The sequence below is a fragment of the Salvelinus fontinalis genome, chromosome 36 (assembly GCF_029448725.1).
Source record: "Salvelinus fontinalis isolate EN_2023a chromosome 36, ASM2944872v1, whole genome shotgun sequence".
Lineage (NCBI taxonomy): Eukaryota > Metazoa > Chordata > Actinopteri > Salmoniformes > Salmonidae > Salvelinus > Salvelinus fontinalis.
Window position 1 is genome coordinate 33,186,733 of NC_074700.1, and position 72,089 is coordinate 33,258,821.

The window sequence follows — 72,089 nt, forward strand, 5'->3', positions numbered from 1 at the left end:
ACTACACTGGACTCTACCCACATACTACACTGGACTCTACCCACACTACACTGGACTCTACCCACACTACACTGGACTCTACTCACAGTACACTGGACTCTACACACACTACACTGGATTCTACCGACACACTACACTGGACTCTACTCACACTACACTGGACTCTACCCACACACTACACTGGACTCTACCTACACTACACTGGACTCTACCCACACTACACTGGACTCTACTCACACTACACTGGACTCTACCCACACTACACTGGACTCTACCCACACACTACACTGGACTCTACCTACACTACACTGGCCTCTACCCACACTACACTGGACTCTACCCACACTACACTGGACTCTACCCACACTACACTGGACTCTACCCACACTACACTGGACTCTACTCACACTACACTGGACTCTACCCACACTACACTGGACTCTACTCACACTACACTGGACTCTACTCACACTACGCTGGACTCTACCGACACTACACTGGACTCTACCCACACTACACTGGACTCTACCTACACACTACAGTGGACTCTACCCACGCTACACTAGACTCTACCTACACTACACTGGACTCTACCCATACACTACACTGGACTCTACCACACTACTCTGGACTCTACCCACACTACACTGGACTCTACCCACACTACACTGGACTCTACTCACACTACAATGGACTCTACCCACACTACACTGGACTCTACTCACACTACACTGGACTCTACCCACACACTACACTGGACTCTACCCACACTACACTGGACTCTACCCACACTACACTGGACTCTACCCACACTACACTGGACTCTACTCACCCTACACTGGACTCTACCCACACTACACTGGACTCTACCCACACTACACTGGACTCTACCCACACTACACTGGACTCTACCCACACTACACTGGACTCTACTCACACTACACTGGACTCTACCCACACTACACTGGACTCTACTCACACTACACTGGACTCTACCCACACACTATACTGGACTCTACCCACACTACACTGGACTCTACTCACACTACACTGGACTATACCCACATACTACACTGGACTCTACCCACACTACACTGGACTCTACCCACACTACACTGGACTCTACTCACAGTACACTGGACTCTACACACACTACACTGGATTCTACCGACACACTACACTGGACTCTACTCACACTACACTGGACTCTACCCACACACTACACTGGACTCTACCTACACTACACTGGACTCTACCCACACTACACTGGACTCTACTCACACTACACTGGACTCTACCCACACTACACTGGACTCTACCCACACACTACACTGGACTCTACCTACACTACACTGGACTCTACCCACACTACACTGGACTCTACTCACACTACACTGGACTCTACCCACACTACACTGGACTCTACTCACACTACACTGGACTCTACTCACACTACGCTGGACTCTACCGACACTACACTGGACTCTACCCACACTACACTGGACTCTACCCACACTACACTGGACTCTACTCACACTACACTGGACTCTACCCACACTACACTGGACTCTACTCACACTATACTGGACTCTACTCACACTACGCTGGACTCTACCGACACTACACTGGACTCTACCCACACTACACTGGACTCTACCTACACACTACAGTGGACTCTACCCACGCTACACTAGACTCTACCTACACTACACTGGACTCTACCCATACACTACACTGGACTCTACCACACTACTCTGGACTCTACCCACACTACACTGGACTCTACTCACACTACAATGGACTCTACCCACACTACACTGGACTCTACTCACACTACACTGGACTCTACCCACACACTACACTGGACTCTACCCACACTACACTGGACTCTACCCACACTACACTGGACTCTACCCACACTACACTGGACTCTACTCACCCTACACTGGACTCTACCCACACTACACTGGACTCTACCCACACTACACTGGACTCTACCCACACTACACTGGACTCTACCCACACTACACTGGACTCTACTCACACTACACTGGACTCTACCCACACTACACTGGACTCTACTCACACTACACTGGACTCTACCCACACACTATACTGGACTCTACCCACACTACACTGGACTCTACTCACACTACACTGGACTCTACCCACATACTACACTGGACTCTACCCACACTACACTGGACTCTACCCACACTACACTGGACTCTACTCACAGTACACTGGACTCTACACACACTACACTGGATTCTACCGACACACTACACTGGACTCTACTCACACTACACTGGACTCTACCCACACACTACACTGGACTCTACCTACACTACACTGGACTCTACCCACACTACACTGGACTCTACTCACACTACACTGGACTCTACCCACACTACACTGGACTCTACCCACACACTACACTGGACTCTACCTACACTACACTGGACTCTACCCACACTACACTGGACTCTACTCACACTACACTGGACTCTACCCACACTACACTGGACTCTACTCACACTACACTGGACTCTACTCACACTACGCTGGACTCTACCGACACTACACTGGACTCTACCCACACTACACTGGACTCTACCTACACACTACAGTGGACTCTACCCACGCTACACTAGACTCTACCTACACTACACTGGACTCTACCTACACTACACTGGACTCTACCCACACTACACTAGACTCTACTCACACTACACTGGACTCTACCCAGACACTAGACAGGACTCTACCCACACTACACTGGACTCTACCCATACACTACACTGGACTCTACCATACTACTCTGGACTCTACCCACACTACACTGGACTCTACCCACACTACACTGGACTCTACTCACACTACACTGGACTCTACCCACACTACCCTGGACTCTACTCACACTACACTGGACTCTACCCACACACTATACTGGACTCTACCCACACTACACTGGACTCTACTCACACTACACTGGACTCTACCCACATACTACACTGGACTCTACCCACACTACACTGGACTCTACCCACACTACACTGGACTCTACTCACAGTACACTGGACTCTACACACACTACACTGGATTCTACCGACACACTACACTGGACTCTACTCACACTACACTGGACTCTACCCACACACTACACTGGACTCTACCTACACTACACTGGACTCTACCCACACTACACTGGACTCTACTCACACTACACTGGACTCTACCCACACTACACTGGACTCTACCCACACACTACACTGGACTCTACCTACACTACACTGGCCTCTACCCACACTACACTGGACTCTACCCACACTACACTGGACTCTACCCACACTACACTGGACTCTACCCACACTACACTGGACTCTACTCACACTACACTGGACTCTACCCACACTAAACTGGACTCTACTCACACTACACTGGACTCTACTCACACTACGCTGGACTCTACCGACACTACACTGGACTCTACCCACACTACACTGGACTCTACCTACACACTACAGTGGACTCTACCCACGCTACACTAGACTCTACCTACACTACACTGGACTCTACCCATACACTACACTGGACTCTACCACACTACTCTGGACTCTACCCACACTACACTGGACTCTACCCACACTACACTGGACTCTACTCACACTACAATGGACTCTACCCACACTACACTGGACTCTACTCACACTACACTGGACTCTACCCACACACTACACTGGACTCTACCCACACTACACTGGACTCTACCCACACTACACTGGACTCTACCCACACTACACTGGACTCTACTCACCCTACACTGGACTCTACCCACACACTACACTGGACTCTACTCACACTACACTGGACTCTACCCACACTACCCTGGACTCTACTCACACTACACTGGACTCTACCCACACTACCCTGGACTCTACTCACACTACACTGGACTCTACCCACACACTATACTGGACTCTACCCACACTACACTGGACTCTACTCACACTACACTGGACTCTACCCACATACTACACTGGACTCTACCCACACTACACTGGACTCTACCCACACTACACTGGACTCTACTCACAGTACACTGGACTCTACACACACTACACTGGATTCTACCGACACACTACACTGGACTCTACTCACACTACACTGGACTCTACCCACACACTACACTGGACTCTACCTACACTACACTGGACTCTACCCACACTACACTGGACTCTACTCACACTACACTGGACTCTACCCACACTACACTGGACTCTACCCACACACTACACTGGACTCTACCTACACTACACTGGCCTCTACCCACACTACACTGGACTCTACCCACACTACACTGGACTCTACCCACACTACACTGGACTCTACCCACACTACACTGGACTCTACTCACACTACACTGGACTCTACCCACACTACACTGGACTCTACTCACACTACACTGGACTCTACTCACACTACGCTGGACTCTACCGACACTACACTGGACTCTACCCACACTACACTGGACTCTACCTACACACTACAGTGGACTCTACCCACGCTACACTAGACTCTACCTACACTACACTGGACTCTACCCATACACTACACTGGACTCTACCACACTACTCTGGACTCTACCCACACTACACTGGACTCTACCCACACTACACTGGACTCTACTCACACTACAATGGACTCTACCCACACTACACTGGACTCTACTCACACTACACTGGACTCTACCCACACACTACACTGGACTCTACCCACACTACACTGGACTCTACCCACACTACACTGGACTCTACCCACACTACACTGGACTCTACTCACCCTACACCGGACTCTACCCACACTACACTGGACTCTACCCACACTACACTGGACTCTACCCACACTACACTGGACTCTACTCACACTACACCGGACTCTACCCACACTACACTGGACTCTACCCACACTACACTGGACTCTACCCACACTACACTGGACTCTACCCACACTACAATGGACTCTACCCACACTACACTGGACTCTACCCACACTACACTGGACTCTACTCACACTACACCGGACTCTACCCACACTACACTGGACTCTACCCACACTACACTGGACTCTACCCACACTACACTGGACTCTACCCACACACATAACATATTTTCATACACACAGACACACACATACAGGGAAAGAGAGGGAGAGAGAGAGATGGTGTCAGACTATCACTATCCTAATACTGCAGACCTGATTACTATTATAGAACAGGTGATGAATAAAGAGAAATGTTACTATTATAGAACAGGTGATGAATATAGAGAAATGTTACTATTATAGAACAGGTGATGAATATAGAGAAATGTTACTATTATAGAACAGGTGATGAATATAGAGAAATGTACTTACCTCCACCTTGTCCGAGGCTACAGTATACCAGTGTACTCAACAGCACTGAAACACACAGAGAGAACTATCACTATGGTACATGATGTAAACACTGAAACACACAGAGAGAACGATCACTATGGTACATGATGTAAACACTGAAACACACAGAGAGAACTATCACTATGGTATATGATGTAAACACTGAAACACACAGAGAGAACTATCACTATGGCACATGATGTAAACACTGAAACACACAGAGAGAACTATCACTATGGTACATGATGTAAACACTGAAACACACAGAGAGAACTATCACTATGGCACATGATGTAAACACTGAAACACACAGAGAGAACTATCACTATGGTACATGATGGAAACACTGAAACACACAGAGAGAACTATCACTATGGTACATGATGTAAACACTGAAACACACAGAGAGAACTATCACTATGGTACATGATGTAAACACTGAAACACAGAGAGAGAACTATCACTATGGTACATGATGTAAACACTGAAACACACAGAGAGAACTATCACTATGGTACATGATGGAAACACTGAAACACACAGAGAGAACTATCACTATGGTACATGATGTAAACACTGAAACACACAGAGAGAACTATCACTATGGTACATGATGTAAACACTGAAACACACAGAGAGAACGATCACTATGGTACATGATGTAAACACTGAAACACACAGAGAGAACTATCACTATGGTACATGATGTAAACACTGAAACACACAGAGAGAACTATCACTATGGTACATGATGTAAACACTGAAACACACAGAGAGAACTATCACTATGGTACATGATGTAAACACTGAAACACACAGAGAGAACTATCACTATGGCACATGATGTAAACACTGAAACACACAGAGAGAACTATCACTATGGTACATGATGTAAACACTGAAACACACAGAGAGAACTATCACTATGGTACATGATGTAAACACTGAAACACACAGAGAGAACTATCACTATGGTACATGATGTAAACACTGAAACACACAGAGAGAACTATCACTATGGTACATGATGTAAACACTGAAACACACAGAGATAACTATCACTATGGTACATGATGTAAACACTGAAACACACAGAGAGAACTATCACTATGGTACATGATGTAAACACTGAAACACAGAGAGAGAACTATCACTATGGTACATGATGTTAACACTGAAACACACAGAGAGAACTATCACTATGGTACATGATGTAAACACTGAAACACACAGAGATAACTATCACTATGGTACATGATATAAACACTGAAACACACAGAGAGAACTATCACTATGGTACATGATGTAAACACTGAAACACACAGAGAGAACTATCACTATGGTACATGATGTAAACACTGAAACACACAGAGAGAACTATCACTATGGTACATGATGTAAACACTGAAACACACAGAGAGAACTATCACTATGGTACATGATGTAAACACTGAAACACACAGAGATAACTATCACTATGGTACATGATGTAAACACTGAAACACACAGAGAGAACTATCACTATGGTACATGATGTAAACACTGAAACACACAGAGAGAACGATCACTATGGTACATGATGTAAACACTGAAACACACAGAGAGAACTATCACTATGGTACATGATGTAAACACTGAAACACACAGAGAACTATCACTATGTTACATGATGTAAACACTGAAACACACAGAGAGAACTATCACTATGGTACATGATGTAAACACTGAAACACACAGAGAGAACTATCACTATGGTACATGATGGGAAACACTGAAACACACAGAGAGAACTATCACTATGGTACATGATGTAAACACTGAAACACACAGAGAGAACGATCACTATGGTACATGATGTAAACACTGAAACACACAGAGAGAACTATCACTATGGTACATGATGTAAACACTGAAACACACAGAGAGAACTATCACTATGGTACATGATGTAAACACTGAAACACACAGAGAGAACTATCACTATGGTACATGATGTAAACACTGAAACACACAGAGAGAACTATCACTATGGTACATGATGTAAACACTGAAACACACAGAGAGAACTATCACTATGGTACATGATGTAAACACTGAAACACACAGAGAGAACTATCACTATGGTACATGATGTAAACACTGAAACACACAGAGAGAACTATCACTATGGTACATGATGTAAACACTGAAACACACTGAGAGAACTATCACTATGGTACATGATGTAAACACTGAAACACACAGAGAGAACTATCACTATGGTACATGATGTAAACACTGAAACACACAGAGAGAACTATCACTATGGTACATGATGTAAACACTGAAACACACAGAGAGAACTATCACTATGGTACATGATGTAAACACTGAAACACACAGAGAGAACTATCACTATGGTACATGATGTAAACACTGAAACACACAGAGAGAACTATCACTATGGTACATGATGTAAACACTGAAACACACAGAGAGAACTATCACTATGGTACATGATGTAAACACTGAAACACACAGAGAGAACTATCACTATGGTACATGATGTAAACACTGAAACACACAGAGAGAACTATCACTATGGTACATGATGTAAACACTGAAACACACAGTGAGAACTATCACTATGGTACATGATGTAAACACTGAAACACACAGTGAGAACTATCACTATGGTACATGATGTAAACACTGAAACACACAGAGAGAACTATCACTATGGTACATGATGTAAACACTGAAACACACAGAGAGAACTATCACTATGGTACATGATGTAAACACTGAAACACACAGAGAGAACTATCACTATGGTACATGATGTAAACACTGAAACACACAGAGAGAACTATCACTATGGTACATGATGTAAACCCTGAAACACACAGAGAGAACTATCACTATGGTACATGATGTAAACACTGAAACACACAGAGAGAACTATCACTATGGTACATGATGTAAACACTGAAACACACAGAGAGAACTATCACTATGGTACATGATGTAAACACTGAAACACACAGAGAGAACTATCACTATGGTACATGATGTAAACACTGAAACACAGAGAGAACTATCACTATGGTACATGATGTAAACACTGAAACACACAGAGAGAACTATCACTATGGTACATGATGTAAACACTGAAACACACAGAGAGAACTATCACTATGGTACATGATGTAAACACTGAAACACACAGAGAGAACTATCACTATGGTACATGATGTAAACACTGAAACACACAGAGAGAACTATCACTATGGTACATGATGTAAACACTGAAACACACAGAGAGAACTATCACTATGTTACATGATGTAAACGCTGAAACACACAGAGAGAACTATCACTATGGTACATGATGTAAACACTGAAACACACAGAGAGAACTATCACTATGGTACATGATGTAAACACTGAAACACACAGAGAGAACTATCACTATGATACATGATGTAAACACTGAAACACACAGAGAGAACTATCACTATGGTACATGATGTAAACACTGAAACACACAGAGAGAACTATCACTATGGTACATGATGTAAACACTGAAACACACAGAGAGAACTATCACTATGGTACATGATGTAAACACTGAAACACACAGAGAGAACTATCACTATGGTACATGATGTAAACACTGAAACACACAGAGATAACTATCACTATGGTACATGATGTAAACACTGAAACACACAGAGAGAACTATCACTATGGTACATGATGTAAACACTGAAACACAGAGAGAACTATCACTATGGTACATGATGTAAACACTGAAACACACAGAGAGAACTATCACTAAAACAATCACCGCCCTAACAGCAACATATCAATAGACCAGCAAGACACCACAACACCACCAGCCACATCCACACCCCCACCCCAACCAATCAATAACCCCCAAACCAACCATGTCCACACTCCATTTAGAAAAAGAGGGCCTCAACATGAAAGTCACACATACTCCCAGGCTGTGAGGCTGTGTTTCATATCTATATAGTTTAATATCTACACAGGAGCAACAGATCAATAGACAGCCCAGACCAGCAAGACTCTCTGTGGGACCCCTCCCCCTGGACCTACACATAGAGGACCCACATCCAGAACACAACACTACCAGCCACATCCACACACCTAAGAAAGAAATTGAGAAACCTATCCAACCAAAAACATAGAGACCCAGAAAACCTGAGCCTACATCTTCACTATGGTGAATCACTAAAACAATACAGAAATACACTACGGAAAAACAGCACATCAGAAATCAGCTCAATGTAACTGAAGACTCAATAGAATCTAACCTAGCTAGCGGAACACCCAAAATATTCCGCTGCCTTCGCAGAGCGCGAAATTCAAAATATATTTTTTAGAAATATTTAACTTTCACACATTAACTAGTCCAATACATCAAATGAAAGATACACATCTTGTGAATCCAGCCAACATGTCCGATTTTTTAAAATGTTTTACAGCGAAAACACCACGTATATTTATGTTAGCTCACCACCAAATACAAAAAAGGACAGACATTTTTCACAGCACAGGTAGCATGCACAAAACCAACCTAACTAACCAAGAACCAACCAAACTAACCAAGAAACAACTTCATCAGATGACAGTCTTATAACATGTTATACAATAAATCTATGTTTTGTTCGAAGAATGTGCATATTTGAGGTATAAATCAGTTTTACATTGCAGCTACCATCACAGCTACCGTCACAAATAGCACCGAAGCAGAGTAATACCAGAGTAATTACAGACACCAACGTGAAATACCTAAATACTCATCATAAAACATTTATGAAAAATACATGGTGTACAGCAAATGAAAGACAAACATCTTGTGAATCCAGCCAATATTTCCGATTTCTTAAGTGTTTTACAGCGAAAACACAATATAGCATTATATTAGCTTACCACAATAGCTAGAAACACAAGCCATTTACCAGCAGCAAAAGTTAGCGATCGTAACAAACCAGCAAAATATATATAATTTTTGACTAACCTTGATAAGCTTCATCAGATGACAGTCCTATAAAATCAGGTTATACATACACTTATGTTTTGTTCGAAAATGTGCATATTTAGAGCTGAAATCAGTGGTTATACATTGTGCTAACGTAGCATATTTTTCCCAGAATGTGCGGATATTTTTCTAAAACTCACCTATTCTGACCAAATAACTATTCATAAACATGACTAAAAAATACATGTTGTATAGGAAATGATAGATACACTAGTTCTTAACCTGTCTAGGATCAGCGTGGCGCTAGCGGCACCCCCCCCCCCCCCCACTGAAAAACCAGTGCCGCGAAATTCAAAAAAAATATTTTTTTTAAATATTTAACTTTCACACATTAAAGTCCAATACAGCTAATGAAAGACACAGATCTTATGAATCCAGTCAACATTTCCGATTTTTAAAATGTTTTACAGGGAAGACACAATATGTAAAGATGTACATCTATTACCTAAAAACACATTAGCATAATCCACCATCTTTTATTTGTCCACCAACACCAGTAGCCATCACCAATTCGGCTAAACTAAGATATTTATAGCCCCTAACCAACAAAAAAACTCATTAGATGACAGTCTGATAACATATTTATGGTATGGGATAGGTTTTGTTAGAAAAAAGTGCATATTTCAGGTAGATGGCATAGTTTACAATTGCACCCACCATCACAAATGGACTAGAATAATTACAATGAGCAACGTGTTTACCTAACTACTAATCATCAAACATTTCGTAAAAATACACAGCATACACGAATCGAAAGACACAGATCCTGTGAATACAGACAATATTTCAGATTTTCTAAGTGTCTTACAGCGAAAACACAATAAATCGTTATATTAGCTTAGCACATAGCAATTAGCAGCCCAGCATTGATTCTAGCCAAAGTGAGCGATAAAAGTCAACATCGCCAAAAGATATTAATTTTTTCACTAACCTTCTCAGAATTCTTCCGATGACACTCCTGTAACATCACATTACAACATGCATATACAGTTTGATCGAAAATGTTTATATTTAGCCACCAAAATCATGGTTAGACAATGTGAAATGTAACTCAGCTGGTCAGAATTTGTCCTTGCGCCACTTAGACAGTGATCTACTCTTATACATAAATACTCATAAACGTGACTAAAAAATATAGGGTGGACAGGGATTGATAGACAATTTAATTCTTAATACAATTGCGTTATTACATTTTTTAATTTATCCTTACTTTTCAATACAGTTTGCGCCAAGCGAAGCTACGTCAAAAAAATGGCGTCCTAAGCCACTAAAATGTTTCGACAGAAACACGATTTATCATAATAAAAATGTCCTACCTTGAGCTGTTCTTCCATCAGTATCTTGGGCAAAGGATCCTTTCTTGGGAGAAATCGTCTTTTGGTGGAAAGCTGTCCTCTTGCCATGTGGAAATGTCAACTACGTTCGGGATGAACTGAAAAGCGTGCCCAACTTTTCACATCGTTGCAAAAATAAATGTCCCAAAATCGCACTAAACGGATATAAATTGCTATAAAACGCTTTAAATTAACTACTTTGTGATGTTTGTAACTCCTATAACGAGTGAAAAGATGACCGGAGAAATATAACAGGCTAAACTAACGCTTGGAACAGGAGAGGGTCGGTGTCTTCCACGCGCGTTACGCAGCTCCCAAAGAATGACTAGCTTCAGAGTTTTTTCATTTGTAGGGCCTGTGAACGCGCAATCGAGCCCGTTGGAATCGTCATCACGTAAAGGCATCCAGGGGAAGACGTAAGAAGTGTCCGTATAGTCATAGCAACGACAGTGCCCTTTTAACTGACTTCAGAAAAGTGGCCAACATTTCTCAAATCTGACTCCATGTCAGGGAAATTGCTGTAGAATGGGCTCTGTTCCACTTAGAGACAAAATTTCAACTCCTATAGAAACTATAGACTGTTTTCCATCCAATAATAATAATAATATGCATATTGTACGATCAAGGATTTTGTGGGAAGCCGTTTAAAAAATTAGCCACATTAGCATAAATAGTCTAAACAGCGCCCCCATCCCCAACAGGTTAATGCAATCGCAGTGTTAGAATTCTAAAAATAACTTCAGTACGACCAAAATCTGGGCGCAAACTAATAGTACACATGTTCGACAGATATATGAAATAGCATCATATAATGGGTCCTACTTTTGATGATCTTCCATCAGAATGTTGTACAAGGGGTCCTTTGTCGGGAATAATCGTTGTTTGGGTTTAGAATGGCCTTTTTCCCAATTGAATTAGCAAGCAAAACTTGCCAAGTGGCGCGAAGCTCTCCTTCGTGAACAAACGCATAGAACGCAACACGCCTAACGTCCCGAAAAAATTTCAATAATCTAATAAAACTATATTGAAAAAACATACTTTACGATGATATTATCACATTTATCAAATAAAACCAAAGCCGGAGATATAAGACGTCTATAACGAATGCTTTTCAGAAGCCAATACTGGTGACCTTTATGCGCTTCCTGAACAAACGAATTCTGGGGTCATGTCATTCCAAGCTGTCTCTTTTGACCATAGAAAGAGATTGAGACCCCATTTCACCTCTCACAGCCTATTGACATCTAGTGGAAGGTGTATGAAGTGCATGTATAGTCATAAATCTCAAGCAAAATGATAGGGAGGGCCTGGAACAGAGCCTCGATTTCAGATTTTTCACTTTCTGACAGGAAGTTTGCTGCAAAATTAGTTCTGTTTTACTCACAGATATAATTCAAACGGTTTTAGAAACTTGAGATTAGTTTCTATCCAATAGTAATAATAATATGCATATTGTACGAGCAAGAATAGAGTACGAGGCCGTTTAAATTGGGCACGATTTTCCCCCAAAGTGTAAATAGCGCCCTCTATCCTCAACAGGTTTTAAGAAATGTAAGGGATTTCTGCCCTCAGTTCATACATGGTAGATACACTTGCAAGGTGTCTACCATTGATTCTTAATCTCAAAGCTAAAGCAAAACATCAATCATTGTACTTTTGCATTTACAGGTCTTCTTATAATGTACAGATATTATAAGAAGTTTCCTGTGGTCTCTTGTATGAACTGAGGGCAGAAATCCCTTACATTTCTTCATGCAAAATAGATTTGGGGTTTAAATGTCTTAAGGATTAGCCCCTTTGTTTCAATTTTTGCCTAAAATGACAAACCCAAATCTAACTGCCTATAGCTCAGGCCCTGAAGCAAGGATATGCATCATATTGGTACCATTTGAAAGGAAACACTTTAACATGTATGGAAATGTGAAAATAATATAGTAGAATATAATACAACAGATCTAGTAAAATATAATACAAAGAAAAAACCAACCATTCTTTTGAATTTTCTTTGTACCATCATCTTTGAAATGCAAGAGAAAGGCCATAATGTATTATTCCAGCCCAGGTGCAATTTAGATTTTGGCTACTGGATGGCATCAGTGTATGTGCAAAGTTTTAGACTGATCAAATTAACCATTGCATTTATGTTCAACATTTTGTATAAAGATGTGCCTAATTGGTATATCAATAGCTTTTCATGTTCAAAATGGTGCTCTCCCCTCAAACAATAGCATGGTATTATTTCACTGTAATAGCTACTGGTTTGACTGGTTTGTCATTTTAGGCAAAAATTTAAACAAAGGGGCTCATGTCACGTTCCTGACCTTATTTTCCTTTGTTTAACTTTGTTTAGTTGGTCAGGACGTGAGCTGGGTGGGCAGTCTATGTTATTTGTTTCTTGTGTAGGTTCATTTGTTAATTAGCCTTTTATGGTTCTCAATCAGGGGCAGGTGTTTGACGTTTCCTCTGATTGAGAACCATATTAAGGTAGGCTGTTCACACCGTTTGTTTGTGGGTGATTGTCTTCTGTGTCAGTGTATGTACCACACGGGACTGTTTCGTTTGTCTAGTCTGTTCCTGTTCGTGCGTTCTTCGTGTTCTGTAAGTTCTCATGTCCAGGTCGGTCTACGTTGTTTTTTGTTATTTTGTAATTTATCAAGTGTGCTTCGTGTTCGTCTTGTTTAAATAAATTCATTATGTATTCAACCCAAGCTGCGTTTTGGTCCGATCCCTGCTCCTCCTCAGACGAGGAGGAGAACAATTGTTACAGCTAATCCTTACGAATTTTAAACCTCAAATCTATTTTGCATGAAGAAATGTAAGGGATTTCTGCCCTCAGTTCATACAATAGACCACAGGAAACTTCTTTGATCTTTTTATCCCCTACTGAGGTTCACCCGCACAGGGTGATGTCCCTTAACTTTAATAACTTTAATATTTATGAATTCATAATTAATAGTTGCTATTACAAAGATGTCTCTGCCTGGCAGAGTTCAACTAATTGTTATTTGCAGTTAGTTTCCCAATCCTTCTTCCTCCTATTGCAATTTTAACATTAACATTTATGTCATTTAGCAGACGCTCTTATACAGAGCGACTTACAAATTGGAACGTTCATACATATTCATCCTGGTCCCCCCGTGGGGAATCAACCCACAACCCTGGCGTTGCAAGCGCCATGCTCTACCAACTGAGCCACATGATGTGGTAGCAGAAGTAAGATTGGAACACAGTATCAACAGGAACTGAAAGTGAAGTTTCAACAAACAGACTTTTGTACAGTTGACCTCTTCATGCACTTGCAAGGTGTCTACCATTGATTCTTAATCTCAAAGCTAAAGCAAAACATCAATCATTGTACTTTTGTAATTACATATGTACATGTAACATACATACAATTACATGTACATTACATACATCCTATAATGTGCAGATATTATAAAATTCCTTTCAGAAACAACCTGTCATTCATCACAAACTTTGTGAATATCTGGGTTTTCCCTCTTCACAATGCAGAAAGACTGAATTTAAGCAGTGGACACCACTCGTTTTTATTACAACACACCTGTCATAAATGTTTCCTTTACTAAAGTAGAGGTTCATTATTATTATTATTATTGTTAAAGGTACTGCATAGGTGTAAAAAAATGTTTAGCAAGAGTTAGCACTAGTATAGGCTATATGCAGAAAGTAGTTTTGTATGCATTTTATTGAAGGGAAACAATAACAGTCTAGTTATTTTTGGCAACATAGTGATATATTCTTATATACGGTACACCGAGGAATTCAGCTACAATATATACTAGTCTTCTCCCATTTTTTTAACCATTGCTGTCACGAATCCCGCCGAAGATGGTGCCTCTTCCTGTTCGGGCGGCGCTCGGCGGTCGTCGTCGCCGGCATACTAGCTGCCACCGATCCCCTTTTCTGTTTCATTTAGTTGTGTCTGATTTGTTGCACCTGTTTCGTGTTTAGGTTTGATTGTGGGCTATTTAAACCCAGTTGGCCCACCGACTTTTGTGCGGGCTTGTTTTTCTGTTTGTGGTGTTCGTTCCTGGTCAGTTTCGTCCTGTTTGTTGGACTGGGACTTTACGCGCCCTTGTGTGTGTGTGGCGTGACTGTCTCTCTGGTTATTTGGAATATTACAAATCCACGTCTTTTGGAACTACCCTGCTCTCTGCGCCTGACTCCTTCACTCACCACTTTTGAAGTCCTGACAATTGCCCCCACCCACAAGGTGTATAAACAACAACAATAAATAATAATGAAATAATATGATACAAAACAAAAACGTGAAGAACATGAATCAATCAACTCTAATTAGCAAATGTAGGACAGTGCTATATCGTAATTACCTCGCCACCATGGCCTATTTATTGCCTTACCTCCCTTATCTTACCTCATTTGCACTCACTGTATATATACTTTTTGTTTTCTTTTGTTCTACTGTATTATTGACTATGTTTTGTTTATTCCATGTGTAACTCTGTGTTGTTGTATGTGTCGAACTGCTTTGCTTTTTTGAACCATTGCCCCCACTCACAAGGTGTCAAAACAACATTAAATAATAATAAAATAAGATAATAGATACAAAACAAAAATGTGAAGATTATAAATCAATTATAAATTATAAATCAATCAACTCTAATTAGCAAATGTAGGACAGTATTCAAGTGTGTGTGCATGGACTTTGCAGATGTATTTCTCACATGTACATCACATAGTATTTGTTTTACAGTCCTTCATTGGGGGTCAGAATTGGCATCTCCTCCTCTTGCCTGCCCCAGCTGCAGCCTCAGGTGGATCAGGACAAGATACAGCCCCTTAATCTCAGCTCACTGGTCATCATAGCAACACCCACTCGTAGCACGCGCTCCAGCAGGTATATTTCACTGGTAATCCCCAAAGCCAACACCTCTTTTGGCCTCCTTTCCTTCCAGTTCTCTGCTACCAATGACTGGAACGAATTGCAAATATCATTTAAGTTGGAGACTTATATCTCCCTCACTACCTTCAAGCATCGACTGTCAGAGCAGCTCACCGATCCCTCATCCCCATATAAAAATAAAAAATAAAAATAAAAAATAATAATAATTCTGCTCTTTTGCACACCAGTATCTCCACTTGCACATCCTCATCTGCACATCTATCACTCCAGTGTTAATTGCTAAATTGTAATTACTTCGCCACTATGGCCTATTTATTGCCTTACCTCCTTACCTCATTTGCACACACTGTATACAGATTTTCTATTGTGTTATTGACTGTATGTTTGTTTTACTCCATGTGTAACTATGTGTTGTTGTCTGTGTCGAACTGCTTTGCTTTATCTTGGCCAGGTCGCAGTTGTAAATGAGGACTTGTTTTCAACTGGCCTACCTGGTTAAATAAAGGTGAAATAAATAAAATAAAAAAACAGCTTTCAGAAGCGCTGCAGAGGCTGCTGGGCGGGGGAGGCGCTCCCTTCTTTGAATGGGTGGGGTTACAAGGGCCTTTCCCTTTCTACATGTGAGAAATACATTAGTAAAGTCCATGCACACACACTTGAAAACTGTCCTACATTTGCTAATTAGAGTTGATTGATTCATGTTCTTCATGTTTTTGTATCTATTATCTTATTTAATTATTCATTATTGTTGTTGTTTATACACCTTGTGAGTGGGGCAATGGTTCAAAAAATGGGAGAAGACTAGTATATATTGTAGCTGAATTCCTCAGTGTACAGTATATATACAAATATTTTACTATGTTACAAACATTTTCAAGAATGTTATTGTTTCTCTTCAATAAAATGCATCCAAAACTACTTTCTGCATATAGCCTATACTAGTGCTAACGCTTGCTAAAGAAATTGTTTACACCTATGCAGTACCTTTAGCAGTAATAATAATAATAATGAACCTCTACTTTAGTAAAGGAAACATTTATGACAGGTGTGTTGTAATAAAAACGAGTGGTGTCCACTGCTTAAATTCAGTCTTTCTGCATTGTGAAGAGGGAAAACCCAGATATTCACAAAGTTTGTGATGAATGACAGGTTGTTTCTGAAAAGAATTTTATGATATCTGCACATTATAGGATGTATGTAATGTACATGTAATTGTATGTATGTTACATGTACATATGTAATTACAAAAGTACAATGATTGATGTTTTGCTTTAGCTTTGAGATTAAGAATCAATGGTAGACACCTTGCAAGTGCATGAAGAGATCAACTGTACAAAAGTCTGTTTGTTGAAACTATACTTTCAGTTCCTGTTCATACTATGTTCCAGTCTTACTTCTGCTATCACATGATAGCAATAGGAGGAAGAAGGATTGGGAAACTAACTGCAAATAACAATAAGCAGAACTCTGCCATGCAGAGACATCTTTGTTATAGCAACTGTTAATTATGAATTCATAAATATTAAAGTTATTAAAGTTAAGGGACATCACTCTGGGTGGGTGAACCTCAGTAGGGGATAAAAAGGGAAAACACCATCTTGAAAGCTGAGTGTGCTACTTGGAAATTACTGTAAGTGTTTACTCCGGGTTGCAAACCAGCTTGCAATCCTTATTAAACAAACTAACCTCTGATCATAGAAGTTTCCTGTGGTCTCTTGTATGAACTGAGGGCAGAAATCCCTTACATTTCTTCATGCAAAATAGATTTGGGGTTTAAATGTCTTAAGGATTAGCCCCTTTGTTTCAATTTTTGCCTAAAATGACAAACCCAAATCTAACTGCCTATAGCTCAGGCCCTGAAGCAAGGATATGCATCATATTGGTACCATTTGAAAGGAAACACTTTAACATGTATGGAAATGTGAAAATAATATAGTAGAATATAATACAACAGATCTAGTAAAATATAATACAAAGAAAAAACCAACCATTCTTTTGAATTTTCTTTGTACCATCATCTTTGAAATGCAAGAGAAAGGCCATAATGTATTATTCCAGCCCAGGTGCAATTTAGATTTTGGCTACTGGATGGCATCAGTGTATGTGCAAAGTTTTAGACTGATCAAATTAACCATTGCATTTATGTTCAACATTTTGTATAAAGATGTGCCTAATTGGTATATCAATAGCTTTTCATGTTCAAAATGGTGCTCTCCCCTCAAACAATAGCATGGTATTATTTCACTGTAATAGCTACTGGTTTGACTGGTTTGTCATTTTAGGCAAAAATTGAAACAAAGGGGCTAATGTCACGTTCCTGACCTTATTTTCCTTTGTTTAACTTTGTTTAGTTGGTCAGGACGTGAGCTGGGTGGGCAGTCTATGTTATTTGTTTCTTGTGTAGGTTCATTTGTTAATTAGCCTTTTATGGTTCTCAATCAGGGGCAGGTGTTTGACGTTTCCTCTGATTGAGAACCATATTAAGGTAGGCTGTTCACACCGTTTGTTTGTGGGTGATTGTCTTCTGTGTCAGTGTATGTACCACACGGGACTGTTTCGTTTGTCTAGTCTGTTCCTGTTCGTGCGTTCTTCGTGTTCTGTAAGTTCTCATGTCCAGGTCGGTCTACGTTGTTTTTTGTTATTTTGTAATTTATCAAGTGTGCTTCGTGTTCGTCTTGTTTAAATAAATTCATTATGTATTCAACCCAAGCTGCGTTTTGGTCCGATCCCTGCTCCTCCTCAGACGAGGAGGAGAACAATTGTTACAGCTAATCCTTACGAATTTTAAACCTCAAATCTATTTTGCATGAAGAAATGTAAGGGATTTCTGCCCTCAGTTCATACAATAGACCACAGGAAACTTCTTTGATCTTTTTATCCCCTACTGAGGTTCACCCGCACAGGGTGATGTCCCTTAACTTTAATAACTTTAATATTTATGAATTCATAATTAACAGTTGCTATTACAAAGATGTCTCTGCCTGGCAGAGTTCAACTTATTGTTATTTGCAGTTAGTTTCCCAATCCTTCTTCCTCCTATTGCAATTTTAACATTAACATTTATGTCATTTAGCAGACGCTCTTATACAGAGCGACTTACAAATTGGAACGTTCATACATATTCATCCTGATCCCCCCGTGGGGAATCAACCCACAACCCTGGCGTTGCAAGCGCCATGCTCTACCAACTGAGCCACATGATGTGGTAGCAGAAGTAAGATTGGAACACAGTATCAACAGGAACTGAAAGTGAAGTTTCAACAAACAGACTTTTGTACAGTTGATCTCTTTATGCATTTGCAAGGTGTCTACCATTGATTCTTAATCTCAAAGCTAAAGCAAAACATCAATCATTGTACTTTTGCATTTACAGGTGTTCTTATAATGTACAGATATTATAAAATTCCTTTCAGAAACAACCTGTCATTCATCACAAACTTTGAGAAATGTGAAAATAATATAGTAGAATATAATACAACAGATCTAGTAATCAAGACAAAGGAGCTGATGAGAAAAGGAGGGCCGAACAGGCCCCCATTAACATCGATGGGCGTGTGTGTGTGTGTGTGCGTGTGCGTGTGCGTGTGTGTGTGTGTGTATTTGTGGTTAAACATATCAAAATATATTATTTTATTTAGTAAACATTTTTTTCACTCTATTTCTTGAACTGCATTGTTGGTTAAGGGCTTGTCAGTAAGCATTTCATGGTAAGGTCTACAACTGTTGTATTCAGCGCATTTTACAAATAACATTTGATTTGATTTGATTTTGCCTTGATGACAGCTTTGCACACTCTTGGCATTCTCTCAGCCAGCTTCACCTGGAATGCTTTTCACTCTGCGGTCCAACTCATCCCAAACCATCTCAATTGGGTTGAGTTCGGGTGATCATGGAGGCCGGGTCATCTGATGCAGCAATCCATCACTCTCCTTCTTGGTCAAATAGCCCTTACACAGCCTTACACAGCCTGGAGGTGTGTAGGGTCATTGTCCTGTTGAAAAACAAATGATAGTCCCACTAAGTGCAAACCAGATGGGATAGCATATCGCTGCAGAATGTTGTGGTTGCCATGCTGGTTAAGTGTGCCTTGAATTCTCAATAAATCACAGACACTGTCACCAGCACAGCACCCCCACACCATCACACCTCCTCCTCCATGCTTCACAGTGGGAATCACATATGCGGAGTAGGGGTTAAAGGTCAATCTTCTCAGATCTACAGTAATGACTGATAGTAGGGGTTAGAGGTCAATACTCTCAGATCTACAGTAGTGACTGATATTAGGGGTTAGAGGTCAATCCTCTCAGATCTACAGTAGTGACTGATAGTAGGGGTAAGAGGTCAATCCTCTCAGATCTACAGTAGTGAATGATAGTTGGGGTCAGGGATCAATTCTCTCAGAATAACACAGTTGAGCACATGGGAATGATTGGCTTTAATGGATATGACCCGAGTCCAGGGGTGGGAGGAGCGGCAATGAAGAAATATACTGTGGTAGCGGAAGTATAGACTAAATAATCTACTCTCTCTTCCTCTGTTTCATCACGTCGTCAGCAGGGTCTTGTGTGTGTGGTCAAAACAGGAAGGAGGAGGGTCTAAAAGTCTTTAACTGGAGATCACAGAGTCTCACTCAGCATCAAGACAGGATGGAACTCACACTGCTCTGCTGGCAGCGCTGTAAGTTTTCTGTGTGTGTGTGTGTGTGTGTGTGTGTGTGTGTGTGTGTGTGTGTGTGTGTGTGTGTGTGTGTTTGTGTGTGTGTGTGTGTGGGTGGCAGGATAGAACACATCTATCTGTATAGTTTAAAATCTATATGATTTAATATCTATATTGTTTAATATCTATATAGTTTAATATCTATATGGTTTAATATCTATATGGTTTAATATCTATAGAGTTTAATATCTATATAGTTTAATATCTATATAGTTTAATATCTATATGATTTAATATCTATATTGTTTAATATCTATATTGTTTAATATCTATATGGTTTAATATCTATATTGTTTAATATCTAAATGGTTCAATATCTATATAGTTTAATATCTATATGGTTTAATATCTATATAGTTTAATATCTATATGGTTTAATATCTGTATAGTTAAATATCTGTATAGTTTAATATCTGTATAGTTTAATATCTAATATCTACATAGTTTAAAATCTAATATCGATATAGTTTAATATCTAATATCTATATAGTTTAATATCTATATATTTTAATATCTGTATAGTTTAATATCTGTATAGTTTAATATCTATATAGTTTAATATCTGTATTGTTTAATATCTGTATAGTTTAATATCTGTATAGTTTAATATCTGTATAGTTTAATATCTATATAGTTTTATACATATATAGTTTAATATCTATATGGTTTAATATCTATTATGTTTATTATCTGTATAGTTTAATATCTAATATCTACATAGTTTAAAATCTAATATCGATATAGTTTAATATCTAATATCTATATAGTTTAATATCTATATATTTTAATATCTGTATAGTTTAATATCTATATATTTTAATATCTGTATAGTTTAATATCTGTATAGTTTAATATCTGTATAGTTTAATATCTATATAGTTTTATACATATATAGTTTAATATCTATATGGTTTAATATCTATTATGTTTATTATCTGTATAGTTTAATATCTAATATCTATATAGTTTAATATCTAATATCTATATAGTTTAATATCTATATAGTTTAATATATATATAGTTTAATATCTATATAGTTTAATATCTATATAGTTTAATATCTATATTGTTTAATATCTGTATAGTTAAATATCTAATAATTATAAAGTTTAATATCTATATAGTATAATATCTAATATCTATATTGTTTAATATCTATATAGTTTAATATATATATATATATATATATATATATATATATAGTTTAATATCTATATGGTTTAATATCTATATTGTTTAATATCTGTATAGTTAAATATCTAATAATTATATAGTTTAATATCTATATGGTTTAATATCTATCTGGTTTGATATCTATATAGTTTAATATCTGTATAGTTTAATATCTATATAGTTTATTATCAATATAGTTTAATATCTATATGGTTTAATATCTGTATAGATTAATATCTGCGTAGTTTAATATCTGTATAGTTTAATATCTATACGGTTTAATATCTATATGTTTTAATATCTATATAGTTTAATATATATATAGTTTAATATCTATACAGTTTAATATCTGTATAGTTTAATATCTGGATGGTTTAATATCTGTATAGTTGAATATCTATATAGTTTAATATCTGTATGGTTTAATATCTATATAGTTTCATATCTATATAGGTAAATATCTAAATGGTTTAATATCTATATGGTTTAATATCATTATAGTTCAAATCTATATGTGTCACGTCCTGACCATAGTGCTTATGTGTTTTGCTTGTTTTAGTGTTGGTCAGGACGTGAGCTGGGTGGGCATTCTATGTTGTGTGTCTTGTTTGTCCGTTTCTATGTTTGGCCTAATATGGTTCTCAATCAGAGGCAGGTGTTTTGTGTTGTCTCTGATTGGGAATCATATATAGGTGGCTTGTTTTGTGTTGGGGATTGTGGGTGGTTGTTTCCTGTCTTTGTGTTTTCTCTGCACCAGATAGGTCTGTATCGGTTTGCCACAGTTGTTATTTTGTATCGTGTTAAGTGTTCACTGTTTATCGTGTTATTAAACATGTTGAGCACTGGCTACGCTGCGTGTTGGTCCGATCCCTGCTACACCTCCTCTTCTCGTGAAGAGAGGGAAGGCTGCCGTTACACTACCAGGGATTCTTACGGCCAATGATTCTTACTAGAAAGAATTCTACTGCCAAGGAGTCTTACTGCCTTACAGCCAAGGAGTCTTACTGCCAAGGAGTCTTACTGCCAAGGAGTCTTACTGCCAAGGAGTCTTACTGCCTTACTGCCAAGGAGTCTTACTGCCTTACTGCCAAGGAGTCTTACTGCCAAGGAGTCTTACTGCCTTACTGCCAAGGAGTCTTACTGCCAAGGAGTCTTACTGCCTTACTGCCAAGGAGTCTTACTGCCAAGGAGTCTTACTGCCTTACTGCCAAGGAGTCTTACAGCCAAGGAGTCTTACTGCCTTACTGCCAAGGAGTCTTACTGCCAAGGAGTCTTACTGCCTTACTGCCAAGGAGTCTTACTGCCAAGGAGTCTTACTGCCTTACTGCCAAGGAGTCTTACTGCCAAGGAGTCTTACTGCCTTACTGCCAAGGAGTCTTACTGCCAAGGAGTCTTACTGCCTTACTGCCAAGGAGTCTTACTGCCAAGGAGTCTTACTGCCAAGGAGTCTTACTGCCAAGGAGTCTTACTGCCAAGGAGTCTTACTGCCAAGGAGTCTTACTGCCTTACTGCCAAGGAGTCTTACTGCCAAGGAGTCTTACTGCCTTACTGCCAAGGAGTCTTACTGCCAAGGAGTCTTACTGCCAAGGAGTCTTACTGCCAAGGAGTCTTACTGCCAAGGAGTATCCAGCAAACTTTCTGACAAACCAATGACCAGCAAAAGAAACAGAACAGAAACCTGAATATACCTTTCAACCTGGAACTGAGTGAGTAATGTTCAGTCTGAAGCAAATTTTAAAGCCAATAAGAAAAATACATTACAATTATAGATTTATTTTATATGGACTGAATGCTACATTAAGGCTACCAAGCTGCTAGAAAATAACAGATCTGTCTGCAACTTCAATGAGGTGTGAAGTGAGGTGTCAAGGCCCTTGAGCCCAACAATGGCAGGAGAGTTTTACAGCCTCCCACACCCAAATGCAGAAGCTTTTGAGGCCCCATGCTCCATGACTTCCCCCTCTGCAGATTAGAGAGCTGGAGAAGATTTCAGACCTCAACACTCTTAGAAAAACAGGGTTCCAGGTAAAACCCTTTTTGGTTCCAGGTAAAACCCTTTTTGGTTCCAGGTAAAACCGTTTTTGGCTCCAGGTAAAATCCCTTTGACTTCCATGTAGAACCCTCTGTGGAAAGGGTTCAACATGGAACCTGAAAAGGTTATTCAAAGGGTTCTCATATGGGGACAGAAGAAGAACCCTTTGAGGTTCTAGATAGCACCTTTTATTCTAAGAGTGCGCCACAGCCTTGACACAACAGAATATCCCACTTCAGATCCTGACCACAGTGTTGACACCACAGCTGGACAGACAAATGAAAAACCCCAAGCCCAAGGGATCCCCCCCACCCCCCCCCCCACGTCAGCCACCCTGATAGTTCTCCTGACAACACCCCCACAACCACTGAGGATATTCACAAGCCACAGATTGTACTCTTTATGGACTCAAACGGGAACTACATACAAGAAAATAAACTATTCCCAAACACAGTGGCTAAACTCTGGTGCCCATCCTGGACTTGACCAGGTCCACCTCTACAAGACAACAGTCCCCTCCTTTGCCAGGACCCTAAAGGACATCGCTGAAGGACGTCACCCTCAACCGCAGCTCCAGCACCTCACACAGGAGCAAACGGACCCCGCCCAGACCAGCGAGACACCCTTCCAGAACTTTGAGACCCTCTCTTGGAGGACCTGCACCAAGAGGATCCACACCAATAGGACCTACACCCAGACCACAGCACCAACAGCCACATCCCCTCCCCCAACCAGTCGACCCAAACCACTCATGCCCACACCCTATATAGTCCCCCCCAGATCAGACCGACGCCCCTCCTGCCCACCCCATGCCCCCCCACTCCTGCAAAGAGGGCCTCAACATGAAAGTCACACATACGCCCAGGCAGTGAGCAGGCAAACAGGCCCAACCCCCACTCTTACACTCGCCCAAGCCAACGGCATGTACCAGATGCTCAGCAGGCTCTGCTCACACTTACTGGCCTGAGAGCAAACCACACAACTATGGAACTCAAAGCCTTCACTGCCTCATCCTGGAAAATATTATTATTATAATATATTATATACGGGGTTGGGGAGTAACTGATTGCATGTAATCCGTTTCATGTAAGAGATTACAAGAAAATGGTAACTGTAATTCATTTAGTTCCCAGCAAAAATATTATAATCAGATTGCAGATTATTTTGAGAAACTAGATGATTACTTCGATGATTTAAGGTACTAATAAAAAGGTACTACACTGAATCAGTTGTTCTACAACAAGCTTCACAGGTCTGGTCTGAAGGTAACCTGGTAAAAAGCTATAAAAAACTCAAGTCTGGTATAAATTAATAGTAATAGTAATAATGGACAGTATATGGGTCATTCCTAGTTATATCCTGATCTATTACAGGACTGGTCTGAAGGTAACCTGGTATAAATGAATAGAGTCTAATGGACAGTACATGGGTCATTCCTAGTTATATCCTGATCTAATACAGGACTGGTCTGAAGGTAACCTGGTATAAATGAATAGAGTCTAATGGACAGTATATGGGTCATTCCTAGTTATATCCTGATCTAATACAGGACTGGTCTGAAGGTAACCTGGTATAAATGAATAGAGTCTAATAGACAGTATATGGGTCATTCCTAGTTATATCCTGATCTAATACAGGACTGGTCTGAAGGTAACCTGGTATAAATGAATAGAGTCTAATGGACAGTATATGGGTCATTCCTAGTTATATCTATATATCTATATATAAGGTTGCTTGTTTTGTCTTGGGATTTTGTGGTTGTCAACAATAAAAAAATCAAATAGAAACACACCCCAGATTTTGATGTCGCTACTGTCATGACGTTGCCTGCGTGGGTATAGCAAACCCCATCCCCCTCTCCCTGCCTCCCCCTTTGCTCCTTCAACCCATGCGGTGATCACAGAGAGACGTTGTAAATTCCTGAGGATCTCCTCATGGCTAAACAGTATTAAGAGAGAGAGTAAACTTTCAGGACAAAGGAATTCTCTTCCACCTCACAGAACTTAAGGTACGAACAGATTTCATGTTCCGGAAAAAGAATTAAAGGCCGGTGAGGAGTCCAGCTATTAACAAGTCCATTTGTCCTCATGTGAGAAACTCAGGAGAGACTGTGGGCCCACATTACCATACCGCTGTTTATATAATAACCTCAGATATGAGGTTTACATCTGTGTGTTGTATAAAATGAATGAGTGAGTATGATACTGTTTGTATAATTGTGTAATATGATGTTGAACTGTTTAATGAAGGAAATACAACTCCCGGTTGTATTTGAACTAAATCCAAGGACCGCCCCTGAGCCAGTTGGGTCAGAGACCATGGGACCACCCCTCTCTGCTATCTGAATAAAAGCCAACTTTAAGAAATTACCATTAGACCATGTTTCTCTCAATCACGAGAGGACAAAGGTTGAGACCATGTTATCCTCCAAGGAGGAGAACGAAGGTTGAGTAGAATTACTTTCTATACCACGTGGTTAAGACTCTTATACCAATAATAACAAGTTTTGATATTGACTTCTAGTCTGCAGCTAGGAATTCGGTATCATTGAACGCGAAGAAAGACAACCACCGAAACATCCATTCTATTACGAATGACACTCTGAACAATCCACAATCGAGACAGAACTTCACTCCAACCAAAACGAACTTTTCTCCAACGACCAAGGCGACACACACACTGGACGTAACTATATATATATTGATTGCAATTGTTCCCGAATGAGTGAGCGTTCATGTGTAAGGATTAGCATGTCAATTGTTATAATTATGGACTCTGTAGTGAATTCTTAGTCGAACGCAACTTTCCCTTTGTCTAACAGCCGCCATGCCGGTTCAGCCCACTAGGGCATATTGTCTCCCATCATTTCCTGTAACTATTTTAAGTTTGTTTGTTTATGCATTTCTGTGAATTAATTAGTTAGTAATAAATAAATGATTTAAGACAATTGATGTATGGATGACTCATAGTGAAGACTGGGTTCGTGCAGATCAGCGATTTACGACGTTTGGAATGAGACTGACGTAAGGTAGAGTAAATAAATCTTTAATGAGAGGACTATTGATCAGATATGGAAATATCTGAAAGGTTATATTGGGAAATTATAACCTTGTAATCTAACAACTTTCCCTGGTGCCCTCGAATTCATAGTTAATTAGTTACGTTATTACTCAAGTGATGCGTAATCCCTAATTATAGGAATCTATGATAAAAACTAGTAAGTCTTCAATTTAACGATAGCAAAGACACGACACTACAGTCCCATTAGTTTTCATTTCAGCCTCATTTGAATGTTGCGGTTACGCAAATTTGTACGGAATGGGGTTAGTCAACAGTAATATCTAAAAATGTAGCAAGCTAACGTTAGACTATCTTATCATCATATGGACACGCCTCCCTATCAGGAATGTCACGGTTGTAAGATGTAAAATGGAGACAGAGAAAACACTGTCTCCTTAGTTATCAGACTCTAATTCCACTGATTTCAATTCAAAATTCAAAAAAAAAAAAACTTATTCTATTTCAAAACCTGATCCTCCAGAAAGTGGAGAGCAACACATTACATTTTTTTTAAAGCCGCATTCGACAAGATTACCAACACAGACTGACGAGCTCAAACAGACAGAAGCCTTCTATATGGCAGACCAATCTGAACTCATCTCTCAGCATGTCCAGCCCACTAATTATCCCAGCCAATCATGGCTCATGGGAAGGTTGCTAACTTTTTCTGCAGCTTAACCAGCAAGGCTCATAATTTAACAATTTTATTCGTATTTCCAGATGGCACAAGAAAGTTCACATTTTCATAAAAAACAATATTTTTACGTTCAAACGGCCTGTGAAGTCGTGACTTACAACATCAGAAAGCTCAGAAAACATTTTTTTTTTTTTTTTTGACAGATATTTAACCCCTTATTTTTGTTGGCACAAAACGAAATCCATACTTCCTTCAGACGAAACCCATGAGACTTGTGGGAGTCGTAGAGCACCATCACAGGAACCATTGTATTTGCGAGAGTCTCCTCTTTCCATAGTGGGGTCATATTAGTTTGTATCTGACACACTTTCCACCCAGATGTGGAAGGCCAACATGATGACAGTCTAGAAGCACGAGGACAGATGCTATGGTACAGCTCAGTGTTTCCATCATGTACCATAGTGATTGTTATAGTTATACCCCTCCCCTCATAGGATGATGCTGTGGATTGCAATGCAGCCGATGCAAAAAAAAATAGATATCTCTTAAATTGGCGGATTTTGATGGGAATTGTTGTATTAAGATTCACGCATGTCAATAGAGGAAAGGAAATTAATATCTGGGGTGCTGTTTAATATCATATAGTTTAATATCTATATAGTTTAATATCTATATAGTTTAATATCTATATAGTTTAATATCTATATCATTTAATATCTGTGGTTTAATATCTATATAGTTTAATATCTATATAGTTTAATATCTATATCATTTAATATCTGTGGTTTAATATCTTTATAGTTTAATATGTATATTGTTTAATATCTATATAGTTTAATATGTATATTGTTTAATATCTATATAGTTTAACCATATAGATATCAAACTATATAGATATCAAACTATATAGATATCAAACTATATAGATATCAAACTATATAGATATCAAACTATATATATATCAAACTATATAGATATCAAACTATATAGATATTAAACTATATAGATATTAAACCATGTAGATATTAAACTATACATATACATGTACCATGTGTGTCGCCCTTTTGGACTCTGTGTTTCAGTGTTTCCATAGTGATAGTTCTCTCTGTGTGTTTCAGTGTTTACATCATGTACCATAGTGATAGTTCTCTCTGTGTGTTTCAGTGTTTACATCATGTACCATAGTGATAGTTCTCTCTGTGTGTTTCAGTGTTTCCATCATGTACCATAGTGATAGTTCTCTCTGTGTGTTTCAGTGTTTACATCATGTACCATAGTGATAGTTCTCTCTGTGTGTTTCAGTGTTTACATCATGTACCATAGTGATAGTTATCTCTGTGTGTTTCAGTGTTAACATCATGTACCATAGTGATAGTTCTCTCTGTGTGTTTCAGTGTTTACATCATGTACCATAGTGATAGTTCTCTCTGTGTGTTTCAGTGCTGTTGAGTACATTGGTATACTGTAGCCTCGGACAAGGTGGAGGTGAGTACATTTCTCCATATTCATCACCTGTTCTATAATAGTAACATTTCTCCATATTCATCACCTGTTCTATAATAGTAACATTTCTCTATATTCATCACCTGCTCTATAATAGTAACATTTATCTATATTCATCACCTGTTCTATAATACACTGCTCAAAAAAATAAAGGGAACACTTAAACAACACAATGTAACTCCAAGTCAATCACACTTCTATGAAATCAAACTGTCCACTTAGGAAGCAACACTGATTGACAATAAATTTCACATGCTGTTGTGCAAATGGAATAGACAAAAGGTGGAAATTATAGGCAACTAGCAAGACACCCCCAATAAAGGAGTGGTTCTGCAGGTGGTGACCACAGACCACTTCTCAGTTCCTATGCTTCCTGGCTGATGTTTTGGTCACTTTTGAATGCTGGCGGTGCTCTCACTCTAATGGTAGCATGCGACGGAGTCTACAACCCACACAAGTGGCTCAGGTAGTGCAGTTCATCCAGGATGGCACATCAATGCGAGCTGTGGCAAAAAGGTTTGCTGTGTCTGTCAGCGTAGTGTTCAGAGCATGGAGGCGCTACCAGGAGACAGGCCAGTACATCAGGAGACGTGGAGGAGGCCGTAGGAGGGCAACAACCCAGCAGCAGGACCGCTACCTCCGCCTTTGTGCAAGGAGGTGCACTGCCAGAGCCCTGCAAAATGACCTCCAGCAGGCCACAAATGTGCATGGTTAAAGATTCAGCAATTTGTAACGTCCTGACCAGAGTTCTTATGTGTTTTGCTTGTTTAGTGTTGGTCAGGACGTGAGCTGGGTGGGAATTCTATGTTGTGTGTCTAGTTTGTCTGTTTCTATGTTGGGTTAAATGTGTTGCCTGATATGGTTCTCAATTAGAGGCAGGTGTTTGACGTTTCCTCTGATTACCATATTAAGGTAGGCTGTTCTCACTGTTTGTTTGTGGGTGATTGTTCCTGTGTCAGTGTTGGTGCTACACGGGACTGTGACGGTTAGTTTGTTTTTTCATTTTGTATAGTGTCTTGTTTTGTGTCGATTAAATCATGGAAAATTACCACGCTGCACATTGGTCCTCAGATCCTTCTCGCCTCTCCTCGTCGGAGGAGGACGACGTAGACTGCCGTTACACGTATTTTATCTAACGGGTGGCATGCATGAGTCTAAATATTCCTGTTACATTGCACAACCTTTAATGTTATGTCATAATTACGTAAAATTCTGTCAAATTAGGCAGCCCAAACTGTTGCATATACCCTGACTCTGCGTGCAATGAACGCAAGAGAAGTGACACATTTTAGGCAATATTAACTAAATATGCAGATCTAAAAACACTTGTGTATTGATTTTAAGAAAGGCATTGATGTTTATAGTTAGGTACATCCGTGTAACGATTGTGCTTTTTTCGCAAATGCGTTAAATCTTTTGTTAAATCATCCCCGATTGGCGAAGTTGGCTGTCTTTGTTAGGAAGAAATAGTCTTCACACAGTTTGCAACGAGCCAGGTCCAAACTGCTGCATATACCCTGACTCTGTTGCAAGAGACACCATTTTTCCTAGTTAAAAGAAATTCATCCCAGCAGGCAATATTAACTAAATATGCAGGTCTAAAAACATATAGTTGTGTATTGATTTTAAGAAAGGCATTGATGTTCATTGGTGCAATGACAGTGCTTTTTTCGCGAATGCGCTTGTTAAATCATCACCCGTTTGGCGAAGTAGGCTGTGATTCAATGATAAAATAACACCGCATCGATTATATGCAACGCAGGATACGCTAGATAAACTAGTAATATCATCAACCATGTGTAGTTAACTAGTGATTATGTTAAGATTGATTGTTTTTTATAAGATACGTTTAATGCTAGCTAGCACCTTACATTGGCTCCTTGCAGCATAACAGGTAGTCAGCCTGCCACGCAGTCTCCTCGTGGAGTGCAATGTAATCGGCCATAATCAGCGTCCAAAAATACAGATTACAGATTGTTATGAAAACTTTAATTCGGCCCTAATTAATCGGTCGACCTCTAGTGTGGGACAATGCACTGTCTGGGATGAGGGGTGTGTGGTTACAATGCACCACTGTTTGATGTGCTGTGAGTTATAGTGCAGCTCATTGTGGGCTTTATGGGAGCGGGACAAAATGAATTGACAACCCAAATCACGGGCCGGGTTTAACACATGATCTACACTGTTTTGAAGTCGATTTAATAAGTGGCATCAATAAGGGATCATAGCTCTCACCTGGATTCACCTGGTCAGTCTGTCATCGAAAGAGCAGGTGTTCATAGTGTTTTATTAACTCAGTGTATAGTTTCTAATGGCAGCCTGCAGTACCCCGGTTGGCCTTCAACGTCAGGTACTTAATGAGAGGGGGCAGCACCGAGCTAGCCTGCATGTTATGTATAATGGCAGCCTGCAGTACCCCGGTTGGCCTTCAACTTGAGCTACTTAATGAGAGGGGGCAGCACTGAGCTAGCCTGCATGTTATGTATAATGGCAGCCTGCAGTACCCCAGTTGGCCTTCAACTTGAGTTACTTAATGAGAGTGGGCAGTACTGAGCTAGCCTGCATGTTATGTCTAATGGCAGCCTGCAGTACCCCGGTTGGCCTTCAACTTGAGTTACTTAATGAGAGGGGGCAGCACTGAGCTAGCCTGCATGTTATATCTAATGGCAGCCTGCAGTACCCCTGTTGGCCTTCAACTTGAGTTACTTAATGAGAGGGGGCAGCACTGAGCTAGCCTGCATGTTATGTCTAATGGCAGCCTGCAGTACCCCGGTTGGCCTTCAACTTGAGTTACTTAATGAGAGGGGGCAGCACTGAGCTAGCCTGCATGTTATGTCTAATGGCAGCCTGCAGTACCCCGGTTGGCCTTCAACTTGAGTTACTTAATGAGAGGGGGCAGCACTGAGCTAGCCTCCATGTTATGTCTAATGGCAGCCTGCAGTACCCCGGTTGGCCTTCAACTTGAGTTACTTAATGAGAGGGGGCAGCACTGAGCTAGCCTGCATGTTATGTCTAATGGCAGCCTGCAGTTCCTCGGTTGCAACGTCACTTTTGTAGCTAAAACTGTCTACCTAAGTCTTCCACATGAGACGCCTTAACCGCCTTCATTTTTCTTAAATGTTGAGTCTTCACATATGAATTAATGGTGTCGTGATTGATGGTTATCTCTGACTGTGTCATTTGTTTTTCTCCAGGGTCGTCTGAGGTTCAGGTTGTTGGACCGGCTGACCGAGTCGTTGCCTTAGCTGGTGATGACGTCATTCTACCATGTTCCCTGAAACTCAGTGTCAGCGCTGAGGGCAAGACAGTGAATTGGACAAGATTGAACCCGAAAGCAGAAAACGTCCATCTTTACAATGACAGTCGAGTCTCCAACGTGGACCAGTCTACATCCTACAAGGGAAGGACATTAATGTTTAATGAAGAACTGAAGAACGGCAACGTCTCCTTAAAGCTGACCAGAGTTACTCTCTCTGATGCTGGAAGATACAGGTGCTTCCTTCCAACACTGAACAGCCAGGTGAAGGAAACCACCGTTCAACTCATTGTTGGTGAGTCATGAATACTGGAGATGTGATCAGAGGTTGTATTGGTGAATCTGGCTACATGATTGGCTGCTAAAATATCAACATGTCTTCCTCCCTCATCATTCATTCATTCCTCTGTTATAGATCATGTATTCAGCTGGTCTTCCTCCCTCATCATTCATTCCTCTGTTATAATCATGTATTCAGCTGGTCTTCCTCCCTCATCATTCCTTCCTCTGTTATAGATCATGCATTCAGCTGGTCTTCCTCCCTCATCATTCCTTCCTCTTTTATAGATCATGTATTCAGCTGGTCTTCCTCCCTCATCATTCCTTCCTCTGTTATAGATCATGTATTCAGCTGGTCTTCCTCCCTCATCATTCCTTCCTCTGTTATAGATCATGTATTCAGCTGGTCTTCCTCCCCCATCATTCCTTCCTCTGTTATAGATCATGTATTCAGCTGGTCTTCCTCCCTCATCGTGTATTCAGCTGGTCTTCCTCCCTCATCATTCCTTCCTCTGTTATAGATCATGTATTCAGCTGGTCTTCCTCCCTCATCATTCCTTCCTCTGTTATAGATCATGTATTCAGCTGGTCTTCCTCCCTCATCATTCCTTCCTCTGTTATAGATCATGTATTCAGCTGGTCTTCCTCCCTCATCATTCCTTCCTCTGTTAGAGGTCATGTATTCAGCTGGTCTTCCTCCCTCATCATTCCTTCCTCTGTTATAGATCATGTATTCAGCTGGTCTTCCTCCCTCATCATTACTTCCTCTGTAATATATCATGTATTCAGCTGGTCTTCCTCCCCCATCATTCCTTCATCTGTTATAGATCATGTATTCAGCTGGTCTCCCTCCCTCATCGTGTATTCAGCTGGTCGTCCTCCCTCATCATTACTTCCTCTGTTATAGATCATGTATTCAGCTGGTCTTCCTCCCCCATCATTCCTTCCTCTGTTATACATCATGTATTCAGCTGGTCTTCCTCCCTCTGTTATAGATCATGTATTCAGCTGGTCTTCCTCCTTCATCATTCCTTCCTCTGTTATAGATCATGTATTCAGCTGGTCTTCCTCCCTCATCATTCCTTCCTCTGTTATAGATCATGTATTCATCTGGTCTTCCTCCCTCATCATTCCTTCCTCTGTTATAGATCATGTATTCAGCTGGTCTTCCTGCCCTCATCATTCCTTCCTCTGTTATAGATCATGTATTCAGCTGGTCTTCCTCCCTCATCATTCCTTCCTCTGTTATAGATCATGTATTCAGCTGGGCATCCTTCCTCTGTTAGAGATCATGTATTCAGCTGGTCTTCCTCCCTCATCATTCCTTCCTCTGTTATAGATCATGTATTCAGCTGGTCTTCCTCCCTCATAATTTCTTCCTCTGTTATAGTTCATGTATTCAGCTGGTCTTCCTCCCTCATCATTCCTTCCTCTGTTATAGATCATGTATTCAACTGGTCTTCCTCCCTCATCATTCCTTCCTCTGTTAGAGATCATGTATTCAGCTGGTCTTCCTCCCTCATCATTCCTTCCTCTGTTAGAGATCATGTATTCAGCTGGTCTTCCTCCCTCATCATTCCTTCCTCTGTTAGAGATCATGTATTCAGCTGGTCTTTCTCCCTCATCATTCCTTCCTCTGTTAGAGGTCATGTATTCAGCTGGTCTTCCTCCCTCATCATTCCTTCCTCTGTTATAGATCATGTATTCAGCTGATCTTCCTCCCCCATCATTCCTTCCTCTGTTATAGATCATGTATTCAGCTGGTCTTCCTCCCTCATCGTGTATTCAGCTGGTCTTCCTCCCTCATCATTCCTTCCTCTGTTATAGATCATGTATTCAGCTGGTCTTCCTCCCCCATCATTCCTTCCTCTGTTATACATCATGTATTCAGCTGGTCTTCCTCCCTCTGTTATAGATCATGTATTTAGCTGGTCTTCCTCCTTCATCATTCCTTCCTCTGTTATAGATCATGTATTCAGCTGGTCTTCCTCCCTCATCATTCCTTCCTCTGTTATAGATCATGTATTCAGCTGGTCTTCCTCCCTCATCATTCCTTCCTCTGTTATAGATCATGTATTCAGCTGGTCTTCCTCCCTCATCATTCCTTCCTCTGTTATAGATCATGTATTCAGCTGGTCTTCCTCCCTCATCATTTCTTCCTCTGTTATAGATCATGTATTCAGCTGGTCTTCCTCCCTCATCATTTCTTCCTCTGTTATAGATCATGTATTCAGCTGGTCTTCCTCCCTCATCATTCCTTCCTCTGTTATAGATCATGTATTCAGCTTTTCTTCCTCCCTCATCATTCCTTCCTCTGTTAGAGATCATGTATTCAGCTGGTCTTCCTCCCTCATCATTCCTTCCTCTGTTAGAGATCATGTATTCAGCTGGTCTTCCTTCCTCTGTTATAGATCATGTATTCAGCTGGTCTTCCTCTGTTAGAGATCATGTATTCAGCTGGTCTTCCTCCCTCATCATTCCTTCCTCTGTTAGAGGTCATGTATTCAGCTGGTCTTCCTCCCTCATCATTCCTTCCTCTGTTATAGATCATGTATTCAGCTGGTCTTCCTCCCCCATCATTCCATCCTCTGTTATAGATCATGTATTCAGCTGGTCTTCCTCCCTCATCGTGTATTCAGCTGGTCTTCCTCCCTCATCATTCCTTCCTCTGTTATAGATCATGTATTCAGCTGGTCTTCCTCCCCGATCATTCCTTCCTCTGTTATACATCATGTATTCAGCTGGTCTTCCTCCCTCTGTTATAGATCATGTATTTAGCTGGTCTTCCTCCTTCATCATTCCTTCCTCTGTTATAGATCATGTATTCAGCTGGTCTTCCTCCCTCATCATTCCTTCCTCTGTTATAGATCATGTATTCAGCTGGTCTTCCTCCCTCATCATTCCTTCCTCTGTTATAGATCATGTATTCAGCTGGTCTTCCTCCCTCATCATTCCTTACTCTGTTAGAGGTCATGTATTCAGCTGGTCTTCCTCCCTCATCATTCCTTCCTCTGTTATAGATCATGTATTCAGCTGGTCTTCCTCCATCATCATTCCTTCATCTGTTATAGATCATGTATTCAGCTGGTCTTCCTCCCTCATCATTCCTTCCTCTGTTATAGATCATCTATTCAGCTGGTCTTCCTCCCTCATCATTCCTTCCTCTGTTATAGATCATGTATTCAGCTGGTCTTCCTCCCTCATCATTCCTTCCTCTGTTATAGAACATGTATTCAGCTGGTCTTCCTCCCCCATCATTCCTTCCTCTGTTATAGATCATGTATTCAGCTGGTCTTCCTCCCTCATCGTGTATTCAGCTGGTCTTCCTCCCTCATCATTCCTTCCTCTGTTATAGATCATGTATTCAGCTGGTCTTCCTCCCTCATCATTCCTTCCTCTGTTAGAGATCATGTATTCAGCTGGTCTTCCTCCCTCATCATTCCTTCCTCTGTTAGAGATCATGTATTCAGCTGGTCTTCCTCCCCCATCATTCCTTCCTCTGTTATACATCATGTATTCAGCTGGTCTTCCTCCCTCTGTTATAGATCATGTATTCAGCTGGTCTTCCTCCTTCATCATTCCTTCCTCTGTTATAGATCATGTATTCAGCTGGTCTTCCTTCCTCTGTTATAGATCATGTATTCAGCTGGTCTTCCTTCCTCCCTCATCATTCCTTCCTCTGTTAGAGATCATGTATTCAGCTGGTCTTCCTCCCTCATCATTCTTTCCTCTGTTATAGATCATGTATTCAGCTGGTCTTCCTCCCTCATCATTCCTTCCTCTGTTATAGATCATGTATTCAGCTGGTCTTCCTCCCTCATCATTCCTTCCTCTGTTATAGATCATGTATTCAGCTGGTCTTCCTCCCTCATCATTTCTTCCTCTGTTATAGATCATGTATTCAGCTGGTCTTCCTCCCTCATCATTTCTTCCTCTGTTATAGATCATGTATTCAGCTGGTCTTCCTCCCTCATCATTCCTTCCTCTGTTATAGATCATGTATTCAGCTTTTCTTCCTCCCTCATCATTCCTTCCTCTGTTAGAGATCATGTATTCAGCTGGTCTTCCTCCCTCATCATTCCTTCCTCTGTTAGAGATCATGTATTCAGCTGGTCTTCCTTCCTCTGTTATAGATCATGTATTCAGCTGGTCTTCCTCTGTTAGAGATCATGTATTCAGCTGGTCTTCCTCCCTCATCATTCCTTCCTCTGTTAGAGGTCATGTATTCAGCTGGTCTTCCTCCCTCATCATTCCTTCCTCTGTTATAGATCATGTATTCAGCTGGTCTTCCTCTGTTATAGATCATCTATTCAGCTGGTCTTCCTCCCTCATCATTCCTTCCTCTGTTATAGATCATGTATTCAGCTGGTCTTCCTCCCTCATCATTCCTTCCTCTGTTATAGATCATGTATTCAGCTGGTCTTCCTCCCTCATCATTCCTTCCTCTGTTAGAGATCATGTATTCAGCTGGTCTTCCTCCCTCATCATTCCTTCCTCTGTTATAGATCATGTATTCAGCTGGTCTTCCTTCCTCTGTTATAGATCATGTATTCAGCTGGTCTTCCTCCCTCATCATTCCTTCCTCTGTTATAGATCATGTATTCAGCTGGTCTTCCTCCCCCATCATTCCATCCTCTGTTATAGATCATGTATTCAGCTGGTCTTCCTCCCTCATCATTCCTTCCTCTGTTATAGATCATGTATTCAGCTGGTCTTCCTTCCTCTGTTATAGATCATGTATTCAGCTGGTCTTCCTCCCTCATCATTCCTTCCTCTGTTATAGATCATGTATTCAGCTGGTCTTCCTCTGTTATAGATCATGTATTCAGCTGGTCTTCCTCCCCCATCATTCCATCCTCTGTTATAGATCATGTATTCAGCTGGTCTTCCTCCCTCATCATTCCTTCCTCTGTTATAGATCATGTATTCAGCTGGTCTTCCTTCCTCTGTTATAGATCATGTATTCAGCTGGTCTTCCTCCCTCATCATTCCTTCCTCTGTTATAGATCATGTATTCAGCTGGTCTTCCTCTGTTATAGATCATCTATTCAGCTGGTCTTCCTCCCTCATCATTCCTTCCTCTGTTATAGATCATGTATTCATCTGGTCTTCCTCCCTCATCATTCCTTCCTCTGTTATAGATCATGTATTCAGCTGGTCTTCCTCTGTTATAGATCATCTATTCAGCTGGTCTTCCTCCCTCATCATTCCTTCTTCTGTTATAGATCATGTATTCAGCTGGTCTTCCTCCCTCATCTTTCCTTCCTCTGTTATAGATCATGTATTCAGCTGGTCTTCCTTAGTACTGGGATCTGTTCATGACTTCTGACCATCTTTCTGTTAATACTGGAGTGCTGCTGGGTTCTGTTCATGACTTCTGACCATCTTTCTGTTAATACTGGAGTGCTGCAGGGTTCTGTTCATGACTTCTGACCATCTTTCTGTTAATACTGGAGTGCTGCAGGGTTCTGTTAATACTGGAGTGTTGCAGGGTTCTGTTAATACTGGAGTGCTGCAGGGTTCTGTTCATGACTTCTGACCATCTTTCTGTTAATACTGGAGTGCTGCTGGGTTCTGTTCATGACTTCTGACCATCTTTCTGTTAATACTGGAGTGCTGCTGGGTTCTGTTCATGACTTCTGACCATCTTTCTGTTAATACTGGAGTGCTGCTGGGTTCTGTTCATGACTTCTGACCATCTTTCTGTTAATACTGGAGTGCTGCAGGGTTCTGTTAATACTGGAGTGCTGCAGGGTTCTGTTCATGACTTCTGACCATCTTTCTGTTAATACTGGAGTGCTGCAGGGTTCTGTTCATGACTTCTGACCATCTTTCTGTTAATACTGGAGTGCTGCAGGGTTCTGTTAATACTGGAGTGCTGCAGGGTTCTGTTAATACTGGAGTGCTGCAGGGGTCTGTTAATATTGTAGTGCTGCAGGGTTCTGTTAATATTGGAGTGCTGCAGGGTTCTGGTAATACTGGAGTGCTGCAGGGTTCTGTTAATACTGGAGTGCTGCAGGGTTCTGTTAATACTGGAGTGTTGCAGGGTTCTGTTCATGACTTCTGACCATCTTTCTGTTAATACTGGAGTGCTGCAGGGTTCTGTTAATACTGGAGTGTTGCAGGGTTCTGTTAATACTGGAGTGCTGCAGGGGTCTGTTAATATTGGAGTGCTGCAGGGTTCTGTTCATGACTTCTGACCATCTTTCTGTTAATACTGGAGTGCTGCAGGGTTCTGTTAATACTGGAGTGCTGCAGGGTTCTGTTAATACTGGAGTGCTGCAGGGGTCTGTTAATATTGGAGTGCTGCAGGGTTCTGTTAATATTGGAGTGCTGCAGGGTTCTGTTAATACTGGAGTGCTGCAGGGTTCTGTTAATACTGGAGTGCTGCAGGGTTCTGTTAATACTGGAGTGCTGCAGGGTTCTGTTAATACTGGAGTGCTGCAGGGTTCTGTTAATACTGGAGTGCTGCAGGGTTCTGTTAATACTGGAGTGCTGCAGGGTTCTGTTAATACTGGAGTGCTGCAGGTTTCTGTTAATACTGGAGTGCTGCAGGGTTCTGTTAATACTGGAGTACTGCAGGGTTATGTTCATGACTTCTGACCATCTTTCTGTTAATACTGGAGTGCTGCAGGGTTCTGTTAATACTGGAGTGCTGCAGGGTTCTGTTAATACTGGAGTGCTGCAGGGTTCTGTTCATGACTTCTGACCATCTTTCTGTTAATACTGTTTTATCTTGTATCTGTGTAGGTGCTGTATCTCAGCCAGTGATCTCTGTTTTATCTTGTATCTGTAGGTGCTGTATCTCAGCCAGTGATCTCTGTTTTATCTTGTATCTGTAGGTGCTGTATCTCAGCCAGTGATCTCTGTTTTATCTTGTATCTGTGTAGGTGCTGTATCTCAGCCAGTGATCTCTGTTTTATCTTGTATCTGTGTAGGTGCTGTGTCTCAGCCAGTGATCTCTATTAATGGAACTAAAGGCTGGGGGGTGGTCCTGAAGTGTGAGTCTGGGGGCTGGTTTCCTGAACCTGAGATGGAGTGGCTGGACAGTTCTGGAACCATCCTCCCTGCTGATGGACCTCCAGAGAAACACAGGGACTCAGAGGGCCTCTACGCTGTGAGACAACATGTCACCGTGTACAAGACTGACACCAACAAGTTCACATGTAGAGTTAATCAGACGAAGATCAACCACCTGAAGGAGACAGAGATTCATGTCCCAGGTGAGGTCTTCTTCTTGGTTAATTAATCAATGTAGATTGGTCCAGCTCTTTATAGCTGTTTTGTCCCACACCCCACACATCGGGAGACCTCACCTGGCTTAGCTGGTGTCTCCATGCATCTCTAGGTTTACCACTTTACTTACGTCCACGCCTACCATACCCTTGTATGCACATTATGCCCTGAATCTATTCTACCCAGAAATCTGCTCTTTTTGTTCCCACTAGACAACCTGTTCTTACAGCCTTTACGTCCTTTTACTCTCTGTTCTAGACGTTCTAGACGAACAATTCTCATAGCGTTTACCCTTATCCTACTCCTCCTCTTTTCCTCTGGTGATGTAGAGGTGAATCCAGGACCTGCAGTGCCTAGCTCCACTCCTATTCCCCAGGCGCTCTCATTTGTTGACTTCTGTAACCGTAAAAGCCTTGGTTTCATGCATGTTAACATCAGAAGCCTCCTCTCTAAGTTTGTTTTATTCACTGCTTTAGCACACTCTGCCAACCCGGATGTCTTAGCCGTGTCTGAATCCTGGCTTAGGAAGGTCACCAAAACCCTGAGATTTCCTAACTATAACATTTTCCGCCAAGATAGAACTGCCAAAGGGGGCGGAGTTGCAATCTACTGCAGAGATAGATAGAGCCTGCAGAGTCTGTGCCGAAACAGTAAGTAGGAAAACCTGCAAAATCGGCAGTGTGTCAAACACTTGTTCTCCCCTACTTCTACTAAAATCCCTACAAATCAGCTGGGCTAGACAATCTGGACCCTCTCTTTCTAAAATTATCCGCTGAAATTGTTGCAACCCCTATTACTAGCCTGTTCAACCTCTTTTTCGTAACGTCTGAGATTCCCAAAGATTGGAAAGCCACCGTACCTTCTCCACTATGCAATCTGGTTTCTGAGCTGGTCATGGGTGCACCTCAGCCACACTCAAGGTCCTAAACGATATCTTAACCGCCATCGATAAGAAACAATACTGTGCAGCCGTATTCATTGACCTGGCCAAGGCTTTCGACTCCGTCAATCACCACATTCTTATCGGCAGACTCAACAGCCTTGGTTTCTCAAATGACTGCCTCGCCTGGTTCAACAACTACTTCTCAGATAGAGTTTAGTGTGTCAAATCGGAGGGCCTGTTGTCCAGACCTCTGGCAGTCTCTATGGGGGTACCACAGGGTTCAATCCTCGGGCTGACTCTTTTCTCTATATACACTGCTCAAAAAAATAAAGGGAACACTTAAACAACACAATGTAACTCCAAGTCAATCACACTTCTGTGAAATCAAACTGTCCACTTAGGAAGCAACACTGATTGACAATAAATGTCACATGCTGTTGTGCAAATGGAATAGACAAAAGGTGGAAATTATAGGCAATTAGCAAGACACCCCCAAAAAAGGAGTGATTCTGCAGGTGGTGACCACAGACCACTTCTCAGTTCCTATGCTTCCTGGCTGATGTTTTGGTCACTTTTGAATGCTGGCGGTGCTCTCACTCTAGTGGTAGCATGAGACGGAGTCTACAACCCACACAAGTGGCTCAGGTAGTGCAGCTCATCCAGGATGGCACATCAATGCGAACTGTGGCAAGAAGGTTTGCTGTGTCTGTCAGCGTAGTGTCCAGAGCATGGAGGCGCTACCAGGAGACAGGCCAGTACATCAGGAGACGTGGAGGAGGCCGTAGGAGGGCAACAACCCAGCATCAGGACCGCTACCTCCGCCTTTGTGCAAGGAGGAGCACTACCAGAGCCCTGCAAAATGACCTCCAGCAGGCCACAAATGTGCATAGGTGTCTGGCTAGACTGTTAACTCTCCTTCCAGACTCATAATTAAGCATCTCCAATCCAAAATTAAATCTATAATCGGTTTCCTATTTCACAAAAAAGCCTACTTCACTCATGCAGGTGTATTTCATTGGTCAACCCAAAGCCAATTCCTCCTTTGGCCGCCTTTCCTTCCAGTTCTCTGCTGCCAATGACTGGAACGAATTGCAAAAATTCCTGAAGCTGGAGACTTATATCTCCCTCACTAACTTTAAGCATCAGCTGTCAGAGCAGCTTATCGATCGCTGCAGCTGTACACAGACAACCTGTCCTTAGCCTGTAAATAGCCAACTACCTCATCCACATATTGTTCTTTTTTTTATTGTTGTTGCTCTTTGCACCCCAGTATCTCTACTTGCACATCATCATCTGCACATCTGTCACTCCAGTGTTAATGCTTAATTGTAATTATTTCGTCTCTATGGCCTATTTATTGCCTTACCTCCCTCCTCTTCTACATTTTCACACACTGTACATATTATTGACTGTACATTTGTTTATGTGTAACTCTGTTGTTTTTCTCGCACTGCTTTGCTTTATCTTGGCCAGGTCACAGTTGTAAATGAGAACTTGTTCTCAACTGGCCCACCTGGTTAAATAAATATTTTTTAAAGCAATCAATCAAATGTATTTATGAAGCCCTTTTTACATCAGATGTCTCAAAGTGCTGTACAGAAACCCAGCCTAAAACCCCAAACAGCAAGCAATGCAGATGTAGAAGCACGGTGGCTAGGAAAAACTCCCTAGAAAAGGCAGGAACCTAAGGAACCTAGAGAGGAACCAGGCTATGAGGGGTGGCCAGTCCTCTACTGGCTGTACTGGGTAGAGAGGAACCAGGCTATGAGGGGTGGCCAGTCCTCTACTGGCTGTGCCGGGTGGAGTTTATAACAGAACATGGCCAAGATGTTCAAATGTTCAAATGTTCATGAATGACCAGCATGGTCAAATAATAATAATCACAGTAGTTGTCGAGGGTGCAACAGGTCAGCACCTCAGGAGTAAATGTCAGTTGGCTTTTCATAGCCGATCATTCGGAGTATCTCTACCGCTCCTGCTGTCTCTAGAGAGTTGAAACCAGCAGGTCTGGGACAGGTAGCACGTCCGGTGAACAGGTCAGGGTTCCATAGCCGCAGGCAGAACAGTTAAAACTGGAGCAGCAGCACAACCAGGTGGACTGGGGACAGCAAGGAGTCATCAGGCCAGATAGTCCTGAGGCATGGTCCTAGGGCTCAGGTCCTCTGAGAGAAAGAAATAGGGTCAGAGAGAGCAAGAAAAAAGAGAGAGAGAATTAGAGGGAACTTAACACTTCACACAGGACACCAGATAAGACAGGATAAATACTCCAGATCCCCCCGGCACATAAACTATTATTTGTTTAATACCTGAGACATACATGACTAGTTAGTGGAGGAAGTGTAATGGTTTGACATGACTTCTCTGTTTCAGATGAGGTGTTTCCTAGGGGATGACCTTATTGGTCTGTTTCCAGTAGTATTTATAAATTATGCTTCACTTCCTGTACAGTATATATGTAGTGTTGTAATGGTTTGACATGGCTTCTCTGTTTCAGATGACGTGTTTCCTATATTACCCTACTGGTGGATTGTTTGTCTAATAGCAGCAGCAGCTGTTGTAGGAGTTTTTGCAGGTTCAGCTGGTGTCTACTGGTGGAGAAAATGTACAGGTGAGTTTAACCTTGATGTCTGACTGGTCCTTGATCTCTGACTGGTCCTTGATCTCTGACTGGTCCTTGATCTCTGACTGGTCCTTGATCTCTGACTGGTCCTTGATCTCTGACTGGTCCTTGATCTCTGACTGGTCCTTGATCTCTGACTGGTCCTTGATCTCTGACTGGTCCTTGATCTCTGACTGGTCCTTGATCTCTGACTGGTCCTTGACCTCTGACTGGTCCTTGATCTCTGACTGGTCCTTGATGTCTGACTGGTCCTTGATCTCTGACTGGTCCTTGATCTCTGACTGGTCCTTGATCTCTGACTGGTCCTTGATGTCTGACTGGTCCTTGATCTTTGACTGGTCCTTGATCTCTGACTGGTCCTTGATCTCTGACTGGTCCTTGACCTCTGACTGGTCCTTGACCTCTGACTGTTCCTTGATCTCTGACTGGTCCTTGATCTCTGACTGGTCCTTGACCTCTGACTGGTCCTTGACCTCTGACTGGTCCTTGACCTCTGACTGGTCCTTGATCTCTGACTGGTCCTTGATCTCTGACTGGTCCTTGATCTCTGACTGGTCCTTGATCTCTGACTGGTCCTTGATCTCTGACTGGTCCTTGATGTCTGACTGGTCCTTGATCTCTGACTGGTCCTTGATCTCTGACTGGTCCTTGATGTCTGACTGGTCATTGATCTCTGACTGGTCCTTGATGTCTGACTGGTCCTTGATCTCTGACTGGTCCAGCAGGGTTAGATAATAACATGATGGTTTTAGAAATCTCTGTTTTTTATTAACAGCAAATTCAGATTGTTGCTGTCTGTCTCTCTGTCTTTGTTCCTGTCTGTCTGTCTAGCTGTCTGTCTGTCTTTGTTCCTGTCTTTCTGTCTGTCTAGCTGTCTGTCTGTCTTTGTTCCTGTCTGTCTGTCTATGTTCCTGTCTGTCTGTCTGTCTTTTTTCTGTCTGTCTGTCTGTCTTTTTTCTGTCTGTCTGTCTTTGTTCCAGTTTTTTCCTGTCTGTCTGTCTGTCTGTCTATGTTCCTGTCTGTCTATGTTCCTGTCTGTCTGTCTATGTTCCTGTCTGTCTGTCTGTCTTTTTTCTGTCTGTCTGTCTGTCTTTTTTCTGTCTGTCTGTCTGTCTTTTTTCTGTCTGTCTGTCTTTGTTCCAGTTTTTTCCTGTCTGTCTGTCTGTCTGTCTGTCTGTCTGTCTGTCTGTCTGTCTGTCTGTCTGTCTGTCTGTCTGTCTGTCTGTCTGTCTGTCTGTTTATTACTTCGCTTGTATACTGTCTATTAGATGCTTGTTGTAGAGCAAATTGGATTCAAGAGAGTTTGTTTTTAGAACCGACCCACAAAAGGAAGTCTGACCCTTAGTCACATTATGCTAATTACATGACCCTTCGGGAGCATACATCCAGGCTTTGTAATGATTATTATTGTAATGTAGGTTTATTACTATAATACTGATGGGTCAACTGTTAATCACAGACCTCATGGTTTATTACTATAATACTGATGGGTCAACTGTTAATCACAGACCTCATGGTTTATTACTATAATACTGATGGGTCAACTGTTAATCACAGACCTCATGGTTTATTACTATAATACTGATGGGTCAACTGTTAATCACAGACCTCATGGTTTATTACTATAATACTGATGGGTCAACTGTTAATCACAGACCTCGTGGTTTATTACTATAATACTGATGGGTCAACTGTTAATCACAGACCTCGTGGTTTATTACTATAATACTGATGGGTCAACTGTTAATCACAGACCTCATGGTTTATTACTATAATACTGATGGGTTGACTGTTAATCACAGACCTCATGGTTTATTACTATAATACTGATGGGTCAACTGTTAATCACAGACCTCGTGGTTTATTACTATAATACTGATGGGTCGACTGTTAATCACAGACCTCGTGGTTTATTACTATAATACTGATGGGTCAACTGTTAATCACAGACCTCATGGTTTATTACTATAATACTGATGGGTCAACTGTTAATCACAGACCTCATGGTTTATTACTATAATACTGATGGGTCAACTGTTAATCACAGACCTCATGGTTTATTACTATAATACTGATGGGTCAACTGTTAATCACAGACCTCGTGGTTTATTACTATAATACTGATGGGTCAACTGTTAATCACAGACCTCATGGTTTATTACTATAATACTGATGGGTCAACTGTTAATCACAGACCTCATGGTTTATTACTATAATACTGATGGGTCAACTGTTAATCACAGACCTCGTGGTTTATTACTATAATACTGATGGGTCAACTGTTAATCACAGACCTCATGGTTTATTACTATAATACTGATGGGTCAATCACAGACCTCATGGTTTATTACTATAATACTGATGGGTCGACTGTTAATCACAGACCTCATGGTTTATTACTATAATACTGATGGGTCAACTGTTAATCACAGACCTCATGGTTTATTACTATAATACTGATGGGTCAACTGTTAATCACAGACCTCATGGTTTATTACTATAATACTAAGGTCTACTGGCTGTTATTACTGACCAGTCCTCTCATGGGTAGACCACAGGAACCAGGCTCTGAGGGGTGACCAGTCCTCTACTGGCTGTACTGGGTAGAGAGGAACCAGGCTCTGAGGGGTGACCAGTCCTCTACTGGCTGTACTGGGTAGACCAGAGGAACCAGGCTCTGAGGGGTGACCAGTCCTCTACTGGCTGTACTGGGTAGACCAGAGGAACCAGGCTCTGAGGGGTGACCAGTCCTCTACTGGCTGTATTGGGTAGACCAGAGGAACCAGGCTCTGAGGGGTGACCAGTCCTCTACTGACTGTACTGGGTAGACCAGAGGAACCAGGCTCTGAGGGGTGACCAGTCCTCTACTGGCTGTACTGGGTAGAGAGGAACCAGGCTCTGAGGGGTGACCAGTCCTCTACTGGCTGTACTGGGTAGAGAGGAACCAGGCTCTGAGGGGTGACCAGTCCTCTACTGACTGTACTGGGTAGAGAGGAACCAGGCTCTGAGGGGTGACCAGTCCTCTACTGGCTGTACTGGGTAGAGAGGAACCAGGCTCTGAGGGGTGACCAGTCCTCTACTGGCTGTACTGGGTAGAGAGGAACCAGGCTCTGAGGGGTGACCAGTCCTCTACTGACTGTACTGGGTAGACCAGAGGACCCAGGCTCTGAGGGGTGACCAGTCCTCTACTGGCTGTACTGGGTACACCAGAGGAACCAGGCTCTGAGGGGTGACCAGTCCTCTACTGGCTGTACTGGGTACACCAGAGGAACCAGGCTCTGAGGGGTGACCAGTCCTCTACTGGCTGTACTGGGTAGACCAGAGGAACCAGGCTCTGAGGGGTGACCAGTCCTCTACTGACTGTACTGGGTAGACCAGAGGAACCAGGCTCTGAGGGGTGACCAGTCCTCTATTGGCTGTACTGGGTAGAAAGGAACCAGGCTGTCAACATGTTTTCTAATTGACTGTTTTTTTAGGACCAGAAGAAGACGAAAACAAACCCTTAGGTAAGGATATTTTCAACATTGTGAAAGGAAATCGAGGATGTATCTATCCTTCTCTAACTTCATGTAGTCTGTCTTCATGTTCTAGTACCCATAATGCATCATGTTTTATCTACTGTCTACAGAGGAGGTCAGAATAGAGAGGATGTAGTCTGTCTTCATGTTCTAGTACCCATAATACATCATGTTTTATCTACTGTCTACAGAGGAGGTCAGAATAGAGAGGATGTAGTCTGTCTTCATGTTCTAGTACCCATAATACATCATGTTTTATCTACTGTCTACAGAGGAGGTCAGAATAGAGAGGATGTAGTCTGTCTTCATGTTCTAGTACCCATAATACATCATGTTTTACCTACTGTCTACAGAGGAGGTCAGAATAGAGAGGATGTAGTCTGTCTTCATGTTCTAGTACCCATAATGCATCATGTTTTATCTACTGTCTACAGAGGAGGTCAGAATAGAGAGGATGTAGTCTGTCTTCATGTTCTATTACCCATAATACATCATGTTTTACCTACTGTCTAGAGAGGAGGTCAGAATAGAGAGGATTTAGTCTGTCTTCATGTTCTAGTACCCATAATACATCATGTTTTATCTACTGTCTATAGAGGAGGTCAGAATAGAGAGGATGTAGTCTGTCTTCATGTTCTAGTACCCATAATGCATCATGTTTTATCTACTGTCTACAGAGGAGGTCAGAATAGAGAGGATGTAGTCTGTCTTCATGTTAATAATATATTAACGTTCTAACAGATAAAGAAGAAAAGGTTTCTGAGATGATTGATTCCTGAGAACACAGACTCCTCCTTCCCAAAGTAATCCGTCTTTATCTAATGTTTCCTAGAATATATGTAATATAATATAGTCTGTCTCTGTCTCTCTCTCTCCCTCTGTCTGTCTCTCTCTCTCTCTCTCTGTCTGTCTGTCTCTCTCTACCTCTCTGTCTGTCTCTCTCTCTCGCTCTCTCTCTGCCTCTCTCTCTGTCTGTCTCTCTCTCTCTCTCTCTACCTCTCTCGCTCTCTCTCTGTGTCTGTCTGTCTGTCGCTCTCGCTGTCTGTCTGTCTGTCGCTCTCGCTGTCTGTCTGTCTCTGTCGCTCTCGCTGTCTGTCTGTCTCTGTCGCTCTCGCTGTCTGTCTGTCTGTCGCTCTCGCTGTCTGTCTGTCTGTCGCTCTCGCTGTCTGTCTGTCTGTCGCTCTCGCTGTCTGTCTCTGTCGCTGTCTGTCTGTCTCTGTCGCTCTCGCTGTCTGTCTGTCTCTGTCGCTCGCGCTGTCTGTCTGTCGCTCTCGCTGTCTGTCTGTCTGTCTCTGTCGCTCTCGCTGTCTGTCTGTCTGTCTCTGTCTGTCTCTCTCGCTGTCTGTCTGTCTCTGTCGCTCTGTCTGTCTGTCTGTCTCTCTCTCTGTGTCTCTGTCTGTCTGGTCAGTTTATTCTGAATGTTGTTTCTTCATTCTAAATTACCTTTCTGTCTTTAATAGAGTCAAGAAGAAGTCGACTTGGAAGGATGAGCTGGAGAGGGGAGGGAGAGTTACTATAGAGATATAGCTGTGTTTCTGAGAATATAACTTGTGAGTGATATGAATCTTGGTAAGACAAAGTAATCTGATAAACGTGTTAGTCATTACTCTATAATCCACTTTCAGTAGTTAGTAAAACTTCAAAAAGTAAAAAACTAACCATGTTTGTATTATGGGTTTATATCCATTTCCTGGTTATTCTATATATGTTTTCCCCATAAACAATGTCTTTCTAATCCCCCTCAGGGCATTATACTATCAGGAATTGATAGAGTTGAATGGAATGATGGACTAATGTCTCCTGTTAGAATCTGTTACAGACCCTCTTATGTCCAGTACCTGATAATCAGGTATATCAACCAGACCACAGGACTAAGGTCTCCTGTTAGAATCTGTTACAGACTCTCTTATGTCCAGTACCTGATAACCAGGTATATCAACCAGACCACAGGACTAAGGTCTCCTGTTAGAATCTGTTACAGACTCTCTTATGTCCAGTACCTGATAATCACATGTATTATCAACAAGACCACAGGAGGTTGGTGGCACCTTAATTAGGGAGGAGGGGCTCGTGGTATTGGCTGAAGAGGAATCAGTGGAATGGTATCAAATACATCAAACATGTGGTTTCCATGGTTTCCATGTTTGATGCCGTTCCATTGGCTCCGTTCCAGCCGTTATTGTGAGGCTCCTCCCCTCAGCAGCCTCCTGTGAACAAGACTGATAAAACCATTTGTTGAAATGTTTATTTTTGTTTTCCATTGCTTCCATTGTAGCTTCAACCTGTCAGCTTCTATTGTAGCTTCAACCTGTCAGCTTCTATTGTAGCTTCAACCTGTCAGCTTCTATTGTAGCTTCAACCTGTCAGCTTCTATTGTAGCTTCAACCTGTCAGCTTCTATTGTAACTTCAACCTGTCAGCTTCTATTGTAGCTTCAACCTGTCAGCTTCTATTGTAGCTTCAACCTGTCAGCTTCTATTGTAGCTTCAACCTGTCAGCTTCTATTGTAGCTTCAACCTGTCAGCTTCTATTGTAACTTCAACCTGTCAGCTTCTATTGTAACTTCAACCTGTCAGCTTCTATTGTAACTTCAACCTGTCAGCTTCTATTGTAGCTTCAACCTGTCAGCTTCTATTGTAACTTCAACCTGTCAGCTTCTATTGTAGCTTCAACCTGTCAGCTTCTATTGTAGCTTCAACCTGTCAGCTTCTATTGTAACTTCAACCTGTCAGCTTCTATTGTAGCTTCATGTCAATGTGCCAGTTTTTTATTTGACTTTAAGTGTTTATTTTTGCTCTACTTTTTTTAGTATTCACCTTGATTATATACAGAGGGGTCAGAAGTTATTGACATCCATGCTAAAGATTAGCAATAATGACTATATTAAATAAATAAATTGTAAATTATAATATTTTAAACTAATACAATTGCTCAGAGATTTTTTTTGTAATGTATTTTTGTTGTAAAAAGTTAGGGGTCAAAATGATTGACGGCCCAAAATCTACAGGAGTGATGATGTCATTGTTATGAATATAGAACCAGATACTGACCTTCTGACTAGTTTATTAGACTCTTAGGGGGGTCAATCATTTAGAAAATAAATATTACTCGTTAAACTAAATATTATAATCAGATCAATCGTATTAATATAAAATAATATAAATGACACATTTTGTTGAGCAGATGATAGAGCTCAGTATTTAAATTATTTATTTATACAGTCATTATTACCTTTATCAAGGGTGTCAATAATTCCAGACCCACTGTATATTATATATTGATGTATATTATACAGTCAGTACCTTTATCAAGGGTGTCAATAATTCCAGACCCCACTGTATATTATATATTGATGTATTTTATACAGTCATTATTACCTTTATCAAGGGTGTCAATAATTCCAGACTCCACTGTATATTATATATTGATGTATTTTATACAGTCATTATTACCTTTATCAAGGGTGTCAATAATTCCAGACCCCACTGTATATTATATATTGATGTATTTTATAGTCATTATTACCTTTATCAAGGGTGTCAATAATTCCAGACCCCACTGTATATTATATATTGATGTATTTTATACAGTCATTATTATCATTATCAAGGGTGTCAATAATTCCAGACCCCACTGTATATTATATATTGATGTATTTTATACAGTCATTATTACCTTTATCAAGGGTGTCAATAATTCCAGACCCGCTGTATGTTATTTATTGATCATGTATTTACAGTTGAATGGTATTTTCCATGTATTGTTGATTTCTTGATTTTAATAAACTGGGACATCATTGTGTGAGAACGTGACTCCAGTGTAATATTTTAACATTATTGAATGTTACTAGGTAGTGTTACTGTTTCCTTGGTAACCTGTGGTAGAGACATTGTCCTCCAGGTAACAGGTCTTGTTATGATGTCATCATTATTGAACATGTGACTCGTGGGAACAAAGTGTCTCTGTCATTCTGACTGAACACTTCAAGCTGTTCAGGGACAATGGAGACGTCTCTTCCTCATCAGGACAGTTATTAGTAGTGTCATTGGGGAGGATATTCCTTCTGTTTCTATCAGCTATGGAGACAGGTCATCAGTCTGTTATATAGAGCTATGGAGACAGGTCATCAGTCTGTTATATAGAGCTATGGAGACAGGTCATCAGTCTGTTATATAGAGCTATGGAGACAGGTCATCAGTCTGTTATATAGAGCTATGGAGACAGGTCACCAGTCTGTTATATAGAGCTATGGAGACAGGTCATCAGTCTGTTATATAGAGCTATGGAGACAGGTCACCAGTCTGTTATATAGAGCTATGGAGACAGGTCATCTGTCTGTTATATAGAGCTATGGAGACAGGTCATCAGTCTGTTATATAGAGCTATGGAGACAGGTCATCAGTCTGTTATATAGAGCTATGGAGACAGGTCACCAGTCTGTTATATAGAGCTATGGAGACAGGTCATCAGCCTGTTATATAGAGCTATGGAGACAGGTCATCAGCCTGTTATATAGAGCTATGGAGAAAGGTCATCAGTCTGTTATATAGAGCTATAGAGACAGGTCATCAGTCTGTTATATAGAGCTATGGAGACAGGTCATCAGTCTGTTATATAGAGCTATGGAGACAGGTTATCAGCCTGTTATATAGAGCTATGGAGACAGGTCATCAGCCTGTTATATAGAGCTATGGAAACAGGTCATCAGCCTGTTATATAGAGCTATGGAGACAGGTCATCAGTCTGTTATATAGAGCTATAGAGACAGGTCATCAGTCTGTTATATAGAGCTATAGAGACAGGTCATCAGCCTGTTATATAGAGCTATGGAGAAAGGTCATCAGTCTGTTATATAGAGCTATGGAGACAGGTCATCAGTCTGTTATATAGAGCTATGGAGACAGGTCATCAGTCTGTTATATAGAGCTATGGAGACAGGTCATCAGTCTGTTATATAGAGCTATGGAGACAGGTCGTCAGTCTGTTATATAGAGCTATGGAGACAGGTCATCAGTCTGTTATATAGAGCTATGGAGACAGGTCATCAGGAGACAGGTCATCAGTCTGTTATATAGAGCTATAGAGACAGGTCATCAGTCTGTTATATAGAGCTATGGAGACAGGTCACCAGTCTGTTATATAGAGCTATGGAGACAGGTCATCAGTCTGTTATATAGAGCTATGGAGACAGGTCATCAGTCTGTTATATAGAGCTATGGAGACAGGTCATCAGTCTGTTATATAGAACTATGGAGACAGGTCATCAGTCTGTTATATAGAGCTATGGAGACAGGTCATCAGGAGACAGGTCATCAGTCTGTTATATAGAGCTATGGAGACAGGTCATCAGTCTGTTATATAGAGCTATGGAGACAGGTCATCAGTCTGTTATATAGAGCTGTGGAGACAGGTCATCAGTCTGTTATATAGAGCTGTGGAGACAGGTCATCAGTCTGTTATATAGAGCTATGGAGACAGGTCATCAGTCTGTTATATAGAGCTATGGAGACAGGTCATCAGTCTGTTATATAGAGCTATGGAGACAGGTCATCAGTCTGTTATATAGAGCTATGGAGACAGGTCATCAGTCTGTTATATAGAGCTATGGAGACAGGTCATCAGTCTGTTACATAGAGCTATGGAGACAGGTCATCAGTCTATTACATTGAGCTATGGAGACAGGTCATCAGTCTGTTATATAGAACTATGGAGACAGGTCATCAGTCTGTTATATAGAGCTATGGAGACAGGTCATCAGGAGACAGGTCATCAGTCTGTTATATAGAGCTATAGAGACAGGTCATCAGTCTGTTATATAGAGCTATGGAGACAGGTCATCAGTCTGTTATATAGAGCTATGGAGACAGGTCATCAGTCTGTTATATAGAGCTGTGGAGACAGGTCATCAGTCTGTTATATAGAGCTATGGAGACAGGTCATCAGTCTGTTATATAGAGCTATGGAGACAGGTCATCAGTCTGTTATATAGAGCTATGGAGACAGGTCATCAGTCTGTTACATAGAGCTATGGAGACAGGTCACCATTTCCCTCTAGCTCTCTCAGAAGTCCAACAAATTATCTGTGTGCTTTCCCAATGCCTGCAGGTAGTTCACAGCCGTAGTGAAGAATGATTGGGATGTTTTGAGAAAGCTCTCTTTAGACATGGCTCCATTTCCCTCTAGCTCTCTCAGAAGTCCAACAAACTAGCTCTCTCAGAAGTCCAACAAACTAGCTCTCTCAGAAGTCCAACAAACTAGCTCTCTCAGAAGTCCAACAAACTAGCTCTCTCAGAAGTTCAACAAACTAGCTCTCTCAGAAGTTCAACAAACTAGCTCTCTCAGAAGTCCAACAAACTAGCTCTCTCAGAAGTTCAACAAACTAGATCTCTCAGAAGTCCAACAAACTAACTCTCTCAGAAGTCCAACAAACTCACAAAAGCTCTTCAGTCTTTCTACTCTGACGGTGAAAATATGAAAATATCTTTGTGAGCAGGTACTCAACATCAAGGGGAATCATATCCAAAGCTGTTCTGGCCGTGTTATGAATGATGTGGGCAGGACAACCTAAGCCAATCACCTCCCGCTGCAGAGCATTTTTAACGTTGGTATGGACATTGACCTTCCCCAGCCTATTCAGTCCTCCAAAGTTGGTATTTGTGTTGTCGGCAGAGAAAGCCACGACTTTGTTTTGCAGGTTACATTTTTGGATGACCACCAGGACCTCAGCTGCAATCTCCTCTGCTGTTTCTGCTTTCAATTCAACTAAATCAAGCAGTTTTGTTTCCACAGATGTGCTGCCATCATATATCTTACAATATCTGACTACTATTGGCAGCAGCTTTACATGTCCATGATTGGACGCATCAATGGGACACAAATTCAACCTGGTCTAGGTCCTGTGTTACCAAAGTAGTTGCCCATGGTGCTAACATGTTACTCACTATGGGGTCAAATTTTGTCCTAGCACATGGTGCTAACACGTTACTCACTGTGGCGTCACATTTTGTCCTAGCACATGGTGCTAAAATATTACTCACTGTGGCGTCACATTTTGTCCTAGCACATGGTGCTAAAATATTACTCACTGTGGCGTCACATTTTGTCCTAGCACATGGTGCTAACACGTTACTCACTGTGGTGTCACAATATGTCCTAGCACATGGTGCTAACACGTTACTCAGTATGACGTCACATTTTGTCCTAGCACATGGTGCTAAAATATTACTCACTGTGGCGTCACATTTTGTCCTAGCACATGGTGCTAACACGTTACTCACTGTGGCGTCACATTTTGTCCTAGCACATGTAAACTTTGTCTCATAAAGCTTCCGTGTCAGTTGTGCTGTGCAGTCCATAGATCTGTAACTATGATTGTGTCACATAGTGTGGAATGCAAAGACACCCTCCTGCACAGCTAAACCATATTCTCCTTGGGAAGGCTTTACCTTCTTGAAGAATGTGGTGACAGAGGACATACCAACACAGCCAATCAGAGAGGCTTTATGCTTTTTTTGTCTGTTGATGTTCTACCACTGTCGTTCTTCTCCGGCTGCCAATTGAAAAAGAGGAATTACAAAGGGTGCAGTGAACCATTCTATCGTCTTGACCTGAGCGTATAAATGGAAATTCTCTCATCATGTTGTCATTAAAATGGCATTTCTGTTTCTGGAAAAGAGCCATTGTACCTCCTCTGTCTGCTCTTCTTCACTCTCCTTGTGTCACTCTTCTTACTCTCAACTTGTTCTCCTCCAATCGTCTTCCTGATCTTTCTTCCTTTCCTTCTCTCCACCTCACTCTTCTCGCTTCACTCTTTTTACTCCCTTCATTTATCCTTCTCCAATCTTTAATAATAAATAGTACACTATTAGATCAAATACTTTGGTTAACAGATTCCCATTGCTTGCCTCATTTTGTATTTTATCTCGAAGACATTGTTTGTAATAATAAATTGTCAGGCTCTGTAATCATATCTTTACCTTTCCTCCTCTACCTCACTCTGCTTCCTATCCAGTCTTCCTCCTCTCCACTCTCTAACAGAAAACATTATGCTAATGTTATCCATGAACATTTCTAAATATATTTTCACACTACTTATAATGCCAAACCATTAAAATTGTAATCTACAAATAAATATCCTCATAATTGTGCATTAATTTAATATAATCATATTTTCAAAATAGCCCGTCCACTGCATGTTTACATGTGACCGTTTTTTAACCTCGTTACCATGACAGCAGCTGGCTAACCGAGCTAGATAACTTAGTCGACATAGCTAATGTTAGCTAGCATAACCTATTTAAAACCATATAACGCAGACCATTTAACTATAAAATAAGTTGTGACAGAACATCATTAGCTAGTATCTCAAACGAGTGTAAGTTACCTGGCTTGAAAAGACGTTTGTGGTGATGTTATGGATTCACTTGACGCTTCTGGCCGAGTTTTCCACAGCAGTTTCCTCTAAAACTATCGCGGGCAGGTAGTTAGAAGAAGAGTGAATGAAGCTGATACAGCGAGCGGCCCCCTCTGCTGGACAAAACAAGCACAACAAGATTGACACGTCAACCGGGAGACTGATGCCCGGTCTTTCTTGACACGTAAAATATTATTTCACTTTGCAGTCTGTTTTTAACGCACAGTTCAAAACGGAGACATTTCCGGGGACAGGCCACTAAAAATGGGGACCTCTGGTCAGCCTATTTTAAGTCAACGATTCCTTATGTATGAATGAGATGTACAAATGCTTAACTAGTACTGAGTACTTTGACCAGTTACTTCTAGACTCTCAAGTAGTTTTCCAGAGAGCTACTTTACTTGTACAAGAACAGACTCCCATCAGCTGCAGATGAAACCGGTTAGTTGAAAAATGTTGCCTAGAATCTACAGGCACTCGCAATGAATCATCAAAAGTATGGACGCAGAATGATTGAAGTGATTATTGTATTTTATTATGCTGACCCAAATTATGACCCATGACATCTTTTGGGAAGAATAATGAATAGCCCTTGTATGTTAAGCTACAAACGTGGAAATGTTCCTATTGAAATGGCGGTTGTCCCATCCTGAACAGGCCAGTTGCAAGTGACATACTCTTAACGATACTATTAGCAACACCGTATTATTATTAAAATGAGATGAAAAATGAAAGTTATGCAGGCAGGTCTGACATAGTGGGAGAATTGTGAACATGCACGTATATATATCTGTGTTGTCGCAGCGTTTGGCCACGTCGTCGGTTTGGTCGTTCTGTCGGTTTGTTTTGGTTATGTGCGTCGCAAGGCCCGCGACGTAATAAACTATGTTTCTGAATTTTCTCATTACATTTTAAACTATTCATGAATTATTCTTGCGCAATGTTACTTTCATTTGAATGTCGTAAAAATTGTTGGATTCTATTAAATAATTGATGTAACAGTTACAGAAACTGGATCAGTTACAGAAACTGGAAAAGTTTTGAACTACAAATATGTCGCCATTTTGTAGTTTTATTTTACTAACCCTAACCGTTTTTTTTAATCAATATCTTCACTAATATCATTCTAATTGATCAAATCAAGTTTATATTATATAGCCGTTCGTACATCAGCTAATATCTCGAAGTGCTGTACAGAAACCCAGCCTAAAACCCCAAACAGCAAGCAATGCAGGTGTAGAAGCACGGTGGCTAGGAAAAACTCCCTAGAAAGGCCAAAACCTAGGAAGAAACCTAGAGAGGAACCAGGCTATGAGGGGTGGCCAGTCCTCTTCTGGCTGTGCCGGGTGGAGATTATAACAGAACATGGCCAAGATGTTCAAAATGTTCATAAGTGACAAGCATGGTCAAATAATAATCAAGAATAAATGTCAGTTGGCTTTTCATAGCCGATCATTAAGAGTTGAAAACAGCAGGTCTGGGACAGGTAGGGGTTCCATAACCGCAGGCAGAACAGTTGAAACTGGAATAGCAGCAAGGCCAGGTGGACTGGGGACAGCAAGGAGTCATCATGCCCGGTAGTCCTGACGTATGGTCCTAGGGCTCAGGTCCTCCGAGAGAGAGAAAGAAAGAGAGAAGGAGAGAATTAGAGAGAGCCAAGATGTTCAAAATGTTCATAAATGACAAGCATGGTCAAATAATAATCAGGAATAAATGTCAGTTGGCTTTTCATAGCCGATCATTCAGAGTTGAAAACAGCAGGTCTGGGACAGGTAGGGGTTCCATAACCGCAGGCAGAACAGTTGAAACTGAAAAAGCAGCAAGGCCAGTTCCAGTTTTTGTGTAGAATGATATGTACATTCATTAGGACATACATAACGCTGTACTGCATCAGCACATGCCAATTCAATGTCTGAAGTAGTGCACTTTTTGAAATGTGTTTTTCGTCGTAACTATTTAAGTTTGACATGTGTGATTCTTTTGATTTAATAAGGACCCCTTACTAAACCTTCATGTCAAATAACGTACAGATATGTTCATCTATTCTTGATTTTTTTTAAATCATCAAAGTTTGGGGAAAAGCCAACTGTTGGTGGCGCTACTGAGCCCCCTGTGGCCACCAGGGGGACTGCAGAGTTATGTCTGATTCATGCATAGGATTATTTGTGCCAAGACCTAATACTGAGCTACAAAATACAACAAAAACATATTTTTGGGGGACTCTATGACCAGAGTTGACCTCTTACAAGGGTTTCCTAGGGGTGTATAAAGGTTAATGGCAGAAAACAAGTGTATGTATAGAAATGCTTATAAAAACATTGTTACATAGATATTGACATTTCTAGAAGTTCAAAAATAGACATTCAACAATCTATATGTGGCCTTTCAACCCCGATACCCATTACCCACAAGGCCGCATAACCGCACCTCTATTGCCATGGTCCTCGGCACATCATATTCCTGATAAGCAACAATGATGAACATTAATTCTCACTGCCTATTCAAAAAAAGCAGTTGTGAAATGATTTGGCTTTCACCTTCATTAAATATTTACCGTGGACAACTAGCCTAGAGACCAAGCAGAGAGACGGTCTGCCTCTATGTGCTAAACATACTGCATGCCAATATGACTCAGGGGTAGACCTATATCAGGGGTAGACCTATATCAGGGGTAGGCCTATATCAGGGGTAGGCCTATATCAGGGGTAGGTCTATATCAGGGGTAGGGATATATCAGGGGTAGGTCTATATCTGGGGTAGGTCTATATCAGGGGTAGGCCTATATCTGGGGTAGGTCTATATCAGGGGTAGGGGGTGGGTATAATTTGTGGAACGTTCCAACAGGAATCCGTTCCAAAAACTCCGTAAATATCAAGGTTGCCAACAAACAACGCATACAGAGTCGTATAACAGTAGAATGACATACCGGGTTGGGAGTGAGCTCTGTAATTACGTTTTTAACTCTGAAAAAATGTCTCTCTTCGTTCTGGTAGCCTCCACCATTTCTCGTTCGTTGGTTTAGTTATTATTTCCGGTGTTCCTGCATTCCCCGGTGAACTCTGTTGCGCCTCAATTGGGGAATCGCTGTGGTTGAAATGTAACTAATGACCGCAAGCCCCAGTATTTTATTAGCTAGGTGGCTTGTACACCATTGTTACCGATGATACTGTATGTACCTACTCGTACTACAGAAACATGCATTGTATTTTGCCAAGTTCTGTCGGTGTTAATCCTGTTTCCCAGATAAAGCAGGTAAACTGTGTCTGTGTTGTTGCCTAGTTAAATAAAGATTAAATAAATTAGAACATTTCAAATATATACTTTGACCTATTTCAGGTAACCCCAAGATGCTTGATTCACTACAGCTGCTTTTGAAGAACTTTCCAGTCGTTTTTACATTCCGACTTTTTGAACGTCTGTTTATTGGACATATATATTAGTGTCTAATTAAACAGAGAAACGTATGTAAAACATCCCATCTGTGTTAAGGTTATAGTGTGTGTGGTGTAGATCCTCTTGATGGCCACTAGGTGTCAGCACAGCTTCAATAATGTCACACCAGGTTCACAACATGTTTTCATGTGTAACAAATCAAATTGTATTTGTCACATGCGCTGAATACAACATGTGTAGACCTCACAGTGAAATACTGACTACTACATGTGTAGACCTTACAGTGAAATGCTGAATACTACATGTGTAGACCTTACAGTGAAATGCTGAATACAACAGGTGTAGACCTCACAGTGAAATACTGACTACTACATGTGTAGACCTTACAGTGAAATGTTGAATACTAGATGTGTAGACCTTACAGTGAAATGCTGAATACAACATGTGTAGACCTCACAGTGAAATGCTGAATACTACATGTGTAGACCTCACAGTGAAATACTGACTACTACATGTGTAGACCTTACAGTGAAATGCTGAATACTACATGTGTAGACCTTACAGTGAAATGCTGAATACAACAGGTGTAGACCTCACAGTGAAATACTGACTACTACATGTGTAGACCTTACAGTGAAATGTTGAATACTAGATGTGTAGACCTTACAGTGAAATGCTGAATACTACATATGTAGACCTTACAGTGAAATGCTGAATACAACAGGTGTAGACCTCACAGTGAAATGCTGAATACAACAGGTGTAGTAGACCTCACAGTGAAATGCTGAATACAACAGGTGTAGTAGACCTCACAGTGAAATGCTGAATACAACAGGTGTAGTAGACCTCACAGTGAAATGCTGACTACTACATGTGTAGACCTCACAGTGAAATGCTGAATACAACAGGTGTAGACCTCACAGTGAAATGCTGAATACTACATGTGTAGACCTTAGACTGAAATGCTGACTACTACATGTGTAGACCTTACAGTGAAATGCTGACTACTACATGTGTAGACCTCACAGTGAAATGCTGAATACAACAGGTGTAGTAGACCTTACAGTGAAATGCTGAATACAACAGGTGTAGTAGACCTTACAGTGAAATGCTGAATACAACAGGTATAGATAGACCTCACAGTGAAATGCTGAATACAACAGGTGTAGTAGACCTTACAGTGAAATGCTGAATACAACAGGTGTAGTAGACCTCACAGTGAAATGTTGAATACAACAGGTGTAGACCTTACAGTGAAATGCTGAATACAACATGTGTAGACCTCACAGTGAAATGCTGACTACAACATGTGTAGACCTTACAGTGAAATGCTGAATACAACATGTGTAGTAGACCTCACAGTGAAATGCTGAATACAACAGGTGTAGTAGACCTCACAGTGAAATGCTGACTACTACATGTGTAGACCTCACAGTGAAATGCTGAATACTACATGTGTAGACCTTACATTGAAATGCTGACTACTACATGTGTAGACCTTACAGTGAAATGCATACTACTACATGTGTAGAACTCACAGTGAAATGCTGAATACTACATGTGTAGACCTCACAGTGAAATGCTGAATACTACATGTGTAGACCTCACAGTGAAATGCTGAATACAACAGGTGTAGTAGACCTCACAGTGAAATGCTGAATACAACAGGTGGAGTAGACCTTACAGTGAAATGCTGAATACTACATGTGTAGACCTCACAGTGAAATGCTGAATACAACAGGTGTAGTAGACCTCACAGTGAAATGCTGAATACAACAGGTGGAGTAGACCTTACAGTGAAATGCTGAATACTACATGTGTAGACCTTACAGTGAAATGCTGAATACAACAGGTGTAGTAGACCTCACAGTGAAATGCTGAATACAACAGGTGTAGTAGACCTCACAGTGAAATGCTGAATACCACAGGTGTAGTAGACATTACAGTGAAATGCTGAATACAACAGGTGTAGTAGACCTTACAGTGAAATGCTGAATACAACAGGTGTAGTAGACCTTACAGTGAAATGCTGAATACAACAGGTGTAGTAGACCTTACAGTGAAATGCTGAATACAACAGGTGTAGTAGACCTCACAGTGAAATGCTGAATACAACAGGTGTAGTAGACCTTACAGTGAAATGCTGAATACAACAGGTGTAGTAGACCTCACAGTGAAATGCTGAATACAACAGGTGTAAACCTCACAGTGAAATGCTGAGTACAACAGGTGTAAACCTCACAGTGAAATGCTGAGTACAACAGGTGTAGACCTTACAGTGAAATGCTGACTTACAAGCCCTTGACCAACAATTTCGTTTTAAGAAAAATATGTGTTCAGTAAAAAATAAGAAATAAAAGTTACAAATAAATAAAGAGCAGTAGTAAAATAAAAATACAGTAAAATATAAATTGCGAGGCTATATACAGGGGGTACCGGTACAGAGTCAATGTGGAGGCTATATACAGGAGGTACCGGTACAGAGTCAATGTGGAGACTATATACAGGGTGTTACGGTACAGAGTCAATGTGGAGGCTATATACAGGGGGTACCGGTACAGAGTCAATGTGGAGGCTATATACAGGGGGTACCGGTACAGAGTCAATGTGGAGGCTATATACAGGGGGTACCGGTACAGAGTCAATGTGGAGGCTATATACATGGGGTACCGGTACAGAGTCAATGTGGAGGCTATATACAGGGGGTACCGGTACAGAGTCAATGTGTGGGGGCACCGGTTAGTAATGAGGCTATATACAGGGGGTACCGGTACAGAGTCAATGTGTTGGGGCACCGGTTAGTAATGAGGCTATATACATGGGGTACTGGTACAGAGTCAATGTGGAGGCTATATACATGGGGTACCGGTACAGAGTCAATGTGTGGGGGCACCGGTTAGTAATGAGGCTATATACATGGGGTACCGGTACAGAGTCAATGTGTGGGGGCACCCGTTAGTAATGAGGTTATATACAGGGGGTACCGGTACAGAGTCAATGTGTGGGGGCTATATACAGGGTGTACCGGTACAGAGTCAATGTGGAGGCTATATACAGGGGGTACCAGTACAGAGTCAATGTGGAGGCTATATACAGGGGGTACCGGTACAGAGTCAATGTGGAGGCTATATACAGGGGGTACCGGTACAGAGTCAATGTGGAGGCTATATACAGGGGGTACCGGTACAGAGTCAATGTGGAGGCTATATACAGGGGGTACCGGTACAGAGTCAATGTGGAGGTTATATACAGGGGGTACCGGTACAGAGTAAATGTGGAGGCTATATACAGGGTGTACCGGTACAGAGTCAATGTGGAGGCTATATACAGGGGGTACCGGTACAGAGTCAATGTGGAGGCTATATACAGGGGGTACCGGTACAGAGTCAATGTGGAGGCTATATACAGGGGGTACCGGTACAGAGTCAATGTGGAGGCTATATACAGGGGGTACAGGTACAGAGTCAATGTGGAGGCTATATACAGGGTATTACGGTACAGAGTCAATGTGGAGGCTATATACAGGGGGTACCGGTACAGAGTCAATGTGGAGGCTATATACAGGGTATTACGGTACAGAGTCAATGTGGAGGCTATATACAGGGTATTACGGTACAGAGTCAATGTGGAGGCTATATACAGGGGGTACCGGTACAGAGTCAATGTGGAGGCTATATACAGGGGGTACCGGTACAGAGTCAATGTGGAGGCTATATACAGGGGGTACCGGTACAGAGTCAATGTGGAGGCTATATACAGGGGGTACTGGTATAGAGTCAATGTGTGGGGGCACCGGTTAGTCGAGGTAATTGAGGTGTTCCTTTCAAGTCCAGTGGTGTAAATTACTTAACAAACATGTATTTAAACTACTCCACTACATTCCGTTTATATATATGTTTTTTTTTGTATCTGTACTTTTACTTTTTCTGTTTCTTTACAACTTTTAATTTTACTTCACCACATTTCTAAAGAAAATAATTAATTTTTTACTCCGTACAATTTCCCTGGCAGCCAAAAGTACTTGTTTCATTTCCAATGCTAAGCCGGACAGGAAAATGGTCCAATTCACACACTTATCAAGAGAACATCCCTGGTCATCCCTACTGCCTCTGATCTAGCGGACTCACTAAACAGAGAACATCCCTGGTCATCCCTATTGCCTCTGATCTAGCGGACTCACTAAACAGAGAACATCCCTGGTCATCCCTACTGCCTCTGATCTAGCAGACTCACTAAACAGAGAACATCCCTGGTCATCCCTACTGCCTCTGATCTGGAGGACTCACTAAACAGAGAACATCCCTGGTCATCTCTACTGCCTCTGATCTGGAGGACTCACTAAACAGAGAACATCCCTGGTCATCTCTACTGCCTCTGATCTGGAGGACTCACTAAACAGAGAACATCCCTGGTCATCCCTACTGCCTCTGATCTGGAGGACTCACTAAACAGAGAACATCCCTGGTCATCCCTACTGCCTCTGATCTGGAGGACTCACTAAACAGAGAACATCCCTGGTCCTCCCTACTGCCTCTGATCTGGAGGACTCACTAAACAGAGAACATCCCTGGTCATCTCTACTGCCTCTGATCTGGAGGACTCACTAAACAGAGAACATCCCTGGTCATCTCTACTGCCTCTGATCTGGAGGACTCACTAAACAGAGAACATCCCTGGTCATCTCTACTGCCTCTGATCTGGAGGACTCACTAAACAGAGAACATCCCTGGTCCATCCCTACTGCCTCTGATCTGGAGGACTCACTAAACAGAGAACATCCCTGGTCATCTCTACTGTCTCTGATCTGGAGGACTCACTAAGCAGAGAACATCCCTGGTCATCCCTACTGCCTCTGATCTGGAGGACTCACTAAACAGAGAACATCCCTGGTCATCTCTACTGTCTCTGATCTGGAGGACTCACTAAGCAGAGAACATCCCTGGTCATACCTACTGCCTCTGATCTGGAGGACTCACTAAACAGAGAACATCCCTGGTCATCCCTACTGCATCTGATCTAGCAGACTCACTAAACAGAGAACATCCCTGGTCATCTCTACTGCCTCTGATCTGGAGGACTCACTAAACAGAGAACATCCCTGGTCATCTCTACTGCCTCTGATCTGGAGGACTCACTAAACAGAGAACATCCCTGGTCATCCCTACTGCATCTGATCTAGCAGACTCACTAAACAGAGAACATCCCTGGTCATCTCTACTGCCTCTGATCTGGAGGACTCACTAAACAGAGAACATCCCTGGTCATCCCTACTGCCTCTTATCTAGCAGACTCACTAAACAGAGAACATCCCTGGTCATCCCTACTGCCTCTGATCTGGAGGACTCACTAAACAGAGAACATCCCTGGTCATCTCTACTGCCTCTGATCTAGTGGACTCACTAAACAGAGAACATCCCTGGTCATCCCTACTGCCTCTTATCTAGCAGACTTACTAAACAGAGAACATCCCTGGTCATCCCTACTGCCTCTGATCTGGAGGACTCACTAAACAGAGAACATCCCTGGTCATCTCTACTGCCTCTGATCTAGTGGACTCACTAAACAGAGAACATCCCTGGTCATCTCTACTGTCTCTGATCTGGAGGACTCACTAAACAGAGAACATCCCTGGTCATCCCTACTGCATCTGATCTAGCAGACTCACTAAACAGAGAACATCCCTGGTCATCTCTACTGCCTCTGATCTAGTGGACTCACTAAACAGAGAACATCCCTGGTCATTACTACTGCCTCTGATCTAGCAGACTTACTAAACACATGCTTCGTTTGTAAATGATGTCTGAGTGTTGGAATGTTCCCATGGCTATTTCTTATTAAATAAACAATAAAGTTGTGCTGTCTGGTTTTTAATAATATATGGAAGGTCAAATAATTGATACTTTTACCACAACTCTATTACAGGACATTCTACACAAGGTGGCACTTCAGTCCTTCTATTTGATGGGAACTAGCCTCTACCCCCCTACACACCTCAACTTAGCTCTTTCATGCCCACAAAAGGCAACATCAAAAATGGCTCTTCTTGGATTATACCTCTCAAGCTCTGGTTTGGGGAGCAACCACCATAACCACTACTCTACCAGATAGACAGAGACTAAATGTCAAGGGGTACTTGAAAATATACACATCAAAGACAACATTTCAGAGGTTGGAGAATGGTGTGGGGGCTTGTACTTCTTGGATCCACCAACCGTTCCTCAATCTTCTTCTGATGACTACAAGCATAGATTATGAATCTTCAAAACCTACACTATAGGATGGATGTGTTTAGGAATGGGGGACGAAATTCAAAAGGGACGTGTTTCCAATTACCAGCAAATAGACCCTAGAAATGTTATACCATCATCTTAATATTGGAACTATGTCCATAAATTTGCATACTACTGTCTATAAGCTATCATAACATGTGGTTTTTTTCTTGGGGACCAGGTATCGGAACACCTTTGAATGGTCTACAAAGCCCCCAGGTAAAAGTTGGCTTTTGCAGACAAGGATTATATTCCTGCCAGGTTGGGTTCAATACCTTTTTAAATCAAATCAAATCAAATCAAATGTATTTATATAGCCCTTCTTACATCAGCTGATATCTCAAAGTGCTGTACAGAAACCCAGCCTAAAACCCCAAACAGCTAGCAATGCAGGTGTAGAAGCACGGTGGCTAGGAAAAACTCCCTAGAAAGGCCAAAACCTAGGAAGAAACCTAGAGAGGAACCAGGCTATGAGGGGTGGCCAGTCCTCTTCTGGCTGTGCCGGGTGGAGATAACAGAACATGGCCAAGATGTTCAAATGTTCATAAATGACCAGCATGGTCAAATAATAATTATCACAGTAGTTGTCGAGGGTGCAGCACCTCAGGAGTAAATGTCAGTTGGCTTTTCATATCCGATCATTAAGAGTATCTCTACCGCTCCTGCTGTCTCTAGAGAGTTGAAACCAGCAAGTTTGGGACAGGTAGCACGTCCGGTGAACAGGTCAGGGTTCCATAGCCGCAGGCAGAACAGTTGAAACTGGAGCAGCAGCACGACCAGGTGGACTGGGGACAGCAAAGAGTCATCATACTTCCCTGCTACCAGATACTAACCTGCTACCAGATACTACCCTGCTACCAGATACTACCCTTCTACCAGATACTACCCTGCTACCAGATACTTCCCTGCTACCAGATACTACCCTGCTACCAGATACTACCCTGCTACCAGATACTTCCCTGCTACCAGATACTACCCTGCTACCAGATACTACCCTTCTACCAGATACTACCCTGCTACCAGATACTTCCCTGCTACCAGATACTACCCTGCTACCAGATACTACCCTGCTACCAGATACTACCCTGCTACCAGATACTACCCTGCTACCAGATACTACCCTGCTACCAGATACTACCCTGCTACCAGATACTACCCTTCTACCAGATACTACCCTGCTACCAGATACTTCCCTGCTACCAGATACTACCCTGCTACCAGATGCTACCAGATACTAACCTGCTACCAGATACTACCCTGCTACCAGATACTACCCTTCTACCAGATACTACCCTGCTACCAGATACTTCCCTGCTACCAGATACTACCCTGCTACCAGATACTACCCTGCTACCAGATACTTCCCTGCTACCAGATACTACCCTGCTACCAGATACTACCCTTCTACCAGATACTACCCTGCTACCAGATACTTCCCTGCTACCAGATACTACCCTGCTACCAGATACTACCCTGCTACCAGATACTACCCTGCTACCAGATACTACCCTGCTACCAGATACTACCCTGCTACCAGATACTACCCTGCTACCAGATACTACCCTTCTACCAGATACTACCCTGCTACCAGATACTTCCCTGCTACCAGATACTACCCTGCTACCAGATGCTACCAGATACTACCCTGCTACCAGATACTACCCTTCTACCAGATACTACCCTTCTACCAGATACTACCCTGCTACCAGATGCTACCAGATACTACCCTGCTACCAGATACTACCCTGCTACCAGATACTACCCTTCTACCAGATACTACCCTGCTACCAGATACTACCCTGCTACCAGATACTACCCTGCTACCAGATACTACCCTTCTACCAGATACTACCCTTCTACCAGATACTACCCTGCTACCAGATACTACCCTGCTACCAGATACTACCCTGCTGCCAGATACTACCCTGCTACCAGATACTACCCTGCTACCAGATACTACCCTGCTACCAGATACTACCCTGCTGCCAGATACTACCCTGCTACCAGATACTACCCTGCTACCAGATACTACCCTGCTACCAGATACTACCCTGCTACCAGATACTACCCTTCTACCAGATACTACCCTTCTACCAGATACTACCCTGCTACCAGATACTACCCTGCTACCAGATACTACCCTGCTGCCAGATACTACCCTGCTACCAGATACTACCCTGCTACCAGATACTACCCTGCTACCAGATACTACCCTGCTACCAGATACTTCCCTGCTACCAGATACTACCCTGCTACCAGATACTACCCTGCTACCAGATACTACCCTGCTACCAGATACTACCCTTCTACCAGATACTACCCTTCTACCAGATACTACCCTGCTACCAGATGCTACCAGATACTACCCTGCTACCAGATGCTACCAGATACTACCCTGCTACCAGATGCTACCAGATACTACCCTGCTACCAGATACTACCCTTCTACCAGATACTACCCTTCTACCAGATACTACCCTGCTACCAGATGCTACCAGATACTACCCTGCTACCAGATACTTCCCTGCTACCAGATACTACCCTTCTACCAGATACTACCCTGCTACCAGATACTACCCTGCTACCAGATACTACCCTGCTACCAGATACTACCCTTCTACCAGATACTACCCTTCTACCAGATACTACCCTGCTGCCAGATGCTACCAGATACTACCCTGCTACCAGATACTACCCTGCTACCAGATACTACCCTGCTACCAGATACTACCCTGCTACCAGATACTACCCTGCTACCAGATACTACCCTGCTACCAGATACTACCCTTCTACCAGATACTACCCTGCTACCAGATACTACCCTGCTACCAGATACTTCCCTGCTACCAGATACTACCCTGCTACCAGATACTACCCTGCTACCAGATACTACCAGATACTACCCTGCTACCAGATACTACCCTGCTACCAGATACTACCCTGCTACCAGATACTACCCTGCTACCAGATACTACCCTGCTACCAGATACTTCCCTGCTACCAGATACTACCCTGCTACCAGATACTTCCCTGCTACCAGATACTTCCCTGCTACCAGATACTTCCCTGCTACCAGATACTACCCTGCTACCAGATACTTCCCTGCTACCAGATACTACCCTGCTACCAGATACTACCCTGCTACCAGATACTACCCTGCTACCAGATACTACCCTGCTACCAGATACTTCCCTGCTACCAGATACTTCCCTGCCACCAGATACGCACTGCCAAAGAGGAACAAGAATATGCTCCCCCTGAGCAGACTGCACAAAACGGCTGAGATCAGTGATCGTGAGGACAGGAAGCCAGCCATCATCCTGGACTACAACCACAACAAAGGAGGCGTGGACAACCTGGACAAGGTGATTGGAACTTACAGCTGCAGGAGAATGACTGCCCTCTGGCCTCTGGTCATCTTCTATAACAGCTGCAGGAGGATGACTGCCTGCTGGCCCCTGGTCATCTACCATAACAGCTGCAGGAGGATGACTGCCCGCTGGCCCCTGGTCATCTTCCATAACAGCTGCAGGAGGATGACTGCCCGCTGGCCCCTGGTCATCTACCATAACAGCTGCAGGAGGATGACTGCCTGCTGGCCCCTGGTCATCTTCCATAACAGCTGCAGGAGGATGACTGCCCGCTGGCCCCTGGTCATCTTCCATAACAGCTGCAGGAGGATGACTGCCCGCTGGTCCCTGGTCATCTTCCATAACAGCTGCAGGAGGATGACTGCCCGCTGGTCCCTGGTCATCTTCCATAACAGCTGCAGGAGGATGACTGCCCGCTGGCCCCTGGTCATCTTCCATAACAGCTGCAGGAGAATGACTGCCCGCTGGTCCCTGGTCATCTTCCATAACATCATTGATGTGTCTTCATACAATGCCTTTGTGATATGAATCAACCCTACCTGGATGCCTGATAAGCGTAACAAGAGGAGGGTGTTCCTGGAGCAGCTGGGAAAGGCCCTTGTAACCCAACCAATCTAAAGAAGGGAGCGCCTCCCCCGCACAGCAGCCTCTGCAGCGCTTCTGAAAGCTGTTTTTTTATTTTTTTTATTTCACCTTTATTTAACCATGTAGGCCAGTTGAGAACAAGATCTCATTTACAACTGCACCTGGCCAAGATAAAGCAAAGCAGTGCGACAAAAACAACAACACCGAGTTACACATGGAATAAACAAACGTACAGTCAATAACACAATAGAAAATCTGTATACAGTGTGTGCAAATTAAGTAAGGAGGTAAGGCAATAAATAGGCCATAGTGGCAAAGTAATTACAATTTAGCAATTAAACACTAGAGTGATATATGTGCAGATGAGGATGTGCAAGTAGAAATACTGGTATAAATACTGGTGTGCAAAAGAACAGAAAAAAAACAAAAAAACGAATATGGGGATGAGGTAGGTAGTTGGACATTTATTTACAGATGGGCTGTGTACAGATGGGCTGTGTACAGCTGCAGCGATCAGTAAGCTGCTCTGACAGCCGATTCTTGAAGTTAGTGAGGGAGATATAAGTCTCCATCTTCAGTGATTTTTGCAATTCGTTCCAGTAATTGGCAGCAGAGAACTGGAAGGAAAGGCGGCCTAAGGTGGATTTGGCTTTGGGGATGACCAGTGAAATATACCTGCTGGAGCGCTTGCTACGGGTGGGTGTTGCTATAGTGACCAGTGAGCTGAGATAAAGGGGCTATAAGGGGGTATCTTGTCCTGATCCACCTGAGGCTGCAGCTAGGGCAGGCAAGAGGAGGAGATGCCAATTCTGCCCCCCAAAGAAGGACTGTAATTTTTGTTTTGTATCTGTTATCTTATTTTATTATTATTTATTGTTGTTGTTTATACACCTTGTGGGTGGGGGCATTGGTTAAAACAATGGGAGGAGTGTCACACCCTGGCCTTAGTATTCTTTGTTTTCTTTATTATTTTAGTTAGGTCAGGGTGTGACATGGGGAATGTATGTGTTTTTTGTAGTGTCTAGGGTGGTTGTAAGGTTTAGGGGGTTTATTAGAGTAGTTGGGTTTATGTTTAGTATAGAAGCCTAGCTGTGTCTATGGTTGCCTGAATGGTTCTCAATCAGAGACAGATGTCATTAATTGTCTCTGATTGGGAGCCATATTTAAGGCAGCCATAGGCACTAGGTTTTTGTGGGTAATTGTCTGTGTCTATGTGTAGTGTTTGTGTCAGCACTATTGGTAGATATAGCTTCACGGTCGTCAGTTTGTTATTTTGTAAGTTTTTGTCTAGTGTTTGGTTCGTGTGGTTTTTCCTGTCTTCTAAATAAAGAGAAGATGTATTTTGCACACGCCGCGCCTTGGTCCTCTCTCTCTCCCATTGACGATCGTGACAAGGAGACTAGTATATTGTAGCTGAATTCCTCAGTGTACCGTATATAAGAATACATCACTATGATGCCTAAAATAACTAGACTGTTAATGTTTCTCTTCAATAAAATAAAATGCATCCAAAACTACTTTCTGCACATAGGCTATACTAGTGCTAACTTGCAAAACAATTGTTTACACCTATGCAGTAGCTTTAGCAATAATAATAATAATAATGAACCTCTACTTTAGTAAAGGAAACATTTATGACAGGTGTGTTGTAATAAAAACGTGTGGTGTCCTCTGCTTAAATTCAGTCTTTCTGCATTGTGAAGAGGGAAAACCCAGATATTCACAAAGTTTGTGATGTATGACAGGTTGTTTCTGAAAGGAATTGTATAATATCTGTACATTATAGGAACACCTGTAATTACAAAATTATAATGATTGATGTTTTGCTTTAGCTTTGAGATTAAGAATCAATGGTGAGACTTTGCAAGTGCATGAAGAGGTCAACTGTACAAAAGTCTGTTTGTTGAAACTATACTTTCAGTTCCTGTTCATACTATGTTCCAGTCTTACTTCTGCTATCACATGATAGCAATAGGAGGAAGAAGGATTGGGAAACTAACTGCAAATAACAATAAGTTCATCTCCGCCTAGCAGAGACATCTTTGTCATAGCAACTGTTAATTATGAATTTATAAATATTAAAGTTATTAAAGTTAAGGGACATCACTCTGGGCGGGTGAACCTCAGTAGAGGATAAAAAGGGAAAACACCATCTTGAAAGCTGAGTGTGTTACTTGCAAATGACTGTAAGTGTTTACTCCGGGTCTCAAACCAGCTTGCAATCCTTATTAAACAAACTAACCTCTGATCATAGAAGTTTCCTGTGGTCTCTTGTATGAACTGAGGGCAGAAATCCCTTATATATCTTCATGCAAAATTAGATTTGGGGTTAAAACATCTTAATGATTGGCCCCTTTTTTTCCAATTTTCACCTAAAATGACCCAAATCCAACTGCCTGTAGCTCAGGCCCTGAAGCAAGGATATGCATATTATTGGTACCATTT

The 72,089-nt window shown here is 41.7% G+C and overlaps 2 protein-coding genes across 2 annotated transcripts; both read left to right on the forward strand.

The window, feature by feature from the left end:
* Positions 1-27,040: 27,040 nt before the first annotated feature.
* On the forward strand, positions 27,041-33,400 carry LOC129835669 (myelin-oligodendrocyte glycoprotein-like). The gene is made up of 3 exons (XM_055901387.1): positions 27,041-27,068; positions 29,761-29,805; positions 33,018-33,400. Exons 1-3 carry the CDS (start codon positions 27,041-27,043, stop codon positions 33,383-33,385), a joined length of 441 nt encoding a protein of 146 aa, XP_055757362.1. The 3' UTR covers positions 33,386-33,400.
* Positions 33,401-38,637: 5,237 nt separating this feature from the next.
* On the forward strand, positions 38,638-44,108 carry LOC129835670 (butyrophilin subfamily 2 member A2-like). The gene is made up of 3 exons (XM_055901388.1): positions 38,638-38,660; positions 40,298-40,581; positions 43,972-44,108. The coding sequence occupies exons 1-3, from the start codon at positions 38,638-38,640 to the stop codon at positions 44,106-44,108; spliced, it is 444 nt and encodes a 147-aa protein (XP_055757363.1).
* The last annotated feature ends 27,981 nt before the right edge of the window (positions 44,109-72,089 follow it).

Bases quoted from the DNA above. Each gene is read 5' to 3' on its own strand.
- LOC129835669 (XM_055901387.1), top strand. From the start codon at position 27,041: ATGTTATCCTCCAAGGAGGAGAACGAAG. The intron at 27,069-29,760 runs GTTGAGTAGAAT...TGTGTGTTTCAG, and splicing joins CTCCAAGGAGGAGAACGAAG to TGCTGTTGAGTACATTGGTA. The intron at 29,806-33,017 runs GTGAGTACATTT...GTTTTTCTCCAG, and splicing joins TAGCCTCGGACAAGGTGGAG to GGTCGTCTGAGGTTCAGGTT.
- LOC129835670 (XM_055901388.1), top strand. From the start codon at position 38,638: ATGTATTCAGCTGGTCTTCCTTA. The intron at 38,661-40,297 runs GTACTGGGATCT...TATCTGTGTAGG, and splicing joins TATTCAGCTGGTCTTCCTTA to TGCTGTGTCTCAGCCAGTGA. The intron at 40,582-43,971 runs GTGAGGTCTTCT...TCTCTGTTTCAG, and splicing joins GACAGAGATTCATGTCCCAG to ATGACGTGTTTCCTATATTA.